Source organism: Coregonus lavaretus (assembly GCF_964263955.1).
Source record: "Coregonus lavaretus genome assembly, chromosome: 17".
Taxonomy (NCBI): domain Eukaryota; kingdom Metazoa; phylum Chordata; class Actinopteri; order Salmoniformes; family Salmonidae; genus Coregonus; species Coregonus lavaretus.
In genome coordinates this window covers 14,056,957-14,121,410 of record NC_140004.1, presented here as the reverse complement: position 1 = coordinate 14,121,410, position 64,454 = coordinate 14,056,957, and the positions used below count along the sequence as shown (strand labels likewise).

At 42.1% G+C, this 64,454-nt stretch overlaps 4 protein-coding genes and 1 pseudogene across 6 annotated transcripts; 3 read left to right on the top strand and 2 right to left on the bottom strand.

The window, feature by feature from the left end:
- The first annotated feature begins 4,206 nt into the window (after window positions 1-4,206).
- LOC311145030 (mucosa-associated lymphoid tissue lymphoma translocation protein 1-like) lies at window positions 4,207-18,583 on the top strand (annotated as a pseudogene). Its single transcript has 10 exons — window positions 4,207-4,276; window positions 4,383-4,598; window positions 14,224-14,334; window positions 14,546-14,723; window positions 15,135-15,211; window positions 15,330-15,455; window positions 15,644-15,792; window positions 15,915-16,071; window positions 18,018-18,143; window positions 18,421-18,583. The product of its transcript is annotated as a mucosa-associated lymphoid tissue lymphoma translocation protein 1-like (transcript).
- A 2,149-nt stretch (window positions 18,584-20,732) lies between these two features.
- On the bottom strand, window positions 20,733-23,540 carry LOC311144203 (complexin-4-like). The gene is made up of 3 exons (XM_084180210.1): window positions 23,380-23,540; window positions 22,303-22,390; window positions 20,733-21,582 (listed from the first exon to the last, which is right to left on the bottom strand). Exons 1-3 carry the CDS (start codon window positions 23,442-23,444, stop codon window positions 21,355-21,357), a joined length of 381 nt encoding a protein of 126 aa, XP_084036336.1. The 5' UTR covers window positions 23,445-23,540; the 3' UTR covers window positions 20,733-21,354.
- Window positions 23,541-24,489: 949 nt separating this feature from the next.
- emb (embigin) lies at window positions 24,490-32,566 on the top strand. 2 transcript variants are annotated; one of them, XM_084180567.1, is made up of 8 exons: window positions 24,490-24,762; window positions 26,646-26,714; window positions 26,996-27,179; window positions 29,780-29,868; window positions 30,169-30,296; window positions 30,514-30,802; window positions 31,146-31,179; window positions 31,315-32,566. In XM_084180567.1, the coding sequence occupies exons 1-8, from the start codon at window positions 24,693-24,695 to the stop codon at window positions 31,373-31,375; spliced, it is 924 nt and encodes a 307-aa protein (XP_084036693.1). In that variant the 5' UTR covers window positions 24,490-24,692; the 3' UTR covers window positions 31,376-32,566. The 2 variants fall into 2 exon arrangements, with proteins under 2 accessions (XP_084036693.1, XP_084036694.1); XM_084180568.1 differs by having other exon boundaries at window positions 24,548-24,762; window positions 30,175-30,296.
- Window positions 31,356-35,775, bottom strand: LOC311144542 (large ribosomal subunit protein mL65-like). The gene is made up of 5 exons (XM_084180570.1): window positions 35,383-35,775; window positions 35,052-35,197; window positions 34,124-34,229; window positions 33,731-33,874; window positions 31,356-33,535 (listed from the first exon to the last, which is right to left on the bottom strand). The coding sequence occupies exons 1-5, from the start codon at window positions 35,420-35,422 to the stop codon at window positions 33,258-33,260; spliced, it is 714 nt and encodes a 237-aa protein (XP_084036696.1). The 5' UTR covers window positions 35,423-35,775; the 3' UTR covers window positions 31,356-33,257.
- Window positions 35,776-46,977: 11,202 nt separating this feature from the next.
- LOC311144288 (long-chain-fatty-acid--CoA ligase ACSBG2-like) lies at window positions 46,978-59,578 on the top strand. Its single transcript, XM_084180304.1, has 15 exons — window positions 46,978-47,097; window positions 49,853-49,927; window positions 50,062-50,336; window positions 51,027-51,298; window positions 53,744-53,832; window positions 54,252-54,372; window positions 54,959-55,039; window positions 55,377-55,526; window positions 55,826-55,993; window positions 56,160-56,341; window positions 56,974-57,207; window positions 57,414-57,631; window positions 57,902-58,041; window positions 58,233-58,476; window positions 58,857-59,578. Exons 2-15 carry the CDS (start codon window positions 49,863-49,865, stop codon window positions 58,940-58,942), a joined length of 2,325 nt encoding a protein of 774 aa, XP_084036430.1. The 5' UTR covers window positions 46,978-47,097; window positions 49,853-49,862; the 3' UTR covers window positions 58,943-59,578.
- Window positions 59,579-64,454: the final 4,876 nt, after the last annotated feature.

Genomic DNA, 64,454 nt, shown 5'->3' with positions numbered 1-64,454 from the left:
GGCCTTGTAGGCCTCCCTGCGCTTTGGAGACACTGAAAACCAGTTATAAGTCTCTCGTACCAAGTACTCCACACTACGGGGGATGGTGTCATTGGAAGCATGACTTACAGCAAGCTGCAGAGAGTGGCACACACAGCGCATAAGAACCAGATCTTTGAGGCCATACTCCTCCTTCAGCACTTTATGGACCCCATTGTTAATCCCCGTCATAACAGAGGCATTGTCATTCCATATCCCTAGGAGTTTCTTGTTTGAGAAAGCAGCTCTACATGCTTCTCCAATGTGATCACATGCCAGCATGGAAACAGTGTTCAGCGATAGCTGATGCCATGGTGGCCTCAGCCTTTTTTGCAGAGTAATTTTTAACCATAAATGGCAGCTTGTTTTGGCTGGAACTGTTATAAGGCTTTGCCTTTTGAGTATGTTTTTGAGTTGTGTTGGGATCTATTTTCTTATAACTAGATGTGATGCCTAGCTTAGAAAGAATACATTAATGATTAAACATAATAGGTTTGTGCTGTACTGATATAGATTGTTTAACATAACAAGCTGTGATTAATGTGAGGAACCGTTAGGGGGTAGGCTGAGATAAACTTGTGACTCACACACACACACTGCCTCTTTGTTAAACCGCTCAAGGACATGTGTACTGCAACAGAAACAACTAACACCTGGCAACAGTGATGCACCAAGGGGTGGGACCAGCCTGAGCGCCAATGATAGGTTGGGTAAGTTTAAACCACACCCAGCCTCTACTCTGACAGGCCCAGCTTGGAGCAGGAACTATCTCTGTCAGAGTATTAAAGAAGAACCTTGGGTTGGACGGTGTGTTTCACAAAGAGTCCGGACAACTAAAAACTGGTAAGCAGACACATATTGTTATATAACTAAAGTTCTGCACATTGGCTTTATCCAAATTAATTTGTGAAACACCTGTTTGATGTAAGTTAACTAAATTATGAATTATTATACGAATTATTATGAGTAGATAAGCACCATATTGTGACATGCAAACCTGTGGTGAATGTGATGTTAAACCATGGTACCATAGAGTATTGTTCTACCGGCGAGGTCCGTAACTACGAGGGTACGGCTAGGTTCGGGGAAAATACTGAAATCTCTCGGCGAGGTCCGTAACTACGAGGGTACGGCTAGGTTCGAGGATATAGGGAATAATTGAATTAGTAATTGCTATCGGCGAGGTCCGTAACTACGAGGGTACGGCTAGGTTCGAAGAATTACACCGGCGAGGTCCGTAACTACGAGGGTACGGCTAGGTTCGGGAAATTTTAGATAAAATACTAGCGACCGGCGAGGTCCGTAACTACGAGGGTACGGCTAGGTTCGGCGGAGTATTTTGTAGGTAGGAGGAGGAATAGGAGGCAAGGTTGGAAGGAGTAATAGTAAATTGGGAATATAAAGGTAAAATTTATGAATAACTAGTATGACTAAACTGAAACGTTTGAACTGATATAACTGAACTGTAACGTTTGATGTTTGACATAGCATAATACTGGTTTTAAATAATTATGTTGAAGCAATTTGGTTTTTACCAAAAAGTTATATTTTAGTTTCATCTGACCATATGACATTCTCCCAATCCTCTTCTGGATCATCCAAATGCACTCTAGCAAACTTCAGACGGGCCTGGACATGTACTGGCTTAAGCAGGGGGACACGTCTGGCACTGCAGGATTTGAGTCCCTGGCGGCGTAGTGTGTTACTGATGGTAGGCTTTGTTACTTTGGTCCCAGCTCTCTGCAGGTCATTCACTAGGTCCCCCCGTGTGGTTCTGGGATTTTTGCTCACCGTTCTTGTGATCATTTTGACCCCACGGGGTGAGATCTTGCGTGGAGCCCCAGATCGAGGGAGATTATCAGTGGTCTTGTATGTCTTCCATTTCCTAATAATTGCTCCAACAGTTGATTTCTTCAAACCAAGCTGCTTACCTATTGCAGATTCAGTCTTCCCAGCCTGGTGCAGGTCTACAATTTTGTTTCTGGTGTCCTTTGACAGCTCTTTGGTCTTGGCCATAGTGGAGTTTGGAGTGTGACTGTTTGAGGTTGTGAACAGGTGTCTTTTATACTGATAACAAGTTCAAACAGGTGCCATTAATACAGGTAACGAGTGGAGGACAGAGGAGCCTCTTAAAGAAGAAGTTACAGGTCTGTGAGAGCCAGAAATCTTGCTTGTTTGTAGGTGACCAAATACTTATTTTCCACCATAATTTGCAAATAAATTCATTAAAAATCCTACAATGTGATTTCTGGAGAAAAAAAATCTCAATTTGTCTGTCATAGTTGACGTGTACCTATGATGAAAATTACAGGCCTCTCTCATCTTTTTAAGTGGGAGAACTTGCACAATTGGTGGCTGACTAAATACTTTTTCTCCCCACTGTAGGTGTGTCCAAACTTTTGACTGATACTATATATATTTTTATACCCACAATTAAAAATACAAATAACTAAACGATCCTTGATATGACCATCTTAAAACAAATCCATATGTTAGCTTAGTAGAAACCCAGACCCGGGCCCCCAACTCCATCTGCTCTAAATGTCTATTAAACAGTAGTTAGGCTACTTACAGTGCATTCGGAAAGTATTCAGACCCCTTGACTTTTTCCACATTTTGTTACGTTACAGACTTATTCTAAAATGGATTAAATAAAAAAAAGTCCTCATCGATCTACACACAATACCCCATAATGACTTAGCAAAAACAGGTTTTTAGAAATGTTTGCGAACCCCCGTCCCCAAAAAACAGAAATACCTTATTTACATAAGTATTCAGACACTTTGCTATGAGACTCGAAATTGAGCTAAGGTGCATCCTGTTTCCATTGATCATCCTTGAGATGTTTCTACAACTTGCTTGGAGTCCACCTGTGGTAAATTCAATTGATTGGACATGATTTGGAAAGGCACACACCTGTCTATATAAGGTCCTACAGTTGACAGTGCATGTCAGAGCAAAAAGCAAGCCATGAGGTCGAAGGAATTGTACATAGAGCTCCGAGACAGGATTGTGTCGAGGCACAGATCTGGGGACGGGTACCAAAACAATTCTGCAGCATTGAACGTCCCCAAGAACACAGTGGCCTCCATTATTCTTAAATGGAAGAAGTTTGGAACTACCAAGACTCTTTCTAGAGCTGGCTGCCCGGACAAACTGAGCAATCGGCGGAGAAGGGCCTTTGTCAGGGAGGTGACCATGAACCTGATGGTCACTGTAACAGAGCTCTAGAGTTCCTCTGTGGAGATGGGAGAACTTTCCAGAAGGACAACCATCTCTGCAGCACTCCACCAATCAGGCCTTTATGGTAGAGTGGCCAGACGGAAGCCACTCCTCAGTAAAAGGCACATGACAGCCCGCTTGGAGTTTGCCAGAAGGCACCTAAAGACTCAGACCATGAGAAAGAAGATTCTCTGGTCTGATGAAACCAAGATTGAACTCTTTGGCCTGAATGTCAAGTGTCACGTCTTGAGGAAACCTGGCACCATCCCTAAGGTGATGCACGGTGGTGGCAGCATCATGCAGTGGGGATGTTTTTCAGCGGCAGGGACTGGGAGACTAGTCAGGATCGAGGGAAAGATGAACGGAGTACAGAGATCCTTGATGCTCCAGAGCGCTCAGGACCTCTGACTGGGGCGAAGGTTCACCTTCCAACAGGACAACGACACTAAGCACACAACCAAGACAATGCAGGAGTGCCTTCGGGACAAGTCTCTGAATGCCCTTGAGTGGCCCAGCCAGAGCCCGGACTTGAACCCGATCGATCTCTGGAGAGACCTGAAAATAGCTGTGCAGCGACGCTCCCATCCAACCTGACAGAGCTTGAGAGGATCTGCAGAGAAGAATGGGAGAAACTCCCCAAATACAGGTGTGGCAAGCTTGTAGCGTCATACCCAAGAAGACTCTAGGCTATAATCACTGCCAAAGGTGCTTCAACAAAGTACTGAGTCAAGGGTCTGAATACTTAATACATTTGCAAAAATGTCTAAACACCTGTTTTTGCTTTGTCATCATCGGGTATTGTGTGTAGGTTGATGAGAGAAAAAAACGATTTAATCAATTTTAGAATAAGGCTGTAACGTAACCTCCTGTGTTCATATAATTGTCTTATTGAATAGCCTCATAGACAGTATGGGTATGCATTACTGTGTGGATAAATGATGCCTTCTCCACTGCAGTTCAGGTGAGATGGATATGTGCTCTCTGAAGGTGTTGGAGCTGGAGGGCAGTCCCAGCCGCATGCTGCTCAAACAGAATTGTTATTGTATATTTCGTCTGCCTGTGAATTCTTTCATTTCCATCAGTTTTCATTTTAAAAAGGCAAACATTTTCCACACTTTGTTAGGTCCTCCTTTCTGTGAAAGACAGAGAAAAAAGGGGTAAGTTTGTCTGTAAAGTTTTGCATGGAGGGTTGGGGTCCCACTCGTTGGAGGGCAGGCTGAAGGTGGTTATCCAGCCACAGGGCCAGGGGCTGCACGTGGGGGACTCTCTCCAATTGGAGTGTGGGGCAGTGGGGAGGCCTATTCCCCGCTACCAGTGGCACTCTTCCCTTTCCAGATGCCTCCAAGAGGAGACTCACGGTAAGGAGGACAAAGAGGAGGATGCTAACATCGTTAAACTCTTATGTAGAACATTACTCTTTTATACTGTTACACTGTTAAACATGTACAGTATCTGTTATAGCTACAGCAGCTATACTGTTATAGAATACAAATTGAATGAAAATAGTTACCGTTGGAAATGTTTTCAAATAGCTTACGATGGTGGTTGTTTGTTGATTCAAACAGATTCCTTATCTGATGCTGGAACATCAGGGAAAGTATTGCTGTGAGATTTGCATTAACAACGAGAGGACGTGGACGAATGAAGTAGAAGTTCTAGTGGGTATGTCACTGTCCTTTCTTGTACAGTACTATAATGATGATATTGATCCTAGCCCAAACATATGCTCGGTTTATCAGTATACAATATGAGCAAAAACGTTGTATTTGGTGACAGTTCTTGATGATTACTTGCTCTTGTTCTTGACTGAAAGGACCGATGATATCTGTCCAGTTTTCAAGGACAGTGGAGTGTTCTGAAGGTATAGCTGAAGTGTCTGCTTCTCTTAGTTTGGGCATCTGGGACAAACAGTATTTTCATGAATGGAACAGGTCCATGTTGCAAACAATGGGGTGGAAAAATGAATCTGTTTTTACAGGGAATAGATTTCAGAGAATGAGGGATTGGTTCCAGGTGTTAAATGCATTTTATTCATCCTTTGGATTATTGCCCTTTCATTTTATTCATTATATTTTCGAGAGCACATGTTCTGCTCAGGTAATCCCAATCATAAATTATCAGCATTATCATCATATTGCAGGCCCGCAACAGGTTACCCTCATTGACTCTTGTTTTAATCCACGTCCTCGCTCAACGCATAGGCCCAATGGTACAGTGCTAGACAATCTTGTATCTATACCAATTCAAGCTAGCCCTATGGTATTTTCAAATAAGGGGTTAGCAACTGAGCATGGTATGCTTGTATTAGAGACTCTGTCTGATCTGAAATCCCGCAGCTGCGGTATTGGACTGATTCATGTGAATGCCAGAAGTTTATCCTCGAAAATAGATTTTATTATAACTCTGGCCTCTCAAACCAACATTCTGGTAATATCTCAAACTTGCCTAAATAAGACTGTGCTGGATAATGATGTGTCTCTGGCTGGTTATAATGTTTTTAGATCTGACAGAGTTGGCAGAGGTGGAGGTGTCGCCATATTTACAAAGGACAACATAAATGGTTCTGTATCTCTCACTACCTCTGTCCCTAAGCAATTTTGAGTGATCTTAATCTGGATTGGTTGATGCCATCTTCTGATAGGCTGAAAGATGTCTGCATTGAGCTAAATCTAACTCATAACTGAACCAACCCGCCCCAACTGTAAACACCCTGAAAAATCTACTATTTTAGATATTATTTTGACAAGCATAAGTATACAGCCATTGGAATTTTTGCTAATGAGTTCAGTGACCACTGTCCCGTTGCCTGCATAAGAGATGCAAAGCTACTTAAATCATGCCCTTGCATTATTACAAAGAGAAATTACAGGAATTTCAATGAGCAACAATTCTTGTCTGATCTGGGATTGTGTGAATGGGGGGTTGTGTCAGATATCTCTGACTCGGATCAGGCCCTAAATTGTTTTACTGTAAGTCTATTGCAGATAAGCATGCTCCATTCAAGAAACTAAGGGTAAGGGATAGAGCTAATCCCTGGTTCAAGAATGAACTATCAGAGAAACATCAGGAGATACATTTAGCTCGGGCTAAGGCTAGACTGACTGATTCTACGTCTGACTGGCAGTCCTTCAGATGCTTGAGAAATAGATGTCTATCCCTGGTTAGAAAAGAAAAATCGACTTCTTCAACTGTGTATCTGTGAATGATGGGAATCCAGCTGCTATCTGGAAGGTAGTCAAATCTCTGAAATTGTCACGCCCTGGCTTTGAGAGGCCGGTTGTCTTTAGTTGGTTTGGTCAGGGCGTGAGTTTCTATGTGTATATCTATGTTTAGATCTATGTTTATATTTCTATGTTTGGCCGGGTGTGATTCCCAATCAGAGGCAGCTGTCGCTTGTTGTCTCTGATTGGGGATCATACTTAGGTAGCCTGGTTGCCTACCTTAGTGTGGGATCTTGTTTGTTGTTTGTTATTTTGTCAAGTGTTTATTCATATTAATAAACATGTACGTATACCACGCTGCACCTTGGTCTGACCCGTCTCTCAACGATCGTGACAGAAGATCCCACCCTAAGGTAGCCTGGTTGCCTACCTTAGTGTGGGATCTTGTTTGTGTTTCTGTTTGGCTAGTTTCGTTATAGCCCATAGAACTTCACGGTTCGTTGTTTGTTATTTTTTCAAGTGTTTATTCGTATTAATAAACATGTACGCATATACCATGCTGCACCTTGGTCTGACCCGTCTCTCAACGATCGTGACAGAAGATCCCACCACCAATGAACCAAGCAGCGTGCCCAGGAGGAGCAGAGATCATGGACTTGGAGGGAGATAAGAGAGGATCTGGCCAAGCATATGGAGGCCCTGAAAGGGATGAGGGTGGAGAAGGAGAGTGTAGCCAATAAAGGACCCTGGGCGAAGGAGGAAGGCCAGGTAGGAGAGAAACGGCGACTTAAAAGGACGCGGTCACGAAGAAAGCCTGAGAAGCAGCCCCAATAGTTTTTTTTGGGGGGGGCACACAGGGTGGTTGGCGGAGCCAGGGTTCAGAGCAGAGCCAACTCCCCGTATTCGCGCTAAGAAGTGTGTGACCGTGCAGGCTCCGTGTTGTGCGGAGATACGCACTGTGTCACCAGTGCGCCTGCACAGTCCAGTGCGTCCTGTGCTAACGCCACGTACAGTGGGGAGAACAAGTATTTGATACACTGCCGATTTTGCAGGTTTTCCTACTTACAAAGCATGTAGAGGTCTGTAATTTTTATCATAGGTACACTTCAACCGTGAGAGACGGAATCTAAAACAAAAATCCAGAAAATCACATTGTATGATTTTTAAGTAATTAATTTGCATTTTATTGCATGACATAAGTATTTGATCACCTACCAACCAGTAAGAATTCCATCTCTCACAGACCTGTTAGTTTTTCTTTAAGAAGCCCTCCTGTTCTCCACTCATTACCTGTATTAACTGCACCTGTTTGAACTCATTACCTGTATAAAACACACCTGTCCACACACTCAATCAAACAGACTCCAACCTCTCCACAATGGCCAAGACCAGAGAGCTGTGTAAGGACATCAGGGATAAAATTGTAGACCTGCACAAGACTGGGATGGGCTACAGGACAATAGGCAAGCAGCTTGGTGAGAAGGCAACAACTGTTGGCGCAATTATTAGAAAATGGAAGAAGTTCAAGATGACGGTCAATCACCCTCGGTCTGGGGCTCCATGCAAGATCTCACCTTGTGGGGCATCAATGATCATGAGGAAGGTGAGGGATCAGCCCAGAACTACACGGCAGGACCTGGTCAATGACCTGAAGAGAGCTGGGACCACAGTCTCAAAGAAAACCATTAGTAACACATTACGCCGTCATAGATTAAAATCCTGCAGCGCACACAAGGTCCCCCTGCTCAAGCCAGCGCATGTCCAGGCCCGTCTGAAGTTTGCCAATGACCATCTGGATGATCCAGAGGAGGAATGGGAGAAGGTCATGTGGTCTGATGAGACAAAAATAAAGCTTTTTGGTCTAAACTCCACTCGCCGTGTTTGGAGGAAGAAGAAGGATGAGTACAACCCCAAGAACACCATCCCAACCGTGAAGCATGGAGGTGGAAACATCATTCTTTGGGGATGCTTTTCTGCAAAGGGGACAGGACGACTGCACCGTATTGAGGGGAGGATGGATTACATTTACATTTAAGTCATTTAGCAGACGCTCTTATCCAGAGCGACTTACAAATTGGTGCATTCACCCTATAGCCAGTGGGTTAACCACTTTACAACAATGTATTTTTTTTTTTTTGGGGGGGGGGGGGGGGGGGGGGCTAGAAGGATTACTTCATCCTATCCCAGGTATTCCTTAAAGAGGTGGGGTTTCAAATGTCTCCGGAAGGTGGTGAGTGACTCCGCTGTCCTGGCGTCGTGAGGGAGCTTGTTCCACCATTGGGGTACCAGAGCAGCGAACAGTTTTGACTGGGCTGAGCGGGAACTATGCTTCCGCAGAGGTAGGGGAGCCAGCAGGCCAGAGGTGGATGAACGCAATGCCCTCGTTTGGGTGTAGGGACTGATCAGAGCCTGAAGGTACGGAGGTGCCGTTCCCCTCACTGCTCCATAGGCAAGCACCATGGTCTTGTAACGGATGCGAGCTTCAACTGGAAGCCAGTGGAGTGTGCGGAGGAGGGGGGTGACGTGAGAGAACTTGGGAAGGTTGAACACCAGACGGGCTGCGGCATTCTGGATGAGTTGTAGGGGTTTAATGGCACAGGCAGGGAGCCCAGCCAACAGCGAGTTGCAGTAATCCAGACGGGAGATGACAAGTGCCTGGATTAGGACCTGTGCCGCTTCCTGTGTAAGGCAGGGTCGTACTCTCCGAATGTTGTAGAGCATGAACCTGCAGGATCGGGTCACCGCCTTGATGTTAGCGGAGAACGACAGGGTGTTGTCCAGGGTCACGCCAAGGCTCTTCGCACTCTGGGAGGAGGACACAACGGAGTTGTCAACCGTGATGGCGAGATCATGGAACGGGCAGTCCTTCCCCGGGAGGAAGAGCAGCTCCGTCTTGCCAGGGTTCAGCTTGAGGTGGTGATCCGTCATCCATACTGATATGTCGGCCAGACATGCAGAGATGCGATTCGCCACCTGGTTATCAGAAGGGGGAAAGGAGAAGATTAGTTGTGTATCGTCAGCGTAGCAATGATAGGAGAGGCCATGTGAGGATATGACAGAGCCAAGTGACTTGGTGTATAGGGAAAAAAGGAGAGGGCCTAGAACTGAGCCCTGGGGGACACCAGTGGTGAGAGCACGTGGTGCGGAGACAGCTTCTCGCCACGCCACTTGGTAGGAGCGACCGGTCAGGTAGGACGCAATCCAGGAGTGAGCCGCGCCGGAGATGCCCAGCTCGGAGAGGGTGGAGAGGAGGATCTGATGGTTCACAGTATCAAAGGCAGCAGACAGGTCTAGAAGGACAAGAGCAGAGGAGAGAGAGTTAGCTTTAGCAGTGCGGAGAGCCTCCGTGACACAGAGAAGAGCAGTCTCAGTTGAATGACCAGTCCTGAAACCTGACTGGTTTGGATCAAGAAGGTCATTCTGAGAGAGATAGCAAGAGAGTTGGCTAAAGACGGCACGCTCAATAGTTTTGGAAAGAAAAGAAAGAAGGGATACTGGTCTGTAGTTGTTGACATCAGTGGGATCGAGTGTTGGTTTTTTGAGAAGGGGTGCAACTCTCGCTCTCTTGAAGACGGAAGGGACATGGCCAGCGGTCAAGGATGAGTTGATCAGCGAGGTGAGGTAGGGGAGAAGGTCACCGGAGATGGTCTGGAGAAGAGAGGAGGGGATGGGGTCAAGCGGGCAGGTTGTTGGGCGGCCTGCAGTCACTAGTCGCAAGATTTTATCTGGAGAGAGAGGGGAGAAAGAAGTCAAAGCATAGGGTAGGGCAGTGTGAGCAGGACCAGCAGTGTCATGGATGGGGCCATGTATCGCGAGATCTTGGCCAACAACCTCCTTCCCTCAGTAAGAGCATTTAAGATGGGTCGTGGCTGGGTCTTCCAGCATGACAACGACCCGAAACACACAGCCAGGGCAACTAAGGAGTGGCTCCGTAAGAAGCATCTCAAGATCCTGGAGTGGCCTAGCCAGTCTCCAGACCTGAACCCAATAGAAAATCTTTGGAGGGAGCTGGAAGTCCGTATTGCCCAGCGACAGCCCCGAAACCTGAAGGATCTGGAGAAGGTCTGTATGGAGGAGTGGGCCAAAATCCCTGCTGCAGTGTGTGCAAACCTGGTCAAGACCTACAGGAAACGTATGATCTCTGTAATTGCAAACAAAGGTTTCTGTACCAAATATTAAGTTCTGCTTTTACTGATGTATCCAATACTTATGTCATGCAATAAAATGCAAATTAATTACTTAAAAATCATACAATGTGATTTTCTGGATTTTTGTTTTAGATTCCGTCTCTCACAGTTGAAGTGTACCTATGATACAAATTACAGACCTCTACATGCTTTGTAAGTAGGAAAACCTGCAAAATTGGCAGTGTATCAAATACTTGTTCTCCCCACTGTACGTACCGTGCGGAAGTCGGCATCCAGCCAGGACGGGTTGTGCCAGCTCTACGCTCCAGACCTCCAGTGCGCCTCCACAGCCTGGTACGGCCTGTGCCAGCTCCCAACACCAAACCAGTGGTGCGTGTCGCCAGCCCGGTACGCCCCATACCTGCTCCCCGCACCAAACCAGTGGTGCGCGTATCCAGTCCAGTACGGCCCGTACCTGCTCTCCGCACCAAACCAGTGGTGCGTGTCGCCAGCCCGGTACGCCCCGTACCTGCTCCCCGCCCCAAACCAGTGGTGCGTGTATCCAGTCCAGTACGGCCCGTACCTGCTCCCCGCACCAAACCAGTGGTGCGTGTCGCCAGCCCGGTAAGACCCGTACCTGCTCCCCGCACTAATCCAGTGGTGCGTGTATCCAGTCCAGTACGGCCCGTGCCTGCTCCTCGCACCAAACCAGTGGTGCGTGTCTCCAGTCCGGCACGACCTGTGCCTGCTACCCGCACCAAACCAGTGGTGCGCATATCCAGTCCGGTACGGCCCGTACCTGCTCCCAACACCAAACCAGTGGTGCATGTCGCCAGCCCGGTACGCCCCATACCTTCTCCCCGCACCAAACCAGTGGTGTGTGTATCCAGTCCGGCACGACCCGTTCCTGCTCCCCGCACCAAACCAGCGGTGCGTGTCACCAGCCCGGTACGCCCCGTACCTGCTCCCCGCACCAAACCAGTGTTGCGTGTATCTAGTCCGGCACAGCCCGTGTCTGCTCCTCGCACCAAACCAGTGGTGCGTGTCTCCAGTCTGGCACGACCCGTCCCTGCTCCTCACACCAGACCAGTGGTGCGTGTTCCCAGATTAGTCCGCTCCACCGGTGCCTAGTTCAGCTCCGGTCAGCGGCTCCATTCCAGTGCCAGATTAATACACTCCACCGGTGCCCAGTCCAGCTCCGGTCAGCGGTTCCACTCCGGAGCCAGGGCAGTCCGCTCCACAGGGGTCCAGTTCAGCTCCGGTCAGCGGCTCCACTCCAGACCCAGACGTCAGCCCCTCTCCAGGGTCGGGGCCTCCCACACCAGGGTCCAGACAGGGCTTGGTGCATCGCGGGAGGATTGCCGATCCAGGCCCAGACGTCAGCCCCTCTCCAGGTTCGGGGCCTCCCACACCAGGGTCCAGACAGGGCTTGGTGCATCGTGGGAGGAAGGAGAGGGGAAGCATCGCGCCGAGGTCCAGACCAGACCAGGGGTGCAACGGGGAGGCAGAGAGGGAGAGGTCGTCACGCCCGGAGCCGGAGCCGCCTCCAAAGCTGAATGCCTATCCGGACCCTCCCCTTATGAGTTAGGTTGGTGCGGCCGGAGTACGCACCTTTGGGGGGGAGGGTACTGTCACGCCCTGGCCTTGAGAGGCCGGTTGTCTTTAGTTGGTTTGGTCAGGGCGTGAGTTTCTATGTGTATATCTATGTTTAGATCTAGGTTTATATTTCTATGTTTGGCCCGGTGTGATTCCCAATAAGAGGCAGCTGTCGCTCGTTGTCTCTGATTGGGGATCATACTTAGGTAGCCTGGTTGCCTACCTTAGTGTGGGATCTTGTTTGAGTTTCTGTTTGGCTAGTTTCATTACAGCCCATAGAACTTCACGGTTCGTTGTTTGTTATTTTGTCAAGTGTTTATTCGTATTAATAAACATGTACGCATACCACGCTGCACATTGGTCTGACCCGTCTCTCAACGATCGTGACAGAAATAAACCTCCATCCCCTCATTTCCCCAGCAGGGTATGACCGCTTCTGTTCCCAGAACAGATAAGATGGACATTTTTGGTGCTTATAACCACTTTGCCTCAGCGGGCCACCTATTTGTTAAAATACACTACATCACCAAAAGTATGTGGACACCCCTTCAAATTAGTGGATTTGGCTATTTCAGCCACACCCGTTGCTGACAGTGTATAAAATCTCCATAGACAAACATTGGCAGTAGAACGGCCTTACTGAAGAGCTCAGTGACTTTCAATGTGGCACCGTCATAGGATGCCACCTTTCCAACAAGTCAGTTCGTCAAATTTCTGCCCTGCTAGAGCTGCCCTATTCAACTGTAAGCGCTGGTATTGTTAAGTGGAAACGTCTAGGAGCAACAACGGCTCAGCCGCGAAGTGGTAGGCCACACAAGCTCACAGAACGGGACCGCCGAGTGTTGAAGCGAGTAGCACGTAAAAATCTGGAAGCAACGTCAGCACAAGAACTGTTCGTAGGGAGCTTCAAGAAATGGGTTTCCATGGCCAAGCAGCCGAACACAAGCCTAAGATCACCATGCGCAATGCCAAGCGTCGGTTGGAATGGTGTGAAGTTTGCCGCCATTGGACTCTGGAGCAGTGGAAAAGCGTTCTCTGGAGTGATGAATCACGCTTCACCATCTGGCAGTCCGACGGACGAATCTGGGTTTGGCAGATGCCAGGAGAACTCTACCTGCCCGAATGCATAGTACCAACTGTAAAGTTTGGTGGTCTGGGGCTGTTTTTCATGGTTCGGGCTAGGCGCCTTAGATCCAGTGAAGGGGAATCTTAACGCTACAGCATGCAATGACATTCTAGACGATTCTGTGTTTCCAACTTTGTGGCAACAGTTTGGGGAAGTCCCTTTCCTGTTTCAGTATGACAATGCACCGTGCACAAAGCGAGGTCCATAGAGAAATGGTTTGTCGAGATCGGTGTGGAAGAACTTGACTGGCCTGCACAGAGCCCTGACCTCAACCCCATCGAACGCCCAACATCAGTGCCTGACCTCACTACTGCTCTTGTGGCTGAATGGAAGCAAGTCCCTGCAGCAATGTTCCAACATCTAGTGGAAAGGCTTCCCAGAAGAGTGGAGGCTGTTATAGCAGCAAAGGGGGCACCAACTCCATATAAATGCCCATGATTTTGGAATGAGATGTTCGACGAGCAGGTGTCCACATACTTTCGTTCTTAGTGATCACTTACAAATGGCTAACATTAGGCATGTTGATCTTTTGGCCTCTGACTTACCTCCACCTAATTAGTGAAAAATAGTACTTGAATTCAGTTGAAATGCAAGCACAGGAAATCAAAATTCCAGTAATCGTTCTGAAAATGTTTCCCCACAGATTATGTTTTTGCCTTTAAAGCAAGGAAAGTGACACTTTGACACGCATTGAAATAATATTTGAGCTGATCTATCATTGTTCCTAGTTTTTATAAATGTTTTTGCACAGTACATAGAGAATGTGTATCAATACAACATGTGCAATGTCTGTGTTATATAATGAAAGTCTTGGGATTGTAGGTACCAGTGAACTCATCCTAAACAGCACTCAAGAACCTCCTTTTGGTAAGCAGAACAAAATGTAAATGTTCTCTTCATGTTGGTCAATGTTTCATTATTCCACAATTGATTTAAACTCATAGTCATTGGTGATATTTGGCTCCCATCACAGCGACAGATATAATGGCCCTGCTGATCGGGAACCTCTCATACCAGAACCACCCCCAGCTCAAGGCGCCCATGGTGGATGTGTATGACCTCACCAACCTCCTGCGCCAGCAGTGTATGAAAGAAGACCTAGAAGAATTTGATCCGTTCTTGTCAAGTTTCAGTCAAATCTTAGTTTGTTTGAGCTGGTTTTTCTAAACAAAATCAAATCATGGCATTTTTGGTTACATACGTTTGAGAAGTCACATTTTTGTCTTATTTCATTCACTTCTCTATTCACTGTCTCATTTACCCCTGTTCAATTCATTCCCATGACCTTCTCCTAGGTTTGCTGTACTATGCTGGTCATGTTTATGAGAATTACGGCAACAGCTTCATGGTACCTGTGGATGCTTCAAACCCGTAACGCTCAGCCAACTGCCTGTGTGTGCAGAGCATCCTCAAACTGATGCAGGAGAAGGAGACGGGCCTCAATGTGTTCCTGCTGGATATGTGTAGGAAGAGGTGGGTAAAGACTAGGATACTACCCACTGGGCAAAAACTGGTTGACTCAACATTGTTTCCACATCATTTCAACAAATAAATGAAATGTGATTACACTGAATCAAGGTGGAAAACTGATTGTATTTGCAAAAAGTCATTAACGTAAGGGAATGTCGTTTTTAATTCATCAACATTTTCGTCTAAATCCAATAACATGGGGACCAAATGTAAATCAAAACTAGACAAAGTTATGTTTCAACCAAATGTAAATCCAAGTTGAACTGATGTCTGTGCCCAGTGGGTATGCTAACCATGATACTTATGCTATGTTCACTATTATTCAGTGTCCCCTCCCTGTTGGTAGCATGGGATATAAAGCCCTTCACCATATTGTTTGTTGTAATATTGTGACTATTTAATTTTTATTTTTAGAAATATTAACGATGAAACCACCCCAAACATACTGTACTATTGAGGGTCACCGCTAACATTGTTTTTGGATATTCAATGTAAGTAATCTGATGATTACTCAAAAATATATCTAAACTTCTATTTGTAGCATGTTACTTTGTATGAACAGATGAAATGATATATTTCCCAATGCTGTTTCATTCTTCTCTTGTGCAGCTTCCAAGATGCAGACGCTTTTGAGCTGAGCTCTAGTGGATTCACCAATAGTCTTCATCAAGTTTCTGAAGCAACGTCTTCTGGAGGATGAGAAGATCACTGTGTTGCTGGACAAAGTGGCTGAGGGTACAGAGTAATGGACCAATTATGTGTTGGTAAAATAATAATAATTTTGTAAATGTCACCTATTTGTGGTCATGGAGTATGCAAGTCAATTAATAATAAAGTATACAGAATTGCTCTAATGCAGTACCATGCAAAGTAAGTAACAGCAGTACAACAAAAAATATATATTCTGTGTTCGTTTTATCCAGACATGGGCCAGTTCAACGCCACTAACGGGAAGCAGGCTCTGGAGATCCGCAGCAGCCTATCAGAGAGGAGGGATCTGACGGACCCTATTCTGCCTGGCGACAGCTCTGACATGGCCCTGGCTCACAACGTCAGTGGGCCAAGGCTCACGGTAAGGACACACCTCAAACACAATCAAAGAATGAACGTAATTACAGTACGTTTCGATTTGAGTTGTTTAGCTGACGTTATCAATATACTTATTGTGGATGTAACGTTGTGTTTTTAGTCTAGAACTGCCTGAGAGTATATATCTGGACTTTGAGTGTGGGGCTCAGACCAAGCTGGGTTTGCTGCAGATTTCTCTGACGTGCTGGTCATCTACACCCACATTGTGAAGAAACCAGAGGACATGTCCTTCTGCCAGGCCCACATCATCAACTTCTCCCTGGTGAGTTGCTACAGTCTTTCACCCAGTTCTAAAATTATGCAAACTTGTTCCTTTCCCAGGCTCCTGTCACCAATTCTCACCGTTTCTTTCATATCCACTACCCCTTCAAGTGTTCATAGATCTGAAAAGGTGTAACTAATCCAATAGCCTAATCCTTTAAAGCTTTTCAGATCCGTGAACACCAAAGGGATAGGAGGATAGGGAAGGGAATTTAAACTCAATATGCCACTGATGCCATGATGTTTTTTCCTAGCTCTGTTCAATACAAATGAGAGTATTTTCCTTTCTTGGGGTTTACTGAAACAACATTAGGAGAATAGATGGCATTGTGCAGACTGCAAAGTCTTTCTTTTTGCTGGAGATATGTTTTGATGTCCAGCACCTGGCTCAAAACTATGCATATGCATATACAGTGCCTTCAGAAAGTATTAATAACCCTTGACTTATTTCACATTTTGTTGTGTTACAGCCTGAATTTAAAATGGATTCAATAGATTTTATTTCCTAACCCATCTACACACAATACCCCATAATGACAAAGTGAAAACATGTTTTTAGAAATGTTTGCACATTTATTGAAAATGAAATAACAAAATATCTAATTTACATACACCACCAGTCAAAAGTTTGGACACACCTACTCATTCAAGGGTTTTTCTTTATTTTTCGATTTTTTACATTGTAGAATAATAGTGAAGACATCAAAACTATGAAATTACACATATAGAATCATGTAGTAACCAAAAAAGTGTTAAACAAATCGAAATATATTCTTCAAATAGCCATCCTTTGCCTTAATGACAGCTTTGCACAGTCTTGGCATTTTCTCAACCAGCTTCATGAGGTAGTCACCTGGAATGCATTTCAATTAACAGGTGTGCCTTAAAAGTTAATTTGTGGAATTTCTTTACTTCTCAGTGTGGTTGAGCTAATCTGTGGTGTTGTGACAAGGTGGGGGGGGGGGGGGGGGGTATACAGACGATAGCCCTATTTGGTAAAAGACCAAGTCCATATTATGTCAAGAACAGCTCAAATAAGAGAAATGACAGTCCATCATTACTTTAAGACATGAAGGTCAGTCAATACGAAACATTTAAAGAACTTTGAACGTTTCTTCAAGTGCAGTCGCAAAAACCATAAAGAGCTGTGATGAAACTGGCGCTCATGAGGAAACACAAGCAATGGACATTAGACCGGTGGAAATGTGTCCTTTGGTCTCGAGTTCAAATTTGAGATTTTTGGTTCCAACCACCATGTCTTTGTCAGACGCGGTGTGGGTGAATGGATGATCTCCGCATGTGTAGTTCCCACCGTAAAGCATGGAGGAGGAGATGTTATGGTGTGGGGGTGCTTTGCTTTTGACACTGTCTGTGATTTATTTAGAATTCAAGGCACACTTAACCAGCATGGCTACCACAGCATTCTGCAGCGATACTCCATCCCATCTGGTTTGGGCTTAGTGGGACTATAATTTGTTTTTCAACAGGACAATGACCCAACACACCTCCAGGCTGTGTAAGGGCTATTTTACCAAGAAGGAGAGTGATGGAGTGCTGCATCAGATGAACTGGCCTCCACAATCCCCCGACCTCAACCCAATTGAGATGGTTTGGGATGAGTCGGACCGCAGAATGAAGGAAAAACAGCCAACAAGTGCTCAGCATATGTGGGAACTCCTTCAAGACTGTTGGAAAAGCATTCCAGATGAAGCTGGTTGAGAGAATGCCAAGAGTGTGCAAAGCTGTCATCAAGGCAAAGGGTGGCTAATTGAAGAATCTCAAATATAAAATATATTTTGATTTGTTTAACACTTATTTGGTTACTACATGATTCCATATGTGTTATTTCATAGTTTTGATGTCTTCACTATTATTCTACAATGTAGAAAATAATAAAAATAAAGAAAAACGCTTGAATGAGTAGGTGTTCAAAAACTTTTGACTGGTACTGTATTTGTTGACCCCAAAAATATGAACAGGGAGACACCAGAGGAGATTGGTATCTACCTGCTCTCCAGCAGTCTGCCCCAGCACTGCCTCTACACACGCCTCAACTCTCTACAGAAGCTCAGGGTAAGGGTACAAAAAAGAATCACCACTTTCTAGATTCTCACATTACTACTACTTTATTATACTGTCTTTGCCCCTTTTGTTTGATCTCTTGAATAAAGTTTTTTAAAACTACCTTCCTGTTTCTATGTGTGCCCTGTGTCCCCTCTGTAGGAGCAGCTGGTGTCATCTTAGGGCAGTGCTCACCTTGGACAAGAGAGTTTTGATCTCCATTGTAGCTATAGTATAAATATATAAGGTCAATAAAATATGATTCTACTCCTTGTCTTCTTCTCTGTAGGATCAGCTGTGGTTCACAGCGTGTCTACAGGGCTCTTTCAAGGCTGTGCATGAGCTGGTGGACTGGACCACGGACGTCAACATCGGCAAGCCCCTGATCGCCAAAGTAGACCTCCATGAGGAGGAACAGCTGTCTGCAGACCTGCCCCTCTTATTTACAATGATGGCCTACACCGGCCAAACCCGGACGACGCTGGGCCAATTGTGCGCTGCCCTATGGGACTCCCAATCACGTCCGGTTGTGATACAGCCTGGAATCAAACCAGGGGGTCTGTAGTGACGCCTCAAGCACTGAGATGCAGTGCCTTAGACCACTGCGCCACTCGTACTGTTTAGTACTGTTACATATGCCTTGAAAAGGTTGTGTTTTTTGCAATTATCTTTCCTTTTGTTAGATAATGATAATATAATATGTAATATTGAGCTTTGAATAGCTAAACCGGTCTCAAACAGCCTCTTTCATATTATATAGAGAGATACAGTGAGGGAAAAAAGTATTTGATCCCCTGCTGATTTTGTACGTTTGCCCACTGACAAAGACATGATCAGTCTATAATTTTAATGGTAGGTTTATTTGAACAGTGAGAGACAGAATAACAACAAAAAAATCCAGAAAAAAACGCATGTCGAAAATGTTATAAATTGATTTGCATTTTAATGAGGGAAATAAGTATTTGACCACTTGGTGGCAAAACCCTTGTTGGCAATCACAGAGGTCAGACGTTTCTTGTAGTTGGCCACCAGGTTTGCACACATCTCAGGAGGGATTTTGTTCCACTCCTCTTTGCAGATCTTCTCCAAGTCATTAAGGTTTCGAGGCTGACGTTTGGCAACTCGAACCTTCAGCTCCCTCCACAGATTTTCTATGGAATTAAGGTCTGGAGACTGGCTAGGCCACTCCAGGACCTTAATGTGCTTCTTCTTGAGCCACTCCTTTGTTGCCTTGGCCATGTGTTTTGGGTCATTGTCATGCTGGAATACCCATCCACGACCCATTTTCAATGCCCTGGCTGAGGGAAGGAGGTTCTCACCCAAGATTTGACAGTACATGGCCCCGTCCATCGTCCCTTTGATGCGGTGAAGTTGTCCTGTCCCCTTAGCAGAAAAACACCCCCAAAGCATAATGCTTCCACCTCCATGTTTGACGGTGGGGATGGTGTTCTTGGGGTCATAGGCAGCATTCCTCCTCCTCCAAACACGGCGAGTTGAGTTGATGCCAAAGAGCTCAATTTTGGTCTCATCTGACCACAACACTTTCACCCAGTTCTCCTCTGAATCATTCAGATGTTCATTGGCAAACTTCAGACGGGCATGTAAATGTGCTTTATTGAGCAGGGGGACCTTGCGGGCGCTGCAGGATTTCAGTCCTTCACGGCGTAGTGTCTTATCAATTGTTTTCTTGGTGACTATGGTCCCAGCTGCCTTGAGATCATTGACAAGATCCTCCCGTGTAGTTCTGGGCTGATTCCTAACCGTTCTCATGATCATTGCAACTCCACGAGGTGAGATCTTGCATAGAGCCCCAGGCCGAGGGAGATTGACAGTTCTTTTGTGTTTCTTCCATTTGCGAATAATCGTACCAACTGTTGTCACCTTCTCACCAAGCTGCTTGGCGATGGTCTTGTAGCCCATTCCAGCCTTGTGTAGGTCTACAATCTTGTCCCTGACATCCTTGGAGAGCTCTCTGGTCTTGGCCATGGTGGAGAGTTTGGAATCTGATTGATTGATTGCTTCTGTGGACAGGTGTCTTTTATACAGGTAACAAACTGGGATTAGGAGCACTCCCTTTAAGAGTGTGCTCCTAATCTCAGCTCGTTACCTGTATAAAAGACACCTGGGAGCCAGAAATCTTTCTGATTGAGAGGGGGTCAAATACTTATTTCCCTCATTAAAATGCAGACATTTTTGACATGTGTTTTTCTGGATGTTTTTGTTGTTATTCTGTCTCTCACTGTTCAAATAAACCTACCATTAAAATTATAGACTGATCATTTCTTTGTCAGTGGGCAAACGTACAAAATCAGCAGGGGATCAAATACTTTTTTCCCTCACTGTATATATCCTGGAACTTTAAGAGCAGTTTCTGTAGAAGACTTCAGTAAAATGTAATGGTTTTATCCACATGGAGGCATTGTCATTTGATTTGATTTGATTTGTCTCTCATTATATAAACCACAGTTCTGGACATGGATTGTTTTTCATGGGGTTCTTATGAAACATCTCTGTATTTATTACAAAGAAGCTCAAGTACTAGGCTGTGTCAGAAGAAGGCCCAAAAAATTGTCAAAGATTCCAGTCACCCAAATATTTTTTAAACTCTATTTCTTGAACTGCATTGTTGGTTAATGGTTTGTAAGTAAGCATTTCACGGTAAGGTCTACACCTGTTGTATTCAGCACATGTGACAAATAAAAATTGATTTGAAGTACAAAAATCCAGTTGTATACAGTCCGTTTTACAATGGCTTTACCGAAGATTCAGAGGAATGTATTTTTTTTATCATGAAACAATTCAGAGCATTTATAACCATGATGACATTTATCCTCCTAATTGTAGATTCTTGCAAAGAAGACATGAGGTTTACTGTATATAAAAAGAACAGAAAACCGTATTAACCACAACAACAAAAATACTTTTACTGCCATCCCTGTGATGTTTGTCCTGACCTCCTCCCCACAGCTTTCTGAGAAAGACAGATTAAGAGTCATCTCCCTGGGAGAGGGCCCTCTATTGACAGATTAACCAATTTAAGACTGGTTACATTTAGATCGTGTAGTAGGCCTACTGTATGTGTTTCAGATAAATCCAAGCCCACAGTCTAGATTAGAATACTTGAAAGCTGGAATATTTCAGGGAAGTCCAACCTTGGAAATCGTTGGTCAAACTTGGTGCTTAGGTACTAATCTCAAATCAACTGAACCAATGTTTCCTCTCATCACATTACAGAGCACTTCTCCTCTGCTTTAGATTTCATCTCAACCATGGTGGCCGAGGCTTTCTCCTTGATCTGGTCCATGTCCATGTTCTGGAGGTTCTGTATCTGGCCCAGGATAGAGTCCTTCTCCTCCTCCTCTGTGGCATCCTCATCCACCATTTTGAGTAGTTCTTCAGGCACGTCGATGTCGTCTCCTGCCAACTCCATCAGGTTTGCGTCCTGTTCACTCTAAACACAGCAAGCAATGCACAGATCAGACTGGCTGAGGACGAATGTATTATGCCCACGTCCAGTATCAATATTCTCATGTTTAAATTCTATAGTTTATCTTCCTGGCCCATTAAAAAAAACATATAATATTTATTTCCTGACCATGTGACCTGACCAGGTACGATTTTGGGCCGGAAGGCACCTGATTCGGTCACGTGGTCAGAAAACATTTCTGCCCCTAGGTCCAACAGCTAAATAAACAGCTTAGCATTGCATGTGACCCTCTATGACCCTGACAGGGCCTGTGATATAGATGGCATACACACACACATACACACAGGGCATTTCAGGCCTGGGGCTCAAACGCAGGATAGCCACGGTCACTGGTCTTTTTTTATGCCTTAATCTCTTTGCTCTACTCAGGCCTATCTGACTAGCAGGCCATGTGCTCCTGTAAATGTACTCAGTCACACACTCTGACACCGACCGACACAGCCTCTGTTGCATCATTTTACTCATTTGTGATAATGTGTTCTCGTTTACTGAGAAATTGCATAAGATTATCACCTTACGTCATTCACAGAAAATTACAAATGTGTGTTTTTTATTATTGAGGCCATTTTGCTATTGAGGGCATTTTTATCAAAAAAATCATTTTTCAAAGTATTTCTTCTATGCATTTCTCCTCTTGTTTCATATGACATGAGCATGGAGGAGAATGACAGGAGACTGTCTTACCTTTGGTAGTCTGTATTTGTCTCTTAAGCACGTTCTCAGTGTGGCCCTCTCAGCCTTCTTTACCAAGAACTCTGAATCTCTCTCCATCCTGTTTTCAGACAAGAACAGAAACGATGTTACCAAACCTATAAAAGCTTATTAATATATTGTCCAGCAGTCTATCATATAACTCTTCCAAAATTCTAAAAAGGTAAACAGCTTGTATTTTCACTGTGTGATGCTGGTTGTGTAAAGGTTTGCATTCTTTTTTTCAGAGATACAAATCTGTGTACAGATCTGTTTCTATGCTTCTGTGCAATGATAATTATTCAAGGCCATTGCAGTTTTCATATCAATCAATCACATTTTATAGGCGTCAGTTCTAAATAAGATAATGTAGGAAAACTAAAAAATATAAATGACTCAGTTTCTGGGGCAGCAGAGTAATATATATTTTTATATTAATCTCCAGATTATGGCAGCATTGTCAATCCCACCACTCTCAGCAATTGGAGACAGACAGTAATTCTGAATTAATCTGGGTGTGAAGTAATCTAGGACTGTATGGTGGTTAGTCTGCCTTCAGTTTGACTCTTGTGATCCTAATATTTGGTAAAGCATTCTTCATAAAAATGGTAAAATATGTTCCATTTTATTTTACTTTTATCAGTGTAATACTGTTGACTCAAGGTACATTTACAGGTGGTTTTCTCATTGCACTGTATCTCCTTTACAACTGTTTGGCTTTTTTACTTCACATAACTAGGATAATAAAAAAGTGCTAAAATTTTTCACAAAAGCTAAAGTTTCAAACTAAATCCTCTGCTCTTGCTTGCTATTGAATAAATATAATAAAAAATGTCAATTTTAATCATTCCAATGAGGTTGGCCTCAGATTCAGGAGTATAATTTATTTTACATTTAATTTCAATTGAATAAGAATTCAATCTGTACTTCTTATATTTGGCTGAATTGAAATGGAATTGACCCAACCTTGAAGCATTCCTTTCCCCCTAAGCATCCTTTCCAGTTGTTTGATTACCACTTTGTATGACTTTTTACAGTACAGTAAAATAAGGGCTAGTAGTAGTGACTTACTTTTCCTCCACCATCTGTTTCTGGTACTCCTCTGCCTCCTCTCTAGACATCCCCTCGGTGGACATGGTGACGTCTCCTTTTCCTCTGGTAGAACACTAGAGGAGAGAGCTGGACTGGACAGTGCTCTACTACTGTAGCTCTTCACCAAACTGCTCGACTACTCACTCTCAGCCTCAACCGGGTGAATACCCTACCAGGGGATTTGCAGACAAGTTTTGGTCACTGAGTCCCTGGATTCGATTGGTCTCCAAGCAGGCTAAGCCAAGAGAGGCCTTAGACTGAGGGATGGCGCTGTGAAGGGCACGGCTGATCACTGATGGGCCGTGTAACTAAATCTGAGGAATTTCTGCTAACACAATAATCTGGATTAATCCATTTGGGGACAGGTGGTTTAAATTAAAACATTTAATATAAGTAATGAAAGTGAAAGTTCACAGGGACTGCTTTTGAGATGGGTACTATTGTGGTTTAGACTGGTACAGTGGTATATTCTACAGACAGGGCAGGGCGCTAGACTCACTACTCTTGTCTCATGCTACGAGTTTGACTTTAATCCCCTTACATCCCCAACCACAGCCTGAGCGCCAATAGATGTCCCAGACAGAGAGAGTGGAAATTGTATACCACTGAGTAAATCACTAGATCTGCACTCAATACATTCAACTATACTGTCTTGTCCAAGGTAAACAACTTTCAACATATGCATTTCATTCGAATATAAAAATTGTGAATACAGAAATGGTATTGAATACTGAAGTAAACTCAACCGTTGCCAATATTAGCACAGGTGATGTTTATGGTATAAATCTGATATTGTACATATCATTTGGGGGGAATAATGGACAAGGACTTTGGACAGTGATCTCCAAGATGACAGGCCTGCTGTACCATGTGACTTACAGCCGTCCTACACCACATCTTACATGACCTGTATATCTATTTACCCCCCTCCCCACAAGTTATTTTTCAACCAAATGTTTGTACTGTAGTGTAGGCTTGTCATATGATACTCACTGTACTGTACTTTTTTTTGCACCTTCCATTACAGGGTTGCTGTTGCACTATGGGACAGGACTGTCTGTACCCTTGGTCTGTGTCTGTATGAATAATAGATGAACACCAGCAGGCAGAGGAGGAAGTAGGCTGATATCTTTGCTGCGTCACCGATGCTGAGGGGAAGAACAAGGAGGGGAGGGAAGGAGGCCCCAGCGAGAGAGAGAGAGGAGTAGCAGGTAGCTGATGAGAGAGAGAGATCTGATAGAAAAACTCTATGCAGCAGATAATACAGGACTAGCTGACTGACTGAAACAACCATGTTTTCGCCCTGGATCCCTTCCCTTCAGCTCATCCTGCTTCCTCTCTGCTGGAGAGGCATCTATACAAGTAAATATAGATTCTGTATTTTATATGTATCAGCTTTGTACACAGGTCTTTCTGCTTGGCCAGTTGTGATGAAAAATTGTGGCTGTGAGTCTTCGCTGCAGCAGTACATCTGCAAATGTGCATTAGATTTTCACAGTAACTGCATTGGTGTGGTGTATTCAATATGCTTCTAATCCTTCATTATTATGTATCAGGAGGACATTGGACCCAATAACTTGGTCTGTTGTATGCTTCGATACTGCATCACCAGAGATGCCATTTTTTTCATTACTGAGACACATTTCCGTTACTGGTGGTGTGCTGCTGGCAATGACTTTGAAATGTGTACTGTAAGCATCCTGTGCTTTACATGACTATTACATGGCCTACCCTTTGTGGCAGTTAACTGCTTAAATGTCAGATATATGTCATATACAGTACTCGGTCATTCCACCAAATTGAGTACCTTTTGTGGTAGTGTAACTTGGTAAAAAAAATACCACATGTTCAACTCAATAGAAAACATGTTTTATCATCTCAAGAGGTTAAATAAAGACATTACTGTAGTAAGTGCCTATTAAGTGCTAAATAAAGGGTTGACCGTATCAGGGTTGACAATTTAATCTTAAATCAGCCATGAATCACCTTGTGATAGGGGGAATGGAAGCTTGTTGTGTGCAACAGGGAGTGTTGTTAAAAAATTTCTAGCCTGTTTATCTATAGGTAACAGGGTTGACGTGTTATGCTCGACCTGCTCAGTTTTCTACCACAACATGGACAAAAAGCACACTATTTCACTATTAGATGTTCAATGTTCCTTTAGACATTTTTTTTATTAAAGGAATAGTTTCAGCATATTAAAACTCACTGGCCAGTTTATTAGGTACTCCCATCTAGTACCGGGTCGGAGCCCGCTTTGCCACCAGAACAGCCTGAATTCTTCACAGAGGGACATGTCAAAACTCAGAATTTTTGATTTATTGAATTTTACATGTGGTCTATATTAAAGGGCACTTCATTTAATATGCCAGGCTTTTATAATGCAATATTTGTGCACAATTTCTACTTAAAATATCAAAAGGGACTCAAAATTTACTCTTTTCGTGGATCAACCCTACTATGTTTAGTGTTAAGACTACTGAGCTTTGAAAAAGTATGTACATACAGTGCCTTCAGAAAGTATTCACACCCCTTTACTTTTCCGAGATTTTGTTGTGTTACAGCCTGAATTTAAAATGATTACATTTAGATTTTGTGTCACTGGCCTACACACAATACCCCATAATGTCAAAGTGGAATTATGTTTTTATTAATTTTTACAAATTAATAAAACATGAAAAGCTGAAATGTATTCAACCACAAAGACCAGGAATGTTTTCCAATGCCTCGCAAAGAAGGGCACCTATTGGTTGATGGATTAAAAAAAAGCAGACACTGAATATCACTTTGAGCATGGTAAAGTTATTAATTACACTTTGGATAGTGTATCAATACACACAGTCACTACAAAGATACAGGCATCCTCCCTAACTCAGTTGCCGGAGAGGAAGGAAACCGCTGAGGGATTTCACCATGAGGCCAATTGTGACTTTAAAACAGTTACAGAGTTTAATGGCTGTGATAGGAGTAAACTGAGGATGGATCTACAATATTGTAGTTACTCCACAATCCTAACCTGAATGACAGAGTGAAAAGAAGGAAGCCTGTACAGAATAAAACATATTCCAAAACATGCATCCTGTTTGCATTAAGGCCCTAAAGTAAAACTGCAAAAGATGAAGCAAAGAAAATGAACTTTAGGTCCTGAGTACAAAGTGTTATGTTTGGTGCAAATCCAACACAACACATCACTCAGTAACACTCTTCATATCAAACAACAATGTTTATGTTAATTTCCCTTACAGCAGAAACAAATCCTCAGTTGGTTTTGACGGATCCAGTCACAACAGTCTTTAAGAGTGCAGTCCTGAAAGGTAACTACTAGAGAGTTCTTGTTTTAGTCACTAGTTTGTGTTGTTGGTGTTCACAATTTTATATTGTAGTGGTGTAGTGTTACATGTTAATTCCATTCTTCACTCAATCATCTTGTGATACTTTAGAAAATGTTTTGTCTGAAATTCTGGTATATGTTCATCTGCATGTTTTGTGTAAAGTTTACATATCTATTTTAGCTGTATTATAGGGTTGAACAGTTGTCTCATTTTAGCTTCTTTCTTTCTATCTGTTTGAAATCCCACCAAAATTCTAAACACAGGGGACAGTCTGGTTGAAAAAGTTGAAATCTTGAAACCCATCGATTTAGAGCTAGCATGTACCTGGACCGGTAATCCAAACAAACTACCAAACATTACCGGGTACTGGCGAAAAGATGGGATTGAAATTCCTAACTCTCGGCTTACTGTACAATTGGAGAATGAACAATATAATCTCAAAAGAGTGTAAGTATGTATTCATTATTCCATCAGGGATAGAGAATGTAAACCTGAAATGTAACTGTCTGTCATCTACATGTAAATATACACAGAAATATACAATGGTCTATGATAACTATGTTAATTATACAGGTTGGGAGAATATCTTCAGTATCTACTTTGACGACAACCAACCCGTACCTCTAGACCAGACTCGATTGGACCAGAGTAATAAAAAAATAATGTTTATCAGCTAAATTGCTCTTCTGGTTAACGAATAGGTATTTATATGTTGGCTAGGCCTTCTAGAAGTCATTCAATTCAGTTTATTAGCGTAAAATAAATATGTTATAGGCTATGCAGAGTGGGTCCATTCGGGTCCAATCGAGTTTATCAGCTGTAGTTACATAGACCCAAGACTAGGGCAGAGACCCGATGACAATCAAACAGGACCCGACCCAGACCTGAGGGAAAAGTTTGGGTCCCGGGTCGGGTCTCGGGTATTCGGGTTGACCCGTGAAGACCTCTACGATGTATTACTTTGTGCAAATACACTTTTGGTAAAGGACTTGGTAATATTTCACTACTGAAGCAGTTAAAATTATACACTTTGCCTCTGTTATTTTATATCCCAGAGCAGTGGGTTCCTTGACTACCAGCAATCACCTGTTTGTCAGACTGTAACCAATCCTGGCCCATGGCCAGAGGCTAGAGCCCATTTCTTGCCAACATCTTCTAATGATGTGCCTAATTGACATTTGATAGTGAATGTTTCTTAGACTGACAAAACATCTATATTTTAGATATACAGTGGGGGAAAAAAGTATTTAGTCAGCCACAAATTGTGCAAGTTCTCCCACTTAAAAAGATGAGAGAGGTCTGTAATTTTCATCATAGGTACACGTCAACTATGACAGACAAAATGAGGAAAAAAATCCAGAAAATCACATTGTAGGATTTTTAATGAATTTATTTGCAAATTATGGTCAATAACAAAAGTTTCTCAATACTTTGTTATATACCCTTTGTTGGCAATGACACAGGTCAAACGTTTTCTGTAAGTCTTCACAAGGTTTTCACACACTGTTGCTGGTATTTTGTAGCCGTGGTCCTCTGTAGCTCAGCTGGTAGAGCACGGCGCTTGTAACGCCAAGGTAGTGGGTTCGATCCCCGGGACCACCCATACACAAAAAATGTATGCACGCATGACTGTAAGTCGCTTTGGATAAAAGCGTCTGCTAAATGGCATATTATTATTATTATAATATTATTATTATTATTTTGGCCCATTCCTCCATGCAGATCTCCTCTAGAGCAGTGATGTTTTGGGGCTGTCGCTGGGCAACACAGACTTTCAACTCCCTCCAAAGATTTTCTATGGGGTTGAGATCTGGAGACTGGCTAGGCCACTCCAGGACCTTGAAATGCTTCTTACGAAGCCACTCCTTCGTTGCCCGGGTGGTGTGTTTGGGATCATTGTCATGCTGAAAGACCCAGCCACGTTTCATCTTCAATGCCCTTGCTGATGGAAGGAGGTTTTCACTCAAAATCTCACGATACATGGCCCCATTCATTCTTTCCTTTACACGGATCAGTCGTCCTGGTCCCTTTGCAGAAAAACAGCCCCAAAGCATGATGTTTCCACCCCCATGCTTCACAGTAGGTATGGTGTTCTTTGGATGCAACTCAGCATTCTTTGTCCTCCAAACACGACGAGTTGAGTTTTTACCAAAAAGTTATATTTTGGTTTCATCTGACCATATGACATTCTCCCAATCCTCTTCTGGATCATCCAAATGCACTCTAGCAAACTTCAGACGGGCCTGGACATGTACTGGCTTAAGCAGGGGGACACGTCTGGCACTGCAGGATTTGAGTCCCTGGCGGCGTAGTGTGTTACTGATGGTAGGCTTTGTTACTTTGGTCCCAGCTCTCTGCAGGTCATTCACTAGGTCCCCCCGTGTGGTTCTGGGATTTTTGCTCACCGTTCTTGTGATCATTTTGACCCCACGGGGTGAGATCTTGCGTGGAGCCCCAGATCGAGGGAGATTATCAGTGGTCTTGTATGTCTTCCATTTCCTAATAATTGCTCCCACAGTTGATATCTTCAAACCAAGCTGCTTACCTATTGCAGATTCAGTCTTCCCAGCCTGGTGCAGGTCTACAATGTTGTTTCTGGTGTCCTTTGACAGCTCTTTGGTCTTGGCCATGGTGGAGTTTGGAGTGTGACTGTTTGAGGTTGTGGACAGGTGTCTTTTATACTGATAACAAGTTCAAACAGGTGCCATTAATACAGGTAACGAGTGGAGGACAGAGGATCCTCTTAAAGAAGAAGTTACAGGTCTGTGAGAGCCAGAAATCTTGCTTGTTTGTAGGTGACCAAATACTTATTTTCCACCATAATTTGCAAATAAATTCATTAAAAATCCTACAATGTGATTTTCTGGAAAAAAAATTCTCAATTTGTCTGTCATAGTTGACGTGTACCTATGATGAAAATTACAGGCCTCTCTCATCTTTTTAAGTGGGAGAACTTGCACAATTGGTGGCTGACTAAATACTTTTTTTCCCCACTGTAAGTGAAAATTAAGCTATGATTATATTAGCAATGATTATATCTTTTACAGGTTCAGAATTAATGAGGATACCCTTGGGAATTACTCATGCATCTTTAGTGATACCGACAAGGAGGCAAAAATTGATTTCAATTTGGCAGGTACAGTATGTTATATGACATAAGTTGATGCATACACCATATTTCACATTCTCTAGTCTCATTCAAAGCCATGTATTGCTACAGGCATGTCAAGTTAGGCTACATATTCTCTGTCATCCAGTATTACACGTTTTCATTAAATACAAAGTTTAGTGACATGATCCTTCACAACATTACAAGAATGCACAGAAATTGACTAAAAACCCATCTGTGCAAGGCGCTGGCAATTTGTATTGAGTAATGAAGTGTGCCTATAGATAGCATTGTGATCTTGATACTGGTACCTTTCTTTTCCTCCAGCCCCAGAGGTGGGCGATAAGACGGACAAGCCTATTGTTGCCTATGTGGGGGACTCTGTGGCGATGGCCTGTAAAACCAAGCTTCCCCCTAACACCTGGCTTTGGTACAAAGCAAACGGAACTGAGCAGGTGAGAAGGCTGCCCAAATGTAATCAATGTGTAAAGGGAGACGTAGTTAATAACTAATGTTGATGGCGTATTGTAACCTAAGATGTTTTTATTTCACTCAACTTACAGTTGACCATTAATAAGTCATATAATGTTATTTCATTTGACAGTTATGACAATTATCAATAGTACCGCTTTTTCTTAGAGGCTTCGTTCCATCATTTTCTTTTGGTTTCAGGAACTCATCAATGCATCTACTGACCCCCTTCGTTACAAGATTATTATTGTGGATGGAAACACAACCAAGCTCACTGTGATGAACCTGACAGAGGAGGACTCTGGTGTCTATGTCTGCAGCGCCATCTATAATATCAAGGCCAGTGTGAGCCGGGTGGAAGTTCGGGTCATCACCTTCATGGAGCCTCTGAAACCCTTCATAGCCATCGTGGCTGAGGTGATCATCCTGGTCCTCCTCATTCTGCTCTATGAGAGGTGGAGCTCACGGAAGAGCAGTAACTCGCCAACAGGTAATAACATACATACTGCTTTGCATACAGCTTTGTGTAGCATATGGGGATGTGTGAAACTTACTCCTCAACCTGAAGTGTCCCCACTTGCGCCACCGAATAGCTAGCTTTTCGTGTGGCGCGACTGGTAAGACACTTCGGGAGGGTGGTCACGTTTCACGTGAGTCGAATCAGGAGGAAGCGATACTCGCTAAGCAAGCAGCGTGACGCCCTCAACATTTGCATACAGCTTTGCAGTAGCTTTCAGGACCATTGTTTTATCCTCCATGTATTGTGTTCTATATAACATGATGGTCGTCCTTTGTAGGTATAAAATTAAACTCTCACATTTTCTTATTCTCAGAAAATGGGATGCATGCTGAACAAACGCATAAATTGTGAGTATTTTTTTAAAAGCTAATCATGCCTTATTCAAGGGAATTGTATTGTTTGACTGATTCTTACAGTGACATTATTTTGCACATACGGTCTTTTCAATACTAAGATGCTCTTTTTAATTTCTGCTATTTTAGGACAAGGGAAGGTAATAATGGAATGGATGACAATACCACAACGAGACAACGAAAGATTTAAACAGATACAGCATCAACAGGGTAAATAAACTATAAGAAATGTATGTTCCTAGTGCTAAATTTGGTTCTCTGAGTGTGCTTGAAACCATTTCTTATTCATAAATCAATAGCAAAAAAAATGTAACAATGATAAGTAGTTTCATAACCTTACTCAACAAGAAAACGTCTTATGGCAAACTGTTGCAGGAACACCTTTTCCACAAAAACATCCTCTACCAAAGACATCTACCATAAAATGTCACCCTTTCTGAATGCGTGAACTGAAAAATCTTAGTAAAATATGTTTTCTTTGTGGGTCAATAATTATATTCATGCAACAATGCATTTCTTCTGCATTTAGACAGAAATTATCCCTATATTTGTATTTGTCCATGATTCATTAACCATCATACTACCAGTACCTATGACGTTGTGAAAATAGCAGTGATATCTAAGCACAGTGTGTTGTTTGGTTCGGTTGATGAGATAGCTCGAGAGGCCTTCTCTTGCCTAACAGGATGTGTGTGCCTGTGGTTTAACATAAATGCCTATGTCTTCCTGTTTGACAAGTCTTCTTACTCATCTTCAACTGCACTTATCAATTACATATGGTAGTTGGTGTGCAGTACCTTGTACTTTGACAAACAAGTACATTCTCTGCTTTGCTGATATAATTAATCCCTTGAAGTCCCATATGACGTTTATTTTACATTATCTGTCAGTGTTAAAGCCGTGTGCCTTTAATATACATTTTAAAATGCTATATTATTGTTGTCCTAACTCAGATGTAACTTTCCTGTTGTATATGAATGGTAAATAAAAATCCTAATGATGGATCATCTTTGTCAGTATCCCTGATAAATAGTTGTGGCAAATATATTTATAACTAACAAGATAGTTCATCTGTGTAGTTTTTAATGGGAGCAAATTAAGCATAGTGGGCAGAGCCAAGCACAAGCTACCAAGATCCTATTGGCGCGTTCTAGCATTAATTTGCATATTTCCATTAGGAAACTTTGGCAAAGGGTCACATCTACAAAACGTAGTGCACTCTGTTTGTAACCGATTCTAGTTTTGGGAACAGATAACTGTATTGAGATCGGGCTTTTCTTCTATGAGAAATATCAGCAGAATGTCGGCCCAGTTCCATCTCGCTCCATACTCTCCCACTGGGCTTCCTCTCCTCACCATATTTGGTGGGTAGTGGAAATTCTAACCGGATGCTTCAGATTTATACATCTGGCAACTTGTTCCACCTGTGGCTGTGCCGTTTTTCCACATTGACTAAGTGACACCTAATGGCAAATAGCAGAACACCAGAAGCAGGGTGTTCAACAATAATCACCGAAGCGGGGTATGAGCCAATCTTTCCCCATTGAAACAGTTTATGACTTGGGTGTCTGGAGTCTGACAATTTGTAGGGCCTTCCTCTGACACCGCCTGGTATAGAGGTCCTGGATGGTAGGGATCTCGGCCCCAGTGATGTACTGGGCCGTACGCACCCACTACCCTCTGCAGTGCCTTGCGGTCGGATGCCGAGCAGTTGCCATACCAAGCGGTGATGCAGCCAGTCAAGATGCTCTCAATGATGCAACTTTTTGAGGAACTGAGGGGCCCATGCCAAATATTTTCAGCCTCCTGAGGGGGAAGAGGCATTGTTGTGCCCAGTTCACTACTATTTGGTGTGCTTGGACCATGATAGGTCCTTAGTGATGTCGACACCAATCAACCCTGTATGCAACTGTTGTTTTCCTTATTTTTTACCCCACATTAATACATTCTGCCAGATCATACCAGAGATGTACGGTATATATACACATACATACTGTACATGTTCAGTGTCCATGAATTGACATTTGCCACTGTTGAATCCAGATGGAAACAGTTCAACAAAAACACTTATTTTACCCTACATGTCCACCTGACCTGCCCAGTAGGAACCAGACCAGGAGCTTGAGGACCCTGTCATCCAGCCCCACCACAACAACATCCTTCACCTCATACAGACAAATACTGTCTGTCCCCCAGCACAAGTTCTTCCTGGGGTTAACAGCATCCGTCTCCATGGACAGGGCCAGGGTGTTGAGCTGGTAACAGAAGAAGGAGAAGTACTGGCCATCAGTGATCCCAGCCTGGGACACAAAGGGCCTGGTCACATCCTCATCCTCGTGGCTCCAGAAACCTGGTTATGTTTTGTTCAAGATTACAAATGTGCTTTAACAACAAATGGTGGTATTCACAACTAAAATACATCAAGAATACATTTATTCAAGAGCAGTCAGAGAAAACAGCTGAATGGTAAAATGAATGAAAAGTTACTAATGCTCAGGATGGTAAGGAGAATAACACCTGATTTTCAAGTAATGACTCTACACACCTTGACTGGCAATGCCATTAGCTCTCAGGTAGACCGCGATCTGGTCAGTCAGGTTCCGTTTGGCCATTTTGTCCCTGCGGTACCTATCAGGGACCAGGTGGAACTGGGTGTGGCCATAACACCCTGGGTCAGGAACCTTGGCTCCTGGGAAAGCAAAGAGAGAAAAATATCCATGTTAAAATAGACACCTACACAGAATACATTGATACCACCACCACTAGTGGAAACAATGTGTGGTTAGTTGATGTGCCACCTATGAGAATGACAAAGTAAATGGCTAAAGAGGAAACAGACCGGTTCCAGGCTAGCGCAAACATATTGATCAATATTACTAGATTAACAACCAAAACCTTGTGACACTCATTTTACATCCAGAGCCAACTCCATTATTACCTGTGAAGATGTTGTTCTCATACTGTCTCCTGAACATGGGAAGCAGGTCTGGGGCACACTTTATCTCTAGGTCATCAGCAGAAATCGCTGCCTCAAGGGAGACAAACTGGAAGAGATGGTCCATGGAGATCAATTTGCAAACGACTCGCACTCTAATGTAGGTCTAATTCCATCCCCAAAAAACAGTTTGGCCAAAACCCAGCTTGACGAATTGACGTCAATGTTTGACATATGATAATAGCTAGCTCTCTAAAACTCTAGGCGGCATTCTGCCTTCTCCCTACAGTTTTCAGCCATTAGCTTTGCCCCCAACTGGCTCATGTGAACTACAATCCCCATTCTGTATTTTAACGTTTAGAAACATCAATAACATTGCTTGCGATACGGCTTTCGAAACATATGGCCCTTATCTTTCATCAGCGAGAAAGAATCCTTCAAATAAAAAAGATACACTTACTGTAGCAGTTTTGCACTGATCCATACAGCTATGGGTGCCTTCATCCAACAAAACTACACTTCAGCTACACTTCCCGAGTTACGCTTACACACAGGTGTTCGGAACAAACTAGATAGCTAATTAGCACAGGTGGTCGCCTCTTGTCTTCCGTCTGTTTTCCGTAAACAAGTGCTGTAACATGGAGATATGGCCGTGTGGGAACACTATCAAGGTGTGTATCAATTTAACCTTTTCGTTTATTTCTCGTAGATATTAAAAATAAGGTCCTTATGCTTCCAAAACCACACCGCAAGCGATGCGTTAATGTACAGTTTGAGCGTAGGGGCTCTTAACAAAACTCCCCCGTACAGAAGACGCCTTTGTCCAATTACTCTTATGTGTAATGGAATGGAACTGAGAGTAATGATCATGGGCTAGATAATAACTTGATAATCACTGAGTTTTGCATCACTGTTGCTGTGTATGTAGTACCTGTGGAAGTTGTTGAGGTATCCTTATCTGACTGTGTGGTTTATCGTCAATCTGGAATCTGATTGGCTTGCCGCGGCCACCCTGATGTCCCCTTGGAAAGGTCCTCTGTCCTCTCATCCAGTAGAAGTTTACCTGAGGGTCAAGATCTAAACAACAGAGTGATGTTAGATGAGACAGTCTCTGCTATGCAAAAGACTGACTATGACTCAACTTCCTCTTAAATATAATTGAGCTAGTGCCAGTGATGACTTGTTAATGCTTACATATCATGCCTTGGACTGAGGGTGGGTTTGGGGGTGATTATGAATAAATTAACGAATAAATGGTTTACCTAAACTTGACAGCTGCAGTACAGGGTTGTGTTTGGCCATAGTGTGCGTGAGTCCAGACCCCAGGTTTCTCAGAAAAGGTGCCACATAATATGTTTTTGTTCCCTTTGCAAGAACGGTTGACGTTTATTCATGTACCAGTTCTCTTGTAAATTGAATTGCTGACATTGGAACAGATGTCAGCAAATACATTTGTCAATGGTGGATGATGCATTCTGAGTGGCAGGCGCCGAATCCTTGGTCTCTTCCACGATGAGCTTATCAGGTAGTTCTTTGTATCAACGATCCGGTTGCTTCTAAACACAAGTCAATTTTTATGAATTAATTACTGTAAAGGCAACTGTATAAGCGCCGCCATGTTTGTTGCTAATGCGAGTTCTTCTTCTGTGCATCTCGTGCAACCTCCTCAAACGCGGAATATCGCCACCACGTGGAGGGGTGAAATACTATTCGAGTGTCTGGGCCACTGGTGTCTGTATGCTATAAATGGAATGGTTATTCTAATCGAAAATGTTATGTTTACAACATTTTACACCAATCATGGAAGGCACGATTTTTAAAATGTTACAGTTTTGAAACAACGTTTTGATTCTTGAATACAACTTCATCCTCAAGTGCAGTGCAGACATCATATCCGTTTGAATAGCTATTCTCCAAACTGAATTTGCACAGCGTGCACTAATATAATTTTCGCGGGTACAATGCTTCAGGACAAGTGTTTGCCATTCGCGCACTGCATGCCGAGCTGAGGTAGCTATTCTGAGAATAAATCTAATTGTTTTAATCTTAGTAGTCGGCATTTTTTTACTGACGTAGAGCGCAATGATCATGGGAAAATGTGTCCTCACCAAGAGGTTGGGGTTGTTAGAATGGTTCATGGACGTTTTCCACTGCCACTGCAGTGTTTGCAATATCATGCCTTCTTGGCGTCCGCGTGCTTCCCAGCCGAAACAGTTCGGAAGAGTTCGTGCGTATATTATGACAACGTTTTGGACTTCGGTAAGGGTTTTTTAGGCTGTTCGGTCACACACATTTTTTTCTCAAGGTCAGTCGAAGTTCGGGAGCCGAAGTCTACGACGCTTCGTCCGTGATTGGTCAACTGTAGGGAGTCTTTGTTGTCATTCAACGAAAGACGACTCGTTTTCATGCAATTGTTTTCATTGAGTAATACTGCACCAAACATCGTAGTTATATGTAAAAATTGCGCGTCTAAGAGCTCCTCGGCAAAAACGTCAAAATTAATGACATTTGTTGAGTTATCTTAGATTCATTCTGACTATTTTGAGGAATACTGGCTAGGGGCATCCCAAAATGGACAAAGTCTAATTGCTGACAAAAAAAGCAACATTTGGAGAAAAAAAATAGTATGTGAATGAAGGTAATGCTTAAGCGAATGAACTATAAAGGGAAATACACTTTATTGTTTTGTTATTTCATTAAATGTTGTTTTTAGAAAAGGGGTGTTTTTTTAAAGTACGGTCCTCCCCCATGGGGTAACTGGCCCCCGGGTTGTGTCAGTTACCCCGGTAGAAGATCATGGCATAGGGTTTCACACAAGTGTGTTAAAATCCATTTAATCAGTTTGATTTAGAAATTATTTAGTAAGTAATACTTAAAAGCTAAGTCTAGTTGTCTTATTTTAATTATTTAATTAAATATGGGGGGAAATGGTGTTGCACATGTCACCATTAATATCAGCACTGAGGAGATTTGATGTAAAGTCCCTCTTTTTAACTCACCTGCACATGAATTATTTGTTATTTCTTTGTTGTTCCTTTTCCATACAATCCATTATGTACAATTGCACTAAATATTATTTGAATAATGCTAGATTTTAAATCCCAGCAGTTTTTAAAATGACATTCAGGAGCAAAACGTTTTCAATAGTTCTTTGTTATTCATACAAAAATAAATATTAATTGGACTCTAATATTGGAATGGAATATAACTAATAACATTGGAATATAACATTTTAATAAGAATAAGAATTCTAATTTGTACATAGGTCACACATAAAGCTATCCCCAGTAAAATTGTAGCACAACTCATGAGCCCACCTCCTGCACTGCTCACACCTAATCCAGTCCCCACCTGTGACTGAAAACGGGGAGAGATGCAAATTGAAAAGCTCTCTCTTAAAAACGTAGCTAGCTATCTAGCTACAGTGCATTCGGAAAGTATTCAGATCCCTTGACTTTTTTTTAAATTTTGTTACGTTACAGCCTTATTCTAAAATTGATTACTTATTTTTTTTTCTTCAATCTACACACAATACCCCATAATGACAAAGCAAAAACAGTCTAATTCAGACCCTTTGCTATGAGACTCGAAATTGAGCTCAGGTGCATCCTGTTTCAATTGATCATCCTTGAGATGTTTCTACAACTTTATTGGAGTCCACCTGTGGTCAATTCAATTGATTGAACATGATTTGGAAAGGCACACACCTGTCTATATAAGGTCCCACAGTTGACAGTGCATGTTAGAGCAAAAACTAAGCCATGAGGTCGAAGGAGTTGTCCGTAGAGCTCCAAGACAGGATTGTGTCGAGGCACAGATCTGGGGAAGGGTACCAAAACATTTCTGCAGCATTGAAGGTCCCCAAGAAGAGTGGCCTCCATCATTCTTAAATGGAAAAACTTTGGAACCACCAACACTCTTCCTATTGCTGGCCGCCCGGCCAAACTGAGCAATCGCGGGAGAAGGACCTTGGTCAGGGAGGTGACCAAGAACCCGATGGTCACTCTGACAGAGCTCCAGAGTTCATCTATGGAGATGGGAGAACCTGCCAGAAGGACAACCATCTCTGCAGATCCCACCAATCAAGCCTTAATGGTAGAGTGGCCAGACGGAAGCCACTCCTCAGTAAAATGCACGACTGCCCTCTTGGAGTTTGCTAAAACGCACCTAAAGACTCTCAGACCATGAGAAACAAGATTCTCTGGTCTGATTAAACCAAGAGTGAACTCTTTGGCCTGAATGCCAAGCGTCACGTATGGAGGAAACATGGCACCATCCCTACGGTGAAGCATGGTGGTAGCAGCATCATGCTGTGGGGATGTTTTTCAGTGGCAGGGACTGGGAGACTAATCAGGATCGAGGGAAAGATGAAAGTAGCAAAGTACAGAGAGATCCTTGATGAAAACCTGCTCCAGAGTGCTCAGGACCTCAGACTGGGGTGAAGGTTGACCTTCCAACAGGACAATGACCCTAAGCACACAGCCAAGACAACGCTGGAGTGGCTTCGGGACAAGTCTCTGAATGTCCTTGAGTGGCCCATCCAGAGGCCGGACATGAACCCGATCGAACATCTCTGGAGAATCCTGAAAATAGCTGTGCAGCGACGCTCCCCATCCAACCTGACAGAGCTTCAGAGGATCTGCAGAGAAGAATGGGAGAAACTCCCCAAATACAGGTGTGCCAAGCTTGTAGTGTCTTACCCAAGAAGAATCAAGGCTGTGATCGCTGCCAAAGTTGCTTCAACAAAGTACTGAGTAAAGGGTCTGAATACTTATGTAAATGTTATATTTCAGTTTATTTTTAATACATTTGCAAACATTTCTAAAAACCTGTTTTTGCTTTGTCAATATGGGTATTGTGTGTAGATTGATGAGGGAAAAAAACGATTTAATCAATTGTAGAATAAGGCTGTAATGTAACAAAATGTGGAAAAAGTCAAGGGGTCTGAATACATTCCGAATGCACTGTATATGACATAACATGTTGTGTAAAATAGCTAAAAGGCTGTAAAGTAACATTAACTGTAACGCTATCAGTCACTAGTGGAAACATTTACAACTACAATTAAGTTACGTTACCTTTTCAATGTATTTTACCTCAGACGATCTGGTAGTAAGGTTGCTAGCTAGCACTCCAAGCAGCTTATGCTAACTAGCTAGCTGGCTAGCATTTACTGCTAGTGAAGTTGCTAGCTAGCAAGTTAGCATAAACTAGCGTTAACTGGGCTAGTCATTGTGTAAATGACAGGTAGAAACACATTCATAACCATAAAGGGGTAACTAGCCCCCAGGGGCCAGTTACCCCCTAGTAGGGGAGGGGCGAGTTGCCCCCACACTCATCCAACATATTACTACTTGAATCAAAGATTATCTACATTTTTCTCTCTAAACAAGTGGATTATTTATCTTAAGGCGTTCCTACTTGTATATTTAAAATGTAATTATAGATCTAACTTCATTGGAATATATCTACAACATTTTCAACATTTCTACACATTAGATCAACTTACCTCAATTGTTTTGTTGAAATATTTCCAAAAGTTGTGATGACACAGAATACATTTTTTGTTGAGCAAGAGCAACGGCACTCTTTTCTCGTTTTTTTTAAGGGAGTATCCAAGCACATTAGTTCGGTTCGCCAGCCCAAATGAAGCATGCTGACGCTTTAAGGATCAATACAGAAACTAATGTAACATTTTTGCAAGCTGCTAATTTGTCAACCACTGTATTCTTGTTTGTAATGTAATGTGAATAAATGATGGTTAATAAGTGTTAAGCAGTAACGGGCAGTCACTACCATCATTGGGCGGCAGGTAGCTTAGTGGGTACAGTGAGGGGAAAACGTATTTGATCCCCTGCTGATTTTGTAAGTTTGCCCACTGACAAAGAAATGATCAGTCTATAATTTTAATGGTAGGTTTATTTGAACAGTGAGAGACAGAATAACAACAAAAAAATCCAGAAAAACGCATGTAAAAAATGTTATATATTGATTTGCATTTTAATGAGGGAAATAAGTATTTGACCCCCTCTCAATCAGAAAGATTTCTGGCTCCCAGGTGTCTTTTATACAGGTAACGAGCTGAGATTAGGAGCACACTCTTAAAGGGAGTGCTCATAATCTCAATTTGTTACCTGTATAGAAGACACCTGTCCACAGAAGCAATCAATCAATCAGATTCCAAACTCTCCACCATGGCCAAGACCAAAGAGCTCTCCAAGGATGTCAGGGACAAGGTTGTAGACCTACACAAGGCTGGAATGGGCTACAAGACCATCGCCAAGCAGCTTGGTGAGAAGGTGACAACAGTTGGTGCGATTATTCGTAAATGGAAGAAACACAAAATACAGTGGGGAAAAAAAGTATTTAGTCATCCACCAATTGTGCAAGTTCTCCCACTTAAAATGATGAGAGAGGCCTGTGACAGACAAATTGAGGAAAAAAAATCCAGAAAATCACATTGTAGGACTTTTAATGAATTTATTTGCAAATTATGGTGGAAAATAAGTATTTGGTCACCTACAAACAAGCAAGATTTCTGGCTCTCACAGACCTGTAACTTCTTCTGTAAGAGGCTCCTCTGTCCTCCACTCGTTACCTGTATTAATGGCACCTGTTTGAACTTATTATCAGTATAAAAGACACCTGTCCACAACCTCAAACAGTCACACTCCAAACTCCACTATGGCCAAGACCAAAGAGCTGTCAAAGGACACCAGAAACAAAATTTTAGACCTGCACTAGGCTGGGAAGACTGAATCTGCAATAGGTAAGCAGCTTGGTTTGAATAAATCAACTGTGGGAGCAATTATTAGGAAGTGGAAGACATACAAGACCACTGATAATCTCCCTCGATCTGGGGCTCCACGCAAGATCTCACCCCGTGGGGTCAAAATGATCACAAGAACGGTGAGCAAAAATCCCAGAACCACACGGGGGGACCTAGTGAATGACCTGCAGAGAGCTGGGACCAAAGTAACAAAGCCTACCATCAGTAACACACTACGCCGCCAGGGACTCAAATCCTGCAGTGCCAGACGTGTCCAGGCCCGTCTGAAGTTTGCTAGAGTGCATTTGGATTATCCAGAAGAGGATTGGGAGAATGTCATATGGTCAGATGAAACCAAAATATAACTTTTTGGTAAAAACTCAACTTGTCGTGTTTGGAGGACAAAGAATGCTGAGTTGCATCCAAAGAACACCATACCTACTGTGAAGCATGGGGGTGGAAACATCATGCTTTGGGGCTGTTTTTCTGCAAAGGGACCAGGACGACTGATCTGTGTAAAGGAAAGAATGAATGGGGCCATGTATCGTGAGATTTTGAGTGAAAACCTCCTTCCATCAGCAAGAGCATTTAAGAGGAAACGTGGCTGGGTCTTTCAGCATGACAATGATCCCCAACACACCGCCCGGGCAACGAAGGAGTGGCTTCGTAAGAAGCATTTCAAGGTCCTGGAGTGGCCTAGCCAGTCTCCAGATCTCAACCCCATAGAAAATCTTTGGAGGGAGTTGAAAGTCTGTGTTGCCCAGCGACAGCCCCAAAACATCACTGCTCTAGAGGATATCTGCATGGAGGAATGGGCCAAAATACCAGCAACAGTGTGTGAAAACCTTGTGAAGACTTACAGAAAACGTTTGACCTGTGTCATTGCCAACAAAGGGTATATAACAAAGTATTGAGAAACTTTAGTTATTGACCAAATAATTATTTTCCACCATAATTTGCAAATAAATTCATAAAAAATCCTACAATGTGATTTTCTGGATTTTTTTTCTCATTTTGTCTGTCATAGTTGACGTGTACCTATGATGAAAATTACAGGCCTCTCTCATCTTTTTAAGTGGGAGAACTTGCACAATTGGTGGCTGACTAAATACTTTTTCCCCCCACTGTAACTGTCAATCACCCTTGGCCTGGGGCTCCATGCAAGATCTCACCTCGTGGAGTTGCAATGATCATGAGAATGGTGAGGAATCAGTCCAGTACTACACGGGAGGATCTTGTCAATGATCTCAAGGCAGCTGGGTCCATAGTCACCAAGAAAACAATTGGTAACACACTACGCCGTGAAGGACTGAAATCTTGCAGCGCCCGCAAGGTCCCCCTGCTCAAGAAAGCACATATACATGCCCGTCTGAAGTATGCCAATGAACATCTGAATGATTCAGAGGAGAACTGGGTGAAAGTGTTGTGGTCAGATGAGACCAAAATTGAGCTCTTTGGCATCAACTCAACTCGCCGTGTTTGGAGGAGGAGGAATGCTGCCTATGACCCCAAGAACACCATCCCCACCGTCAAACATGGAGGTGGAAACATTATGCTTTGGGGGTGTTTTTCTGCTAAGGGGACAGGACAACTTCACCGCATCAAAGGGATGATGGACGGGGCCATGTATCGTCAAATATTGGGTGAGAACCACCTTCCCTCAGCCAGGGCATTGAAAATGGGTCGTGGATGGGTATTCCAGCATGACAATGACCCAAAACACACAGCCAAGGCAACAAAGGAGTGGCTCAAGAAGAAGCACATTAAGGTCCTGGAGTGGCCTAGCCAGTCTCCAGACCTTAATCCTATAGAAAATCTGTGGAGGGAGCTGAAGGTTTGAGTTGCCAAACGTCAGCCTCGAAACCTTAATGACTTGGAGGAGATCTGCAAAGAGGAGTGGGACATAATCCCTCCTGAGATGTGTGCAAAACTGGTGGCCAACTACAAAAAACATCTGACCTCTGTGATTGCCAACAAGGGTTTTGCCACCAAGTACAAATACTTTTTTCCCTCATTAAAATACAAATCAATTTATAACATTTTTGACATGCGTTTTTCAGAATTTTGTTGTTGTTATTCTGTCTCTCACTGTTCAAATAAACCTACCATAAAAATTATAGACTGATCATTTCTTTGTCTGTGGGCAAACGTACAAAATCAGCAGGGGATCAAATACTTTTTTCCCTCACTGTAAGAGCGTTGTGTCAGTAACTGAAAGGTCGCTGGTTCTAATCCACGAGCCGACTAGGTGAAAAATCTGTCGATGTGTCCTTAAGCAAGGCACTTAACCCTAATGGCTCCTGTAAGTCGCTCTGGATAAGAGCTTCTACTAAATGACGTAAATGTAAATCTTTGGACTTTTATTAATTGCTTTATTCTGTGTTGTTACAGTATTGTTGTTACAGTTGGTCCAACTCAAGGAGTCATAAAAAAATGCACAACCCTCCCCATCATAACAAATATTTTCACATAACCCTCCCCTTGTACTGAAAAAAAAAACAATTGCACACCATCCCCTAGAATTAACTAAAAATACTGTTTTTACGACCAGAAACGACAATAACTGTACGACCCTGTGTTTATAAACGCGGATATCGACTTTGCCACTTCAGCATACTTTTGTGGCACAGTCGATGCCACACAGGGCTACGGGCCAGAAGGTTGAGTGTTCACCAGCCATCACTGACTAGCTCACTCTCCCTGCCTGTTTCATTAGGCCTACACTACGATCAGAGCCGGCTGCAGACAATGATCAGCTAGGGGGAATCAGATTTTCAAAATTTTAATGCCGTATTTATAATTAAATAAAATATATTGAACAAAAATATAAACACAACAATTTCTAAGATTTTACTGAGTTATAGATCATATAAGGAAATCAGTCAATTGAAATACATTAATTAGGCCCTAATCTATGGATTTCACATGACTTGGAATACAGATATGCGTCTGTTGGTCACAGATACAGTTGAAGTCGGAAGTTTACATACACCTTAGCCAAATACATTTAAACTCAGTTTTTCACAATTCCTGACATTTAATCCTAGTAAAAATTCCCTGTCTTAGGTCAGTTAAGATCACCACTTTATTTTAAGAATGTGAAATGTCTCCTTGCTCGCACACGCATTTTTAGTTCTGCCTTCACATTTTCTATAGGATTGAGGTCAGGGCTTTGTGATGGCCACTCCAATACCTTGAATTTGTTGTCCTTAAGCCATTTTGCTACAACTTTGGAAGTATGCTTGGGGTCATTGTCCATTTGGAAGACCCATTTGCGACCAAGCAAATTTAACTTCCTGACTGATGTCTTGAGATGTTGCTTCAATATATCCACATAATTTTCCTTCCTCATGGTGCCATCTATTTTGTGAAGTGCACCAGTCCCTCCTGCAGCAAAGCACCCCCACAGCATGATGCTGCCACCCCCGTGCTTCACGGTTGTGATTTGGCTGCGTATAGGCTACTTACAGTAGGCCCATAAAACAGATAAGGACTTATCCTTAGTGTATGGGTCGCTCAGGTAGGTGTATAGGGATGGGGACCATTCCATCATGATAGGACAATAAATAAACTATATTTATAATTTATTTTAAAATGTATATCCCATATCGGCACAAAATTGAAAGCTCTCTCACATCCCCTGCTCATAAACACACATGGGCTCTGGGATTTGCAACCATTATCCTTTTTCACTCACTTAACTCCACACTTTTCCTAACACAAAAACACACACCCCACATTCCATCACAATACATCCGCACATACCCACATACTGTGCCTTCTATGTCCTCTGTTTGTTGTGTTTTATCTCCACTATGTTGATTTGAGTACTTTAGTTTCCTTATATTTGAAGTTGTATTATTTTGCTAATGATCCTTTCTTCTAATGCTGTCTTATCAAATTATGAAATATTATAATGGAAAGTCTAATACTAATCATTTTACAACATTCCCTATCTAGAATGGTATAGTGTAGTTTATTTCTTTAACAATTGTTATTATTTTATTGCTTTTCTATATATGGTTTTATTACAATCCCTACCATGGCTAGTATTGGGTGTTCCATTATTTGAATCCTCTATGGGAACTTTGTAATATTTAGAAAGGCAATGGAGTAGTCTTTGTGTCTCTGAACATTTGGTTATCAATATACAGTTTATCGACTACTAGAGCTACACGTTTCCCTTTTAATATATTCTCCTTGAAGACTGGGTACAGAACTTTGCGCCGTTCTGCAATTTCTTTTGTGAACTGATCATTCATGCCAGCAAGTCCTTTACCAAGGCTTTTATCCATTATTTTATCTTTAAAGAAAGACATTTGGCAGCGACTGGGCGCTCAGATCTCTGTCCCGAAATGGTGTACATGTTCGAGTTGGATTTTGTCGACAGCTTCGCGTGGGATCTGAAGCGCTGTAAGGAGGAACTCCCTCACTACACCCTCAGGAACTTCTCCTTCTTTCTCTTGGATACCAGTAATGACCAGATTTTCTCTCATAGATCTAGTCTGTATGTCAAGTAAGGCTTCTCTCAGAAATATATTATCCTTTTTATGTTCATTAACGTGCATTTAATTCTGATTGACTGTCCCTTTTAGCTTGTTCTTTTCTTTCTCTATTGTCGCAGCTTTTTCGTCATTCATCTCGAGGCTCGCCTTCAACTCCTTTATATCTTTATTGACTAATTCAAGTATGCCCAGTTTGTCATTTATTGATTTTAACAGATCGGTTTCCACCCTTACTCTGTCAGTTGAGGAGTCACGTTTTCTTTTGGATGTCCTTGTTTACTCTCGTCATGTTTGGGTGTTGCTTGTTTTCGTAATATTTGTCGATACATTTCTCTAGTCTTATGATTTGTTTTGTGTTGTTATCCAGATTGAAGGTTATTACCCACCAGTATGTGAAATGCTAATATTTAGTCTAATTTACAGATATTGAATATTACGTTTTTATCTTGAGGTGATCTACACTGTGTTCAGTCAGCCATCTTTGATTGATATGTTGATTGATGTAATTGTACAGTTGTCCTTTATGTAATTTTTTTTAAATAAACAAAGTTCTGTGAACGATTTAAACAATAATATTTTTTATGTTCTTTTTTTCTCTCAAATTAAAGCAAATGTTTTCGAGATGTCACAAGCAGGACCCAATTTCATAGACAATTTCTAAAAAGTTTGGCCTATATATTGTTGTTGCTATTTTGATATTGTAGCCTTGTTAATATTTCTGTCATATCTCCAGAGACTTGCTGCGGCAATGATAACTGAGGGCAGGTGTGGTGTGACTGGTGGTATGACTAAATGACCTTGGTGCCCAGAATATCTGGAGCACATGGTTGAACTCTCACCTGCATTTACTAAAACACCATGTCCAGCTTCAGACTATTGCAGTTCTCAACTCACACAATCCAACACCCCTCAAGACATAACATAAGAATGATACTTTGACCTAAAATGCAGAATTTAACCACCAGAGATTAAATACAGGTCAATAACAATATAGTTTACATTGATTTGTTACACTTATTTCAATGCAGAGGTGTTTCAAATTACAACAAGTTGTTGTTACACAATGTTTGTTCCACAGATTAAAGATCTGTGTATTGTGGGTCAAAGTATCCTCTTTCCTCATAAACTGTCAGAAGTTATCTTGCTTTATCAATTAATGTTATATCCCCACGATTTAGAACCGATAAGGGCTGACACAATAACTTGCTTTAGTCCAGTCAAAATGACCAGTGTCTTGACCTAAAGTGATAGTTTTACTTCATATTCTTAGAATCAGAAATATATTTCTAATGAAATGTGTCTTAAAACTGTTTAACATTAACTTAAATAGGCACAGCAATGTCAACACTGGCTTAATTTAGATCCCTAGGCTCTAATGTAGTATGCTACCCCCCACACAGCTCCTTGTCAGTTTCCAGCACCTACTGCTGCAGAAGGTAACCTTTGTTCAAGTCTACTGGTGGATCGTTAACTAGCAATTTGACCCTCAGGTATGGGGGAAATTACGTAAGAGAGCAGAAAGACCTGAGTTGGACAGTACTGTCCCCCATACAGCTTATCAGCTGCTGTCCTGGGTGACAGTCCCACGTTGTGCACATCACGTCGAGGTCCATTCAGGTTTTCCCTGCGCTCTCTCCTGCCAAGTTGATGTCCTATAGCACCTGCCTCTGTCTGTCCCTGTCTGAACAAAGTCTCTGAACAAGGTAGGATATTTGCTCTGTCTTTATTCAATAGAATGGTATTATAATTGTCTGCTGAATATTACCACTCTGGAATGAATTCATCAATTTCTTTATGTGTGCTTGGATTCTTTCACGATAGGCTATTTTTTTCATGTGCCAGACCACCACGTCAATCTACAAATCACAGACAGCTCTTGCAACATGTTCCTACAGTCCTTGCTCACCTGTCAGAGTGGTGAACGGGGGTCAATTGTCTGTCTCTGTCTGTCTGTCAGTTTGTCTGTGTCCGTCTGTCTTGGAATTCATTTGTCCATCTGTCTTGGTTTGTGAAATACATTTGAAACAGTTGGACAGTTCTTGCATTATTAACCTCTGAATATTTAGGATTATTTGTACAGCATCTACAGCAAAGCATTGACTGATACTGGGAGGTGTTAAGTTGCCTATAATTGCATGTAATTGTCTAACCATTAAAACCAAGAGTAACTGTGATTTTGACCTTTAGATTGCTTTCTGGTACTGATACAGTAGCTTTCACAGTATATATCCAATGTAATGTTTGAATTTCAGTGGCAAAGGCATGTTCAGAGTGAAAAAATTTGACCAGTAGCCTATAATAGTTGCATGCGTTGGTTGCCTAAGCTATATATAGATAGATACATGTGTTCAAAGCAAACAAACAAACATGACCTAGCCTAGATCTCAGGACATGCATGCAAAAAACATGGTCAAACTAAACTCAACCAAGCAGGTTCCTCGTGTTTTATTGTTTTGCCAACAGGCTCAGGCTTATTCTTTATTGTCTCCTGCTATGATGTGTCTTGTTAAAGCCTGCTTGGACAACTCATTACTTGATGGGTTGAGCCTTGCTCATGTAGGAACATAGATACAGAATTGTCTTTTTTTTGTGTCAACCTGCTTCCTGTTTAGAGGTAATCTGTTAAAGGCCCAGTGCAGTCCAAAACTAGATTGTATATATATTTCCACACTATGAGGTTGGAATAATACAGTGAAATTGTGAAATTGATGATATGCCCTTTTAGTGTATGAGTTGTTTGAAAAGACCGCCTGAAATTTCAGCCTGTTTTGGTGGGATAGAGTTTTGACCTGCCTGCTCTGGTGACATCACCAGGCAGTAAACAGACCAATAAGAAATAGTTCCAATCCTCTCTGCTAATAACAGCTAGTTTTTAGTTTTCCCCTCCCACTTAGACCACTCCCAGACAGTCCTAGCAAAATTCTTGCTTGAGAAATTGTTCTAGCTAAGAAGCTATTTTAGTTTCTTTTTTACAATTTTTAATTTAAAACAATCCCAGTAAGGTACTTAATTGTTACCCAGAAATGATTTGATATTGAGATAAAAACATCTGCATCGGTCCTTTTCTGCAAAAAAACGATGAACTGTAATACATAAATTGGATAGAATCTCTATGCTCTCTTAACCCTCCCGTTGTCCTAGGGTCAAAATGACCCGCCACTGTGTTGAACCAACTTTATTTAATTATTATATTTTTTGGATCATTTGTGAGAAGGAGGCAGTGATACTTTCTTTAAAGTCTCACTGCCTCCTTCTCACAAATGATCCCAAAAATATAATAATTAAATAAAGTTGGTTCAACACAGTGGCGGGTCATTTTGACCCTAGGACAACGGGAGGGTTAAGAGAGCATAGAGATTCTATCCAATTTATGTATTACAGTTCATCGTTTTTTTGCAGAAATGTCAGTAAGCACTAATGTTTGCATCATTCTGTGCAAAAGTTCAGTGTTTACTTTGCCACATAACTTAGGCAATTGTTTTGCAATTATGATGAACTTTGCCCTAGAGACATTTTGACCGTAGTTATCTGATCTATCTGGTCGGATCTTCTGTTCTTTTCTTGTTGAAGTGGTGAAACAAAACAATGTCCTCATGAACCAGATTAGCATTTTCTATCACTGTTATGAGCTATGTCTCAATATTTTAACTGCTCGTTTGGAATTTGAACTGCAGTCAAGTGACACCATCCACCTTTCTCTCTCCATTCATGTTTAGCAGCTTCTTGGCAAAATTGTATACTCAAGGCATGTCATCATTATGACTGTCATAGCTAAACGATAGCAGAGCCGTGTGAAAATTGTCTTCAATTTCAAGATACAAACACTAGATGGCATAATTTCACTGACATTTTTCATCATAGGCTGATTGACTTCATGTCAGAGATAATGATGAGGTATGAGGTATGATGGTCAAGTAACCCAACATGTTACTTTATGTGCACTTCACTACATGCTTTGGGCCTATGTTGTATTTGAGACATGTAATAACCAACATATTTACTATGTGTGTCTATGGAGATAACAACTGTACAGAACCTTGACTGAGATCTGCCTTTGAAGTAGGACAAAAAAGGTTTTTCAGCATAAATACGTGCTCTTTCTCAGTGTCACTTTCTTAGTTAAAAGTCAACCGTCTTTGTGTAACCTACTATATTTAAGTGAAAGATTGGAAAAAGCTCTGCAAATGGTTACAAGTTTTTGGCACAAACCCTTTAATTTCGCCATTCGTTATCAATCGAGCTAAGCAGCTATTGACACAACCCCTGACGCTGTCATGTTGCAATACCCACTCATATAAGGATCCAGGAGGGTATACTTTTTCTCTTGAATTAGTAGAATATCAGGAGCCTTTGCACAAACTATTTAGAGATTTTATTCATTTGATATTTATAGCTCGTTGATCATGATCAAGTGGTTTCTGCACATCTAATGTAGATATTTGACGTATTTTATTTAAGCATTTACAAGATGTCTGAACAAGAGGATTCCATTGTTACCAATGGGGTTCCTGTCGTAGAGAAGAGTTCTGAGAGGTATGTGGACTTATAGTAACCTTCTATGCTGAAGTACCAGTTTATTATTGCTGAATATTCACCAAATAATGGTACAGTGTTTTATGACTGAGTGTTTATTTAAGCATCTTTTATTTTCATATGCTTCATTCTAGTTGTGTGAGTGACATTCCTCTTGGCGAAACCGAACAGTTACCACCAGTCGCCAAACTCCAACAGAACAGAAACCACTCGAGTCCCCTCATCAATGGTGGAGTAGTGGACCATCCACAGCCAAACTCTGAGTCAGAGTCAGATGGAGAGTGCAAAGACAGCCAGGAGACAGCTGCTGTAGAACCTGCAGTGATAACCCCATCAAGCATACCTGAAGTACCAGCCAAACCACCCAGATCACCTGGACTAGAGGGACCTCAATGGGATCCTCTCTCAGGTAATCGCAGTTTATGGTGATCATAGGTAGGGCTAAGAGTTTTTTTATGTAGGAGATGGACTCAATTTAACTGAAGCAGATCAGATGTTTTATCGCATGTAAGACGAACATGATTATGTTTTGTAGTTCATAATTCAGCAGTTATAAAGAAACTTGTGGAACAGTTTGACAGAAATGTGCCTAAAAGCATAATCAGTTCAGGGTTACAGTTATTCTGGTCTTCGAGGAAACATGTTATTTAATCTATGAGGAAGAAAATTTTTAACCTGTCCCCCTTTGCATGTTTTTGACCTTTTCTATTTAATCAGAGCCAGTTTCACCACTCAAACCTAATTGGTGGGTAGGCAGTGACATTCCATAGCTTCCTCTATTCTCAGAATCAACATGATACAGGCAGCTCAGTTCTAGTTAAGAGGGTTCAAATGGTTATACTTCTCACTGAGACAGCGAATGAGGGTGTGGTAGTGATAGTCCAGTCTGATTCTCAGACATAGCCACACCCCCTGACTTCTGTTTTATTTAACCCTTATTTTACCAGGTAAGTTGACTGAGAACACATTCTCATTCTGTACCTACCTGCGGTCCACTGCGTTCTTGTGGGAACAGGGAAAGGGAATACTAGTCTGAGATTACTCCATAAACTACCACTGATGGCAGGCAACTGCTGCCCCTGCTGTCCTCGTACTACAGGTGCCTCGGTGCCCCTGAAGCTGTCGGATGTGTCTCTGGCCCCAGCGGAGCAGCTCTGGTGCACCTCCAGGGACCAGGCGGTCAAGCTGAGGATGACCGAGACAGGGCCTGGCTCCGAGGCCCCCATGACCGTCCACCAGATGTTCCTGGAGACGGTGGAGAGCTATGGAGACCTGCCTGCACTGGCATCTAAGAAAGACGGGCAGTGGGTCACCATGACCTGGAGGGACTATTACCAGCAGTGCCGAGTGGCGGCCAAGAGCTTCCTCAAGGTCTGTTTATTGATGTAGTTGTTGTGCCAGTGTCTGTGCTCTTTAGTTGCTCTCTGTTCTATGCTTAAGTGGAATTTAATCGAAAATGATCTCTCAAAGTTTTTCCGTTGCTCTATCTACAGTATGTTATGATGTACTTTTTGTACCAGGATGTGTTCTGCATTTTTTAGTTGCTCTATATAGACACGTAGCAGTATTTTTCAACTTTGTCAGTGAATTCTAATTAACTATAATGCAGATCTGTTAACATCACTGAAAATCATCTTCAAATAGGCTATGGCAGGGTTCCCCAACTGGCGGCCCACGAGCCGAATTTGGCCCGTGGGTGGTTTTATTTGGCCCCCAAAATTTTCGGAGCAAAATAAAATTATATATAGATTATTATTATTATTACTACCTTTTTTCATTGTTGGAAATAAGACTGAAAAAACTCCAGGAAATTAGCGCCAAGTGATTTTAACTTAAGAAATCTGTTCCCAAGTACTCCCACGGATAATAGAGAGATGCATGATCATATTCAAATGTAAGTAAGGTTTGAAATGATTATGTTTTAGTCAAAGATATCTGTTTGGGATTCTTGCAGTCAATTTGTGGTCTACAAATGATTTGTAATTATACATTTTTTACATTTGACATTTTAGTCATTTAGCAGACGCTCTTATCCAGAGCGACGTACAGTAGTGAGTGCATACATTTTCATACTTTTCATTATAAACTGGGTGGTTCGAGCCCTGAATGCTGATTGGCTGACAGCCGTGGTATATCAGACCGTATACCATGGGTATGACAAAACATTTATTATCAGTGCTCTAATTATGTTGGTAACCAGTTTATAATAGCAATAAGGCACCTCAGGGTTTGTTGTACACTACTGGTCAAAAGTTTTAGAACAACTACTAATTCAAGGGTTTTTCTTATTTTTTTTTACTATTTTCTACATTGTAGAATAATAGTGAAGACATCAAAACTATGAAATAACACATATGCAATCATGTAGTAACCAGAAAAGTGTTAAACAAATCAAAATATATTTTATATTTGAGATTCTTCAAATAGCCACCCTTTGCCTTGATGAGAGCTTTGCACACTCTTGACATTCTCTCAACCAGCTTCATGAGGTTGTCACCTGGAATGCATTTCAATTAACAGGTGTTCCTTCTTAAAAGTTAATTTGTGGAATTTATTTCCTTCTTAATGCATTTGAGCCAATTAGTTGTGTTGTGACAAGGTAGGGTGGGTATACAGAAGAGGGCTATTTTACCAAGAAGGAGAGTGATGGAATGCTGCATCAGATTACCTGGCCTCCACAATTCCCCGACCACAACAAAATTGAGATGGTTTGGGATGAGTCGGACCGCAGAGTGAAGGAAAAGCAGCCAACAAGTGCTCAGCATATGTGGGAACTCCTTCAAGACTGTTGGAAAATCATTCTAGGTGAAGCTGGTTGAGTGTCACGATCGTTACAGGAAGAGACGGACCAAGGCGCAGCGTGATAAGCGTACATTTTATTTCGTACACAACACACAAACAAAACAACAAAACGATACGTGAAGTCCTGAAGTTACACAACACAAACCTTTACGGAACAAGATCCCACAAACTAACTGGTGCCAACAGGCTGCCTAAGTATGGTCCCCAATCAGAGACAACGAGCTACAGCTGTCTCTGATTGGGAACCACCCTGGCCAACATAGATCAACACGATCTAGAACAAAAACATAGAAAACTAAACATAGAAAAATCCACACCCTGGCTCAACATTTAAGAGTCCCCAGAGCCAGGGCGTGACATTGAGAGAATGCCAAGAGTGTGAAAAGCTGTCATCGAGGCAAAGGGTGGCTATTTGAAGAACCTCAAATATAAAATATATTTTGATTTGTTTAATACTTTTTTGGTTACTATGGGATTCCATGTGTTATTTTATCGTTTTGATGTCTTCACTATTATTCTACAATGTAGAAAATAGTAAAAAATAAAGAAAAACCCTTGAATGAGTAGGTGTTCTAAAACTTTTGACCGGTAGTGTATATGGCCAATATACCACGGCTAAGGGCCTTATTGCTTAATTATGTTCCAGCCCCAGACCATCCGCTCAATAAAAAAATCGTCCCGCGGCTGAATCTAGCTGATGATCCCTGGACTATGGGCTATTTAGAATTTGACCTCAAGAGAAAGGGGATTATGAATGTTTACACATCAGAAATAATTTCCTTGTTCTCCCATTGTCATTTCTGTCTCCTTGTAAGAATGGTGCTGGTGAAAAACAAAACACTTGGGTGTGTTAGATTCAAAGCTTAAGTTACATCTCCAGTGTCAAGGAGAGGCGATGAAGTGGAGTAGTTTTCAAAGCATCATGTAGGTCAACAGTAAATGAGGCAGTGTGCCACATTCTTATTGATTATAAATGTTTCTTTCGGACTCTTTCTCTTCCTCCCTCTACTGTAGTTGGGACTGGAGCGTTACCATGGTGTCGGTATTCTGGGCTTTAACTCTCCAGAGTGGTTCATCTCAGACATTGGCTGTATACTGGCTGGGTAATGATAACAAACTTTTAACATGATTAAGATCACTTTATTGGTCAATTGTCCAACCGAAATGTGACATCCGCTTTTAACCCAACCCCTCTGAAAGACACACACAGGTTTTTGGAGAGGTGCTCAAGGGCACAACGGCAGGCCAATGTTTTTCCCCATCAGACCCGGGATTCGAACTTGCAACTCTCCGGTTACTGGCTCGCCTCTCTAACCGCTAGGCTACCTGCCGCCCCTATTATTATACATCTAGCATGCACTATCTTACCATGCACTACCCTGCACTATTGTTCATACTGTAAATGCTGTGAGACTTGGACAACCAGCTGCTTCCTCATAGAAAGTATTCATCCCACACAGCAATCACAGTCTAAACCACCTCAATAAGAAAGTTGTCTGATCTGATGTGTGTTGTGTGCCAGGGGCTTTGCTGCCGGCATCTACACCACCAACTCCCCCGAGGCATGTCTGTATGTAGCAGACAACTGTGAGGCCAACGTCCTTGTGGTGGAGAACCACAAACAACTCCTCAAAATCCTCCAGGTGAGACCCCATAACACATACTGAACTATACTGTTGCCCTGGTTGTGTCTGCCAATAAAATAAAATAGAAATGTCTACAACTCTGGTGATTTAATTAGACGCAGAAAAAATAAGTTTCGATCTGAGTTGGATCTTCGTCAGGTCATACACCACTGTGAAATACACCTACTTAAATAACCTCTAGAGGTATGTACATCTGGTCAATTGACTATATCCAGTCAATTGAATACATATGACACATTAACATCAAAATAAATATTACACAGTAGACATAAAGAAAAACATTAATACATTTTGGTTTGTTTATCCATGTCAAGTAATATAGGTGTGCAATAGATTTTAAAAACGGGTGAGACAAATGCGTATAGAATAATATATAGAGAAAACTAAAAAATGCCAATAGCCATAGAACCTATGCACAGAATTATGCAAACATCCATCCAGAATTATGAAAAAAAGAATTTAAAAAAAGTATGAATCCAATACTGCGCTCTGTTTTATTTGTAAGTCGATCAAGTGAATATGTTTCTTGTTTTTGTGCCAAAATGATTAATTCTAAAATTCCTACTTTGTCCATACCTTTCAGATTAAGGACCAGCTTCCACACTTGAAAGCTATCGTTCAGTACAAGGATGAACTGCAACAGAAGCTGCCAAACTTGTACACTGTAAGTTTGCATCGAAAGAATATCTATAAGCAAGATCAAGTTTAGCCAGCTGGAAAAAAACATTATTTATTTGCATAATAGATAGCAATGTTAGTAGCACACAGTATTTTCTATAATTTTTCATGTCCTACACTGTAACTGTGAGACTGTTAATCCATTCACATTACTGAGAAAACTGAGCCAAGTCGAGCTGAACTGGGCTGGCTTTGCTACACATCCACCATAGTTGTTGGAAAGGATAATGTGAAAAGAAAATATCCAAGCCAGCACAGTACGATTCGGATTGGATCTATAATGTGAACCAGGCGTTACTGACTCAACCTCTGTCCTCCTACAGTGGGCTGAGTTTATGAAGCTGGGTGAAGAGGTGTCTGATGAACAGCTGAATGCTGTGGTGGACAGTCAGAGGGCTAACCAGTGTTGTACGCTCATCTACACCTCTGGAACCACAGGCAAACCCAAAGGGGTCATGCTGAGTCATGACAATGTGAGTAATGACAATGACATGACAATAAAAATAGGCTATTGAGGAAAAAGCTCTATATTGACATGTACATTTACTGTACTGCAGTATCCAGCTGGCTCCCCCTTCATCCTCACAGGATGTGGTGGCTCCCTCAGACACATTACATTAGTACTATATGGTGGAGATAGCTCTGGGGCCACTGGGCACCGGATACAGTATGTGAAAGAGTCACAATTTTGTCCATGTATTGTTCACGGCAAGGACAAACAAAAACGTAGCTTATAGTTTTTCCTCTAAGTGGTGACCGACTCTCTCCTCAGATCACCTGGACTTCAAATGCGGCGGGCACCATGCCAGATCTGAAACATGGTGAGGAGGTGGTGGTGAGCTACCTGCCCCTGAGCCATGTAGCTGCCCAGGTCAACGACATGTGGATCGCCATGAGATTCGCAGGGGCGACGTATTTCGCAGAACCAGACGCCCTGAAGGTCAGAATCCCTAACTATTATACTACAGATAATGATGCTGTGCATTACTTTCCTTTCAAAATGCTATTTACAATGAGAACAATTGATTGAGGTGTAGTGGTTTGGTTTTCACTTGGTTGGGAAGGGTGGGACTGGAGTAACGGGATGTAACTTGATGATTTCATAGGGCTCTTTGGGGAATACACTGAAAGAGGTGCGCCCCACCAGTTTCCTGGGAGTTCCCCGTGTGTGGGAGAAGATGCAGGAGAAGATGAAAGCCATTGGTGCCAAGTCCTCTGGTATGAGGAAAAGAGTGGCAGACTGGGCTAAATCCATCGGATTGCAAGCCAGCTACAGTGCCATGAATGGGTAAGGATTTATCTCAGGTTCTTGTTGTTCAATCAAACCCACACTTCAGAAATAATGCAGATTTTCAGTGCATCAAATTTCACCCATAGACATGATCTTATCAACAACAATAAAATAAAACCATGTATCCTCACTCACGCCCAAATAGCATTTTTTGTATTCTTAACTAGATTCAATTCCAGCCAAGTTTGGCGACTAGTAAGTATTTTTTAACCTCCCGCTTTGGGCTGGATGTGTCAATGTGTTTTTTTCATTCATGCATAATCTGTGAGCAGAATTACTGTCTTACCTCAATTAGCCAGGAAACCCCTAGTTTGTTTACTAGAAGCTGTGCGGCACCATTTCCCCTACATTTTCCACCACATGGGCCAGCCCCCTAGCAATTAGAGTTCCAGCCAATCAGCCCCTCACCATTTGAGTGACAGCTAGCAAGATGCACACACAGCAGAGCGAGAGACAGTGGTGCACATATCTGCACATGTGTGATGTAGTACCTAATTTTCAGGGACCGCCTTTGGCTCGTGAGTGCCACTTTCAGAACTACTGGCTTAAAAGTATACAAAAGTAACAGAGAATCTCGTTAATCTTTTACACCATGTGTGTTATTCCTCCCTGTTTGTTGTGGATTCCAGTGAGAACCTGGTGCCCTGGGGCTTCATGCTGGCAAACAACCTGGTGTTTAAGAAGGTTCGCTGGGCCATGGGCCTGGACCGCTGCAGGAACTGCTTAACAGGAGCAGCACCCATCACTAAGGAGACCCTGGAGTACTTCATGAGCCTTAGCCTCCCCTTGTATGAGCTTTATGGGATGAGTGAAAGCACCGGCCCTCACACCATCTCCTGGGAGAATAACTTCAAGATCATGAGGTCAGCAACTAGAAAACTAGGATGTCCACTGCCATTTTTAATGACTGTTTACATTCATTAATTTGTAGTTGACAAAACTATCATTGTAATAGCAAAACATGAATTGATACCGATAAGCCATCAGATATAAAAGTGACATTTAATACCTTGCTTTGCGGTCTCACTGTATAAAGAATTGACAGAAAATATCATGATGTTGTCCTCAGCTGTGGAAAAGTGGTGATTGGCTGCCAGACAAAGTTAGACAAGCCAGACGAGAATGGGAATGGTGAGATCTGTTTCTGGGGGCGTCATGTGTTCATGGGCTACCTGAACGAGCCAGAAAAGACTGAGGAGGCCCTGGACCAGGAGGGCTGGCTGCACTCTGGAGACCTGGGCAAGCACGACAAGGACAACTTCCTGTTCATCACAGGGAGGATAAAGGGTATAGTACTTATTTATAGTTTATTTTCTAGATGTACAGTATATAGCCACTACACAACATGGCTGCCAGTGTTGGGTGTCGATGGGAGTAAGATGCTGTTTCTCCTAGACACTGATCTAAGGTCAATTTTGTGTACCTTCCCCTGATCCTAAGTCTGTGCCTAAGGGTAACTTCTACCTTGAGCCTGGATATACAAGATAATCATAGTTGAACATCATGTAGATCTATGATCTAAATATCTAGCTAAGTATGACATATCTTGTCCTGCAGAGCTGATCATAACAGCAGGAGGGGAGAATATTCCACCTGTGCCCATTGAGGATGCAGTGAAAGCAGAGACTGCCATCATCAGCAACGCCATGTTGCTCGGAGACAAGCTGAAATTCCTCTCCATGATGCTCACGCTCAAAGTAAGGCCTCAAACGTTAGATGTGGACTGTATTGCCAACTCCTATGTTCATTGGCATGCTTTAGAATTATTGCTTTAGAATTATTAAGCAATTAGAATAGAATTATACAGCACAAACAGATCTGGATCCAGGCTCTGTTCAGAAAGACTCCTGGATCACTCCTAACCTTTGACCCCACTCTCCCTCCGTAGTGTGTAGTCGACGACAATGGCGATCCGACGGACGAGCTGACCCCAGAGGCCTTGGCGTTCTGCCAGCAGCGTGGCGTCGTGGCAACCAAGGCCTCTGAGATTATAGCCAGTAAGGAGCCAGCTATTTACAAGGCCATTCAGGAGGGCATAGAGCGCGTGAACGCTAAGGCCCCCTCCAACGCCCAGAGGGTCCAGAAGTGGTTTATTTTGGACAGAGATTTCTCCATATCCGGGGGAGAACTGGGTGAGTCAATCAGTGTGAAAAATATATTTTTATTAAATTAAAGCTAGTTTGCTAAACTAAAGCTAGTTTTGTGACGTTACTGTATGTAATTTTCAATAGATAATTAGCTTTTTCATAATTTGACACACTTTTACAAAGAACTCTGAGAGTGAAGTAAATGTTTTGCCAGTAATGTTCATCACGTATAGTATCTGACAAGGCAGTCTTGTGACTGTTTCATACTAAACAACATTCCTCTGGATACCATTGCATGATATCATCTTTCTTCCATGCTGTTGAGTATGTCAAATGTGATTGGAGCACAAGAAAAAGAGGACACTCATTTTGAGAGCACGTTAAGTCTGATTGAATATCATTTCCTTCTTCTATATTCTCTCCAGGACCTACCATGAAACTAAAGAGGGGGGTTGTTGTCAAAATGTTCCAGGAGAAAATCAACGCTATTTATGGAATGGCACAAGAATAACAGAGGGACTCAAAAAGGACTGGAGAACATTGGACTGTTGTAGTTATTGACCTATTAAGTGCATCTGCTCCATATCAATATTTAAGCTGTTTTTATGTACATAAGATTACACAGCAATGATATTAGCACTTTTTTGTAAATATACCGTATAATCATCATCGCCAAATCTAGTGTCCACGACTGTGCAAGCAGTTTGTGCTTCTGGTAAGCTACTCTGCAAAAAGGAACTGTAATTGCAACCATAGCGAAAATGTCAAAGTCGTATCACTGTCATAGGCTTTTTTGTTTATTATTTGTAAAATATATGAACATGTTTGCAAAAAAACACTTATGTTCTCTCAACATGTTCCAGGAGAATCTAAAGACATACCAAGGGCAATCATTTAGCAATGCTATATTGTACACATCATTTTAAGTAAAGGACAATGATATCGAAACAAATGATTTTATCATTGTTATGTTTGTCAAGTGATTTCATAAAAATACTACTTTGAATCACAATAACATGGGTGATACACTAATACATTTGTTTGAATTTTACCCAATGCTTTTCCGTGTACATTAAGAAATATTAAAATGTAAATGTGTATGTGTTAAATGAACATGATCAATAAAATCAGAAAGGATTTAAAGCCATCAAGCTGTTCTGGACAATAAAAGTAACTTTGGTAGTATCTTACATGCACCTTACTTGCTGCTGTCCAAGTTAGTGTCTGTTGTTTCACTGGAACAGCAATTACGAATCTCCTCATCAGAGAACAGTGCCAGTGATGTGACAGCTATGACTTGATAGAAACCATTTGTGAAGAGGCTTTATACTCCGGAAATATAATTACCATCGGAGGTTCTGCTGAGCTAGCTACATACAGTGCATTCGGAAAATATTCAGACCCCTTGACTTTTTCCACATTTTGTTACGTTACAGCCTTATTCTAAAATGGAGTAAATTGTTGTTTTTCTCTCTCATCAATCTACACACAATACCCCATAGTGACAAAGCAAAAACAGGTTTTTATTAATTTTTGCAAAATTATAAAAAATTAAACACTGAAATATCAAATTTCTATAAGTATTCAGACCCTTTACTCAGTACTTTGTTGAAGCACCGTTGGCAGAGTATTCAGGACCCTTCCCCTTTTCCACATTTTGTTACGTTACAGCCTTATTCTAAAATGGATTTAAAAAATAATAATCTTCATCAATCTACACACAATACCCCATATTGACAACGTGAAAACTGGTTTTTAACATTTTTGCAAATTTATTAAAAAGAAAAAACAGAAATACCTTATCTGACACACAGTACCAGTCAAAAGTTTGGACACACCTACTCACTCAAGGATCTTTCTTTCTTTTTTACTATTTTCTACATTGTAGAATAATAGTGAAGACATCAAAACTATGACATAACACTTATGGAATCATGTAGTAACCAATAAAGTGTTAAACAAATCAAAATATATTTTATATTTGAGATTCTTAAAATAGCCACCGTTTGCCTTGATGACAGCTTTGCACACTCTTGGCATTCTCTCAACCAGCTTCATGAGGTAGTCACCTGGAATGCATTTCAATTAACAGGTGTGCCTTCTTAAAAGTTAAATTGTGAAATTTCATTCCTTCTTAATGTGTTTGAGCCAATCAGTTGTGTTGTGACAAGGTAGGGGTGATATACAGAAGATAGCCCAATTTGGTAAAAGACCAAGTCCATATTATGGCAAATAAGCAAAGAGAAACAACAGTCCATCATTACTTTAAGACATGAAGGTCAATCAATACGGAACATTTCAAGAACTTTGAAAATGTCTTCAAGTGCAGTCGCAAAAACCATCAACCCGTTATGATGAAACTGTCTCTCATGAGGACCGCCACAGGAATGGAAGACCCAGAGTTACCTCTGCTGCAGAGGATACGTTCATTAGAGTTACCAGCCTCAGAAATTGCAGCCCAAATAAATGCTTCACAGAGTTCAAGTAACAGACACATCTCAACATCAACTGTTCAGAGGAGACTGTGTGAATCAGGCCTTAATGGTCGAATTGCTGCAAAGAAACCACTACTAAAGAACACCAATAAGAAGAAGAGACTTGCTTCGGCCAAGAAACACAAACAATGGACATTAGATCGGTGGAAATTTGTCCTTTGGTCCGGAGTCCAAATTGGAGAGTTATGGTTCAAACCGCTGTGTCTTTGTGAGACGCAGTGTGGGTGAACGGATGATCTCCGCATGTGTATTTCCCACCGTAAAGTGTGGAGGAGTAGGTGTTATGGTGTGGGGGTGCTTTGCTGATGACACTGTCTGTGATTTATTTAGAATTCAAGGCACACTTAACTAGCATGGCTACCACAGCATTCTGCAGTGATACACCATCCCATCTGGTTTGGGCTTAGTGGGACTATCATTTGTTTTCAACAGGACAATGACCCAACAAACCTCCAGGCTGTGTAAGGGCTATTTTACCAAGAAGGAGAATGATGGAGTGCTGCATCAGATGACCTGGCCTCCACAATCCCCTGACCTCCACCCAATTGAGATGGTTTGGGATGAGTCGGACCGCAGAGTGAAGGAAATGCAGCCAACAAGTGCTCAGCATATGTGGGAACTCCTTCAAGACTGTTGGAAAAGCATTCCAGGTGAAGCTGGTTGAGAGAATGCCAAGAGTGTGCAAAGCTCTCATCAAGGCAAAGGGTGGCTATTTGAAGAATCTCAAATATAAGATATCTTTTTTATTTGTTTAACACTTTTTTGGTTACTTTTTGGTTACTAATTTTCACATTCTGTCATAAAGAGCACATGTTCAACTTAATAAAAAAACTAGTTTTCCCATCTCAAGAAAAAAAGGACTATAGTAAGAACCTTCAGTCAACTACACACTGCAGAATGCTGACCTACTTTGGTTAACATTTGTTCATTATTATGTTCAAAATGTGTTTACGTATTACAGTATTCAATTAATCATTGAATTAATAATAGCTGACTATCATTAATGAATAACTGCAAAATAGAACATCTATTTTACTCCATATGAAAAACTTGTACACACATATTATTTACAGTTTATGATACTGTAATGCCCCCATGTGGTAACAATCATTGATTCTAGTAAAAATAATATGCTGATGCACACCCATATTTTTTTTGAAGAGGTGCTGACTAAAGTAAGTAAACTGTGTAAAAATAATTACAACTCTGAAGAAGGCACTGCGTGGCGGAACGTTGGTTATACCCATTAAATTGTTGGGATCATATTTAGAGAGTGCAACTTTATTTTATAACAATCATTTATGACAATTATGGATTGATTGATTCGGCCTGCGGGCCTTATGTTTGACACCCTAGCCCTATACCTTCAATGACTCATTCTACCATTTTAAATATTTGCTTAATTCAACTCACCCAAATGTAGCTTGTGTCTTTATAGGGTCAAATAAACAAACTATGCTGCACATCACAAATGGATTAATTGTGTGAATAAAAACATTGAAACATTTGGTTGAATCCAGTCTAAATACATTTAAGGTAACTAAAGGGGGTGCTCCTAATCTCAGCTTGTTACCTGTATAAAAGACACCTGTCCACAGAAGCAATCAATCAATCAGATTCCAAACTCTCCACCATGGCCAAGACCAAAGAGCTCTCCAAGGATGTCAGGGACAAGATTGTAGACCTACACAAGGCTGGAATGAGAAGGTGACAACAGTTGGTGCGATTATTCGCAAATGGAAGAAACACAAAAGAACTGTCAATCTCCCTCGGCCTGGGGCTCCATGCAAGATCTCACCTCGTGGAGTTGCAATGATCATGAGAACGGTGAGGAATCAGCCCAGAACTACACGGGAGGATCTTGCCAATGATCTCAAGGCAGCTGGGACCATAGTCACAAAGAAAACAATTGGTAACACACTACGCCGTGAAGGACTGAAATCCTGCAGCGCCCTCAAGGTCCCCCTGCTCAAGAAAGCACATATACAGGCCCGTCTGAAGTTTGCCAATGAACATCTGAATGATTCAGAGGAGAACTGGGTGAAAGTGTTGTGGTCAGATGAGACCAAAATGGAGCTCTTTGGCATCAACTCAACTCGCTGTGTTTGGAGGAGGAGGAATGCTGCCTATGACCCCAAGAACACCATCCCCACCGTCAAACATGGAGGTGGAAACATTATGCTTTGTGGGTGTTTTTCTGCTAAGGGGACATGACAACTTCACCGCATCAAAGGGACGATGGACAGGGCCATGTACCGTCAAATCTTGGGTGAGAACCTCCTTCCCTCAGCCAGGGCATTGAAAATGGGTCGTGGATGGGCATTCCAGCATGACAATGATCCAAAACACACGGCCAAGGCAACAAAGGAGTGGCTCAAGAAGAAGCACATTAAGGTCCTGGAGTGGCCTAGTCTCCAGACCTTAATCCCATAGAAAATCTGTGGAGGAAGCTGAAGATTCGAGTTGCCAAACGTCAGCCTCGAAACCTTAATGACTTGGAGAAGATCTGCAAAGAGGAGTGGGACAAAATCCCTCCTGAGATGTGTGCAAACCTGGTGGCCAACTACAAGAAACATCTGACCTCTGTGATTGCCAAAAAGGGTTTTGCCACCAAGTACTAAGTCATGTTTTGCGCAGAGGGGTCAAATACTTATTTCCCTCATTAAAATGCAAATCAATTTATAACATTTTTGACATGCGTTTTTTTCTGGATTTTTTTGTTGTTATTCTGTCTCTCACTGTTCAAAAACACCTACCATTAAAATTATAGACTGATCATGTCTTTGTCAGTGGATAAACGTACAAAATCAGCAGGGGATCAAATACTTTTTTCCCTCACTCTATGTGGTTCACTAACCACCTGACATAATAGAGAAAAAAGCAATTTTATGGTAGGCTGTCAGGCCCAGGTTCACATTTTATGAAACCTCTAACAAAAACAGTGCTGCTGCATGCAAGACAGAGAAATGTAAAAAGCATACAACTGGTACTCAGACAAGACATTAGATTATTGACCTATAATTTCTCATGTTGCACTGTCAGTTTTGCTGGGTTACTGACGATGGCAGTGACAGCGACCCTGTTGTAGCACCTGGTTCACCAGATACTGCCCTGTCTGTCCAGTGGCTCAAAAAACAGCTATCTTCATCTTGACACTGCAAAATAAATACAATGCATTTCATGAGGTTAAGGACCAGACTTGAAATGGGTTTAGAATATTTATTGAGGAAATGGAAAGGATGTGAGAACAAGAATTCAGTGGGGAAATGAGAATGGACCGGATGAAGCCATGGGCTGCAGATGAAGGAGCCGGAGCGGTTGACTCTGTATAGTTTGGCGTCTCAGGTAGACTTCACCGTCAGGCGGTGGTCATTAGGCTGCTGTGGTGAAGGCAATTCCTTCAAAACAGAGAGGAGGACTGTCTGTTTGGTCAGGTTTAAGTAGGGTGGTAGTGGTGATTAAGGAGAGTGAGAACAGGTGTAGAGGCTGATTAGCAGTTAGTAGAAGCTGGAGCTTGTTTGAGGAGTT

What these genes read in the sequence shown, in the direction of transcription:
- LOC311144288 (XM_084180304.1), top strand. Translation starts at nt 49,863, where the DNA reads ATGTCTGAACAAGAGGATTCCATTGTTACCAATGGGGTTCCTGTCGTA. An exon ending in CGGCCAAGAGCTTCCTCAAG is followed by an intron (nt 51,299 to 53,743) that starts GTCTGTTTATTG and finishes CCTCTACTGTAG; the next exon opens with TTGGGACTGGAGCGTTACCA. An exon ending in AATAACTTCAAGATCATGAG is followed by an intron (nt 57,208 to 57,413) that starts GTCAGCAACTAG and finishes TGTTGTCCTCAG; the next exon opens with CTGTGGAAAAGTGGTGATTG.
- LOC311144542 (XM_084180570.1), bottom strand. Translation starts at nt 35,422, where the DNA reads ATGGCCAAACACAACCCTGTACTGCAGCTGTCAAGTTTAG. An exon ending in ACTGCAGCTGTCAAGTTTAG is followed by an intron (nt 35,198 to 35,382) that starts GTAAACCATTTA and finishes TCTGTTGTTTAG; the next exon opens with ATCTTGACCCTCAGGTAAAC. An exon ending in TGAGAACAACATCTTCACAG is followed by an intron (nt 33,875 to 34,123) that starts GTAATAATGGAG and finishes TTGCTTTCCCAG; the next exon opens with GAGCCAAGGTTCCTGACCCA.
- LOC311144203 (XM_084180210.1), bottom strand. Translation starts at nt 23,444, where the DNA reads ATGTCCACCGAGGGGATGTCTAGAGAGGAGGCAGAGGAGTACCAGAAA. An exon ending in AAACAGATGGTGGAGGAAAA is followed by an intron (nt 22,391 to 23,379) that starts GTAAGTCACTAC and finishes GTCTGAAAACAG; the next exon opens with GATGGAGAGAGATTCAGAGT. An exon ending in ACAAATACAGACTACCAAAG is followed by an intron (nt 21,583 to 22,302) that starts GTAAGACAGTCT and finishes TGCTGTGTTTAG; the next exon opens with AGTGAACAGGACGCAAACCT.
- emb (XM_084180567.1), top strand. Translation starts at nt 24,693, where the DNA reads ATGTTTTCGCCCTGGATCCCTTCCCTTCAGCTCATCCTGCTTCCTCTC. An exon ending in CAATATAATCTCAAAAGAGT is followed by an intron (nt 27,180 to 29,779) that starts GTAAGTATGTAT and finishes TATCTTTTACAG; the next exon opens with GTTCAGAATTAATGAGGATA. An exon ending in AATTGATTTCAATTTGGCAG is followed by an intron (nt 29,869 to 30,168) that starts GTACAGTATGTT and finishes CTTTTCCTCCAG; the next exon opens with CCCCAGAGGTGGGCGATAAG.